This window comes from Salvia splendens, chromosome 11 (assembly GCF_004379255.2).
Source record: "Salvia splendens isolate huo1 chromosome 11, SspV2, whole genome shotgun sequence".
NCBI lineage: Eukaryota > Viridiplantae > Streptophyta > Magnoliopsida > Lamiales > Lamiaceae > Salvia > Salvia splendens.
Window position 1 is genome coordinate 22,117,185 of NC_056042.1, and position 60,948 is coordinate 22,178,132.

The window sequence follows — 60,948 nt, forward strand, 5'->3', positions numbered from 1 at the left end:
ATACGTTTATTGAAAATATTTTCGGCAAGAGCCCACTGAGTATCTTTATAGTACTCAGCCCTGCATGTGTTTTCCCTATGTGCAGGTTGAGCGGCTACGAGCAATTGGTGGTGTTGAGCAATTTAAAATTGAACCATGGTTTGGTTAGTTGTGAACTATGTGTCGTTGTGTCTCCACACATGACGTCACTCTTTCTCTTGAACGCTTCCGATGAGACATTGTTTTTTTACTCATCAATCTTTTAGCTTTGAACCTAATTATTTGGATAATGTCAACCTCTTGGCCCCTTTTCATTAAATATTAATTATTGGTCAAACTCTATATTGAAACCCTAGTTTCCTTCGTCTGGTTATTAAGTTCTTTTAATCACGATCGCCCGTATTTATTAACCCTAAAGGGCGGTCGTGACACACCACCTTCCTTCCTTCCCCATCCACCTCTCCGGCCTAAACTCCGCGCAGTCCTCTCCCCATATCCCCGCCTCCCTCCCCATCGCCTGGTGCCCGCTCGGAAGCACATCATCCCGCGCCGGATCCCTCATAATCACCGGTGCAGGAGGGTACACAGCCTCAAGCTCTCGCTTAGGGCGCAATGGAGATACACCATTTTACCCAAATCCTCCGCATTCGGAAAAATGTCAGTCGACGGGTAAAAGCAATCGATTTCCTCCAAAATCGCCTTCTTCGATTTAGGGTTTGAAGAATTAATTAAGTAGAAGAACCAGGTGAGGATCGCGGCCGAGGTGTCTCGAGCCGCGAAGAAGAGGGTCATGATGTTGGCAGCTAAGAACTCCTTTTTGGGGGTTTCGTTGTCGCCGCCAGTTCGGTAAAAATTTAGCACGTCGAAATGATCGTCTCCGATTTGGCGGTGCTCGGTGGAGAGGAAATTATCGACGATTTGGTTGATATCGGTGCAGGCTCGCGCCATGTTCTTCTCGGTCCCGATGTTGAGGAAGCTCTGCAGCTTCCATGCGTTTCGCCAGAAGACGGCGTCGGCCATGTTGTCCATGGCCGCCTGCATGAGGGGGCAGTGTGGGAACCCTACCCTGACCGAGGCCGTGTTGGATCCGGTGGCCATCAAGTACGTCGCGTCGATCATGTACCTGGTGAAGACCTCTTGCAGGTCAAGGACCTGTTGACGAATGAAACGAAAATAAATTTAACAATATCGCACGTCGATGTAGGCGGGGGCGGAAGCAGAAAAAAATATTGGTAGGGGGATTTATCAAACATATTTTCTTATAATTGAAGAGAAGTATATGCATATATAAATAATAAATTATTTAAAAACTATACTAATAATAGTACTCCCTCCGTCTATAAAAAATAGTTTCATACGTGGACAGTACGAGTTTTAATGAGAAATCGGTAAAATAAAAGAGAAGGAGAAAAGTAGGTAAAATTAGAGATATGAGGTGAAAAGTTGGTAATGTATGAGAGAGAAACTCTATATTTTTAGAAATGGGACTGTTTTTTTTTTGGACTCCTAAAATTGCAAAATGTGACTATTTTTCATGGACGGATGAAGTATTTAGTAGATTTTAAATTTAGTACAGTAAATTAATCTAAATTAAAACTAGGTTTAGGTAAGATATTTTTATGACATTTAATTTCTTAATTTACATTCCTGTCAGCCCTTACTAATTTTCTAATTTCTTTAAATTAATTGTCATTTAGTAAGGTCTAAAGATGATGTTGTACGAGCTCAATCAAAATAAAAATAGAAAAAAGAAATAAATAAAATTATGTGCTAGGGGGTTAAATAAGCCCCTCCATCCTATATGCTTGTGTCCGCCTCTGGGTGTAAAGAGAGAATAACTGAACCCACTATATAATTAAGTCCCATGAAAGAAAAAAAAATTCATATATTATCTCTCTTATCATCAATTGTTTTAGGATGAAACCTGTGGATTTCTATCTATACCTGATTATGCTCGGACGCATGGCGGAGGACTGGGACGAGGGCCTTGCTCGAGGGTGTGTTGGATGATCTTGGGCATGGAGGTTTGGAAATGAGACTCTTTGAAGAATCCATGCGTTAGTTTCTTGTCTTGCTTCCACTCCTTGATGTCCTTGACGAAGACGGCCTCCCCAAGGAAGTCGAACGCCTTTCTAAACTCGGATCCTCTATGGTAATTGGAGAAGTTGGAGTTGAGAATATGGTGCACGTTGCATGGATCACAAGTGACCAAGGTGTCGACGTTCGTGTACCACGAGGTTTTGCATAGGATGGTTCCTTTGTTTTCGGCCAAGACTTGCGTTAGTTTGTCGTAGAGTCTGGCTCTTGAGGTACGCCGTCGGGAGCAGCCTCATCAGCGGCCACTTCCACGGCACAAATAGGAGGAGGAGAGGGCAAATGAGAATTATTATGATTTGGGTGTAGAACATGATCATTTTTCTTAGTTACTATATATGGTATTTTTTCAGATATGAAATATTGTTTACAATTATCTTTATTTATAAGCATAGATAGTGAACTAGCAACATTAATTGTTGCCTTACCTGTCTACGTGTGAATTCATTCTTTCAACCAAGTAACTTATTTTGATTTTTTTGGCTGCTTGGTCAAGTTAACGTGTATAAATTAAATTCGGACCTAGCTGCTAATTGCATATAATCAGAATTCAGAATAGTATTTCAAGTCAAAAGCTTTGGTATGTCGATGAGTTGATGCACTTAATCGTTATGAATCGATGCACATTATATATTTAAATAATGATTAGATAGTTTAGTGGGTTAATTGCAGCATAAATTTCAACTTTACACACGTCTAAATTTTGCATGGCTTTAGAATTCAGATTTATGTATCTCTGTCACATCTAAACTCAAAGTATTGACGGCTTTTGGAGCTCATTCTTGTATAATCTCGTCATCAAATAATAATAATAAAAGTAACTTTAAATTATACACAATTATTAAATATTATGATGATAAGCACAACAAATTATTTGTAATAAATATAGAATACAAGTACTAAAGCATAAAAATTGAAATTAAAATACTAGTATGCACTCTTAATTGATAGTGGTTAATATAAAATTGACAAGGTAAAGGAAGAAGATAAGGAGATAAAGAGGAAAATTGATTGACAAACTATGAACGTAGAATATGATCTCATTAGAATGAGAAACTTTACAAAATGAAAAAAGATTAATTTTAGTGGATACAATAATGAAAAACAAAATTATTGATGATGAATGAATAAACTATATACATATTAAAAAAATGGAACTGTTGAGTTTCAAGATCCATCCTTTTCGCTTATTCTAATAGTACTTCCTCCGTTCGTGAAATGTTGTCTACTTTTATCATTTTGGTCTGTCAGCGAAATATTATCCATTTTGCTTTTTTCCCATTTTTAATAAATGGACTTCACTTTCCATTAACTCAATCTACTCACATTCTATTATAAAACTAATATATTAATATGTGACACACATTTCACTAAATTTTTACATTCAATTTTCTTCAAATTTCTTAAAACCCGTGCTGAGTGAAACATTAACAATATTTTGTAGACGGAGGAAGTAATAATTAACGAAAAGCGAAAATAAAAGTAAGCAAGTCAATAGTGATGCACCAATCTAATGTATTTATTGAACGTAGCTTACTTACATCATTGAATGATTTTTGTTCTGATCCCAATCCTAAATGTGAAATAAAGTGAATGGAGTCCGATAACATTGAATTATGATATCCATTCATTTATATTTTAGGGTTCTACTTAGTGAAACTTGCAAATTGTCAATTAGGGTTCTACGAATCTATAATTCAAGTTTTATTGCTGGAATTACATAACTTAATTATTAATGTAAAAAGTCAGCTGAAACTATCAATTTGCTTTCTTTCTAAATCCGTGTATATAACAAGTTGAAACATGTGTCAAATAAAATGTTCTGTTAAATGAGCAATACTTCTGTCATTAATTAAAAGTTCGACGTGGAAAACTATTCCAAGTACAACATCTTGACCAAAGAAATCCAACGAAAAAAATCAACAAATGATTCATTTACTTTTTGTGTAAGCAAAAAGGCAATATTTGAATTTTGAGGTTAATTAGTAAAGGATAAAAAACAATATAGGATCACAAAAAACCCCGACCTACATGCACAAGCAACTGAGACTCGCAGCCCGCTGAGGGCCGTGGACGAAGGGCAGGCTAAGGAGTGCATCGTTGCCAACAAATCGAAGGGTATAAAGAGCGACCGCACGGTCAGAGGCACCGTGAACTCTTTTTACTTTATTTTTTTTATTTTAAATGCTTTTATTTAATTGTGAATTTCAAACTTGGTCCTAGAAAATGCACTTTGCACCTTTTATGTTTCTGAACTTAAAATAATTTTACTATCATTATACGTCTGGAAAATGGAAAATATCATTTTTCCTATTTTACCCTTAAGCTTTAAAAAGGTACAAATGTCAAATTCATTTACCTTTTTTATTTTAATTGTGAATATCGTTTATAACAGTATTCATATTTATTTTTTCATGCATAATTTGGAAATTCAAATTTTGCATGCATGACTTGGATATAAAATACTCTATATATGTTATGTGTAGATTTATTATACATAAAAATATTGATATCTATATAAAACAAAATAGGGAAAATATATTTTGTTTATTATATAATGAGTGAAGTCTATTTTTGGTATTAAACATATAACCATGTTACAATTTGGGTCCAAAACATAAACTTTTTCTTCGAAACTCGAACAAAAGAAAAGGGTCCAGAAATGATCCTTTTTTTACGGCTCCATCAAAATTTACTAATCCGTGATTAATTAGCATCATAAATAAATTTTGGCTAAATATTTCAAAACAAAATTAGAGAGAATGAACTGTGTCACTTCTTCCATGGCGATGATGCTAGAGAAATCCTCCATTAAGAAGCTCGGGCAGTGAAATCACTTTAATTTTGAAGGCAAGTCATTTCCATTCTACAACCCTATTGATTGTTCAATATGATTGCAATTGCGCGTTTGAATGTCTTATTTTTTTATTGAAATCTGCGATGTTTTGGTCAATAAAAACCAATTTTCTCCTGAATTGGCTTGGCTAGCTTCATCGCACTTAACTAAATTTAGAGCCCCCAAAAAGATGATTCAGTTATATGATTCCTCAAAGAGAATAGCTTTACGACTACTGTTAGAAAGGAAAATATGTAAGTAAGGAAAATAGGTAGGCAAGGAAAAAAAATTAATTAGGGAATGAGTATTATGGCAAATCTTGCCAATTTTATGTAACCATTGGCCTATTTAAGGGAGGCGTACATATTGTAATTCTCTGAACAAGTTGAATGAATAATACTCATATCTTTCAACATGGTATCAGAGCAAAGGCTCATAACAAAATCATCATAGCCTAATACCTTTCCCGACCAAGAAGGCGGTTATTTTCAACCTGCAACATGTCAGACGATAAAGAGAAACCAAATATGAAGGAGACACGATTAAAGATGAGTAAGAAAGTTACTCTAGCCGTTAAACTCAACGGGATGAATTATCCCCTATGGAAACGGCTGATGAGAGTAGCCATCGTGGGAAGACGAGCAAACAGGTACATCACCGGTACACCGCAGCCGCCGGAACATGGAATGAAGGGGTACACAGAATGGGAGGAAGCCGATATGACAGTGTTCTCATGGATAATTGACAACGTCGAAACAGAAATTGTTGTCGACTTTGCACATCACCAAACCGCGCAAGCTCTGTGGGAGAGCCTACAAACTACATTCGAAAGTACTACAGATCCATATTTGTTGTACGATCTAGAGGAAAAGGCAGGCCGAATCGTGCAAGGGGAACATGGGCTAGAAACATATTGGCGACATCTCCACGGAATCTGGGTCGAAATTGACCGATGCCAAAATCAACCTGTGGATTGCTGCGACAAGGGGATTAGCCAACTTCGAACGTATGTAGCAACAAGACGGCTGTTCAAATTCCTAACAGGCTTGAATGCAAGATATGACGGGATCCGAAGGGATATTCTCAAGGAAACCCGTTGCCCTCAGCCGAGACCGCATACGGTCTGGTAAAACGAGAAGCTACGCGGTTGAAAATCATGCCGGCAGCAGACATCGATCTCCAGACCGGCGCAATCAACGATGGATCATCATCGGGCCAAGTCGGACACGGGTTCGCCGTCAGAAACCAGCCACCACCGCGACCAAAACAGCCACCACCACGAACCGCCGCGCAACAGCCCAATCACCAAGACGGTTTCAAACCCGACAAATCAAAATTTTGGTGCTCTCATTGCGGAAAACAAAGACATACTCGAGATACATGTTTCCTCCTCGTTGGATTTCCGGAATGGTGGGATGAAAATCAAAAGGCTAAAGCTCGATTAGCCATCGGAGTCGAAGATGGAGGCGGATTATTTCTGCAAGGAGCAGGGAATAGGGAGATGACTAACACTCGTGGGAGAGCAGGAGATACCGGTCCTCAACCGGGTGGAGGCGGCAGGCCCGACGAGGCAGCCTTCGCGGAGAAGAAAGGAGGCGGGTCATATGGAGGTAACGGATTGGGGTTGAGAAACCCCGATCCCCAATTTGATTTTCAGAATAAACCCCAAAGCATGAGTAATTTAATTTCTGGTCCTTATAGTTCAGAATATATGCAATATGACCCGGGAAAATTACAGTTAGGACCCCAGAAAAACTATATTCCACATTTGACCCCAAAACTGTCTGAAAGTTCCGTCTTAAGCCCAAATCGTTTTGCACCCTTGGAAAATATACCTATTGCATGCATTGCCCAAAGTAAAATTGACCCTAAGGAGAGTGAGTGGATTTTTTATTGTGGGGCAACTGATACTATGACCTACGATCTGAAAGATTTTTGTGAATTTAATGGGGCAACTAAAAGCCAAATTCAAACTGCCGATGGAGAGTTGACCGCTGTGGGTGGGAGTGGAACAATTGAAATATCCCCAACCCTGAAGCTTACAAATTGTCTCTATGTGCCCAAATTATCTCATAAACTTATGTCTATCAGCCACGTGATGAAAGAATTAAACTGTACGTTACTAATGCATCCAAATTTCTGTGTATTACAGGATATCAGGACGAGGAGGATAATTGGGCGTGGCACTGAGCGTCAAGGTCTTTATTATGTGGATGAGATTACTCAACAAGGTGACACCGCGATGCTTGCTCACGGATCTGCAAATCGGGAAGCTTGGTTGTGGCACCGCAGATTGGGGCATCCATCCTCGGGGTATTTAAAATTGCTTTTTCCAAAGTTTTCCAATTTTAAGGATATTACTTGCGAATCTTGTGTTTTGGCAAAAAACCACAGACAATCCTTTAGATCAAGTGATACTCGTGTTAAGACTATTTTTTCTCTAGTGCATGTCGATGTTTGGGGTCCAGCTCCTATTGTTGGTGATCATGATTTTAAATATTTTCTCATTTTTGTGGATGACTGCACTAGATTGACTTGGGTATATTTTTTGAAGCATAAATCTGACGTTTTTGAAAAATTTACCCGTTTCTTTACAATGATCCAGACACAATTCCAAACCACGATCAAAATTCTTATATCCGATAATGGTAGGGAATTTGTTAACAAAGACATGACTGATTTTTTTAAAGAAAAATGGTTAGTTCATCAAACTACTTGTCCTTACACTCCTGAACAAAATGGTGTAGCTGAACGAAAGAATAGGATAATCCTAGAGGTCACGAGAGCCCTGTTTTTTGACTCAAATGTTCCTAAATTTTTATGGCCCGAAGCTGTTGCCACTGCTGTCTACCTGATTAATCGTTTGCCTACAAAAATTTTGGGTATGAAAACTCCTTTGCAGACTCTAGCATCCCTTACTGATATTCCCCCACCTCTCATACTTCCGCTCAAAATCTTTGGTTGTTCCATTTATGTGCATGTACCGAAACACGAAAGAGGAAAATTTTCTGCATGTGCAATAAATCGTGTTTTTTTGGGGTATGGGGTATATCAGAAGGGCTATCGATGCTATCACCCGGGGTCTAAGAAGATTATAACAACCATGAATTGTAATTTTCTAGAAAGTGAATACTTCTATCACACCCAACCTCGGGGTCAGGGGGGAGTGCTGTTCAGGGGGAGTGTGATAAAATTGGACCCCTCAGTTTTCCGATGCCACGTCCAAGTATCTCGAACGTGGAACCAACAGAACAAGCTAGTGTCACTGCTGAGTCAGTCACATCTGCTGTAGAGCCTCCTCAACCGCCTACGCCTGAATCGAGTCCTCCTCCAGTGATATCCGAGGTAATTCCTGAAACTAGCTCAGATAATACAGTTATTACTCCTGACACTTTTGGTGTAGACGAGAATGAGAATGCAGCAATTGATGGTGATACCGGCCGCTATATACTCCCCAACAGAACTACTCGTGGGTCCCGGCTAAGAGATACAGTCCTGAGAGGATTAGTAGAAGCCGATATTCTATGGCGGATCTGGCTAAAGCAAATCTAACAGAGATGACTAGGGCGTTTGAAGCAGCACTTTACGAAGAAGAAGAAATCCCATATACGACCGAGGAGGCTATGAAAATTGCTCACTGGCGAGAAGCAATGCTAGTAGAAATGCGGGCTCTGATGAAGAACAATACATGGGAAGTATGTCTTAAACCTGATGGAGTTCGAACTGTGGGATGCAGATGGGTCTTCACTATCAAACGGAGGCCAGATGGGTCGATTGAAAGGTATAAGGCGAGACTTGTGGCCAAAGGATACACTCAAACTTATGGAGTTGATTATACTGAAACATTCTCACCGGTAGCAAAAATGAGTACTATTCGAGTGCTCTTCTCAATAGCGGCAGTCAGGGAATGGCCACTACATCAGTTCGACGTGACAAACGCATTCTTACATGGGGAACTGAAGAAGCCCATTTACATGGAGCCACCACCTGGATTTGTTGGAGATTTCGAAGGAGGAAAGATTTGCAAACTAAAACGAACACTATATGGGCTAAAGCAGTCACCTAGAGCTTGGTTTGGGAGATTCTCTGAGGCAATGAAGAAGTATGGGTATGAACAAAACAACTCTGATCATACATTATTCTTGAAGAAAAGAGAAGGAAAGATTACATGCCTCATCATCTATGTAGATGACATGATTCTCACAGGAGATGATGAAGAGGAAATAAGCAAGCTAAGGAAGAATTTGTTTGCAGAGTTTGAAATGAAGGACTTGGGATTACTAAAGTACTTTCTGGGTATAGAAGTGCCAAGGTCAAAGAAGGGGATCTTCATCAGTCAGAGGAAATATGTACTTGACTTGTTAACCGAGACAGGACTACTGGACTGTAAGCCAGCAGATACTCCTATGGTTCAGAATCATGGTCTGCAGATAGTTGAAGGAGCTGAAGCCACTCACCGCACGAGATATCAACGTTTAGTTGGGAAATTGATATACCTATCCCACACTAGACCCGACATAGCTTATGCAGTTGGAGTAGTTAGTCAGTTTATGCATGCACCTCAAGTAGCTCACTGCGAAGCAACACTGAGGATTGTTCGATATCTGAAAGGGACAGCGAACCATGGGATTCTATTCGAGAATCATGGACATTTAGAGATTCATGGATTCACGGATGCTGATTGGGCAGGGAACCCAAATGACAGAAAATCAACTGCTGGATATTTTACCTTTGTGGGAAGAAATCTTGTCACGTGGAGAAGCAAAAAACATAAAGTGGTAGCCTTGTCAAGTGCAGAAGCTGAATTTCGAGGGATTAAGAGTGGGTTGACTGAGATTCTGTGGCTAAGGAAATTGATGACTGAGTTGAACTTAAACTCACAGAAGTCATGTAAGTTGTTCTGTGATAATAAGGCGGCAATCAGTATATCTGAAAATCCAGTTCAGCATGATCGGACAAAACATGTAGAGGTGGATCGACATTTCATCAAGGACAATATAGAGGCCAAGACGGTAGAACTTCCTTTTGTGAGATCTGAAGATCAGTTGGCGGATATACTCACGAAAGCTGTCGACGCAAGAAGCTTCCATGAGGTATTGGGCAAGTTAAGTATCGGTAATCTCATTACTTAACTTGAGAGGGAGTGTTAGAAAGGAAAATATGTAAGTAAGGAAAATAGGTAAGCAAGGAAAAAAAATTAATTAGGGAATGAGTATTATGACAAATCTTGCCAATTTTATATAACCATTGGCCTATTTAAAGGATGCGTACCTATTGTAATTCTCTGAACAAGTTGAATGAATAATACTCATATCTTTCAACAACTACTCAACTACAGAAACTTGTCATCCCACCAGAGTGGGATGTGTTAATATTGCTTCATATATAGACTTACTCTTTGGAGACTATATATATACGATAAGAATTGTAATAATCGCTTAATCATTTTGAGGTATGATTTTTTAGGCGAATTGGGAAGAAGGTCGCTTGCATTAATTTCAAATTAAATTGATTAGAATATTCTATTAATTCCATCAAATTATACAAAGATAATTTATTGATTTATAATTAATTAATATTCTTTTCTCCCACTCAAAATTTCCACCTTCTTAAGTGACACGGGTTTTGAGAAGAGTTTTTAGGTAAAGTAAGTAGAGAAAAAAAATTATTGAATATTTTAATAGAGACGTGAGAAGATTTATTTCCAAACATAGAATCTAGACATCTTGAGTTAGACAAACTAAAAAGGAAAGATGAACATCTTTAACGAGACTGATGGAGTAATTGTATTATTAATACTTAGCTTTTTCATTAAATTTGGAAACCTAGATACATTATGATTTAACTGAATAATACTTTTTCATAATCTATCTATATAATGACTAATGATTAGTATTTAGGGTTTTGCGCAAAACTAGATCTTAATATAAAAACGCAGAATAAAATTATATGGAGGGCATGTTTAGGTCATTGATAGTGTATTTTTAGGTTATATTAATAATGAATGACCTAAAATGAACTAAAAATGACATCAAACCTAGATTTTGTAAAATGAACTAAAACTGATTAATAATGACCTTCCGTGTTTTTTGACCAATTATTAATCATTGAATCACCTAATCATAGGGCCAAGATTTGAGCAGCATTTCTGGATTTAGATGCATTCTTGTCTGGATACTTTTCCCGCCCACTTTTCACGAAATATTGATAACTATATTATAAAATTGTGTTAGCACATACTCCCTTCGTCCACCATTAAATGTCCCATTTTTTTGTCCGTCCGCTAATAAATATCTCATTGCACTTTTACTATATTTGATAAGTGGATTATACATTCCACTAACTCATTTCTATCTACTTTACTTAATAAAGTCAAATAACTCTTAAAATACGTGCTAGTCAAATATGATAATGCATGATTGATTTGATATTGAGAATAAAAAATGTCAGATTAGTCAAATCTCATTTATTGAGACTCTTAAGCTTGACACGGTTAAAACTTGGAGGTAATTATATTATTATCCAATAGATAAATGAAAATTCTCTTAATTGGTACTTCCTCTGTCCCATTAGAAATGAAATGTTTTTCTTTATAGGTTGTCCCATTAAGTATGAAATATTTCTAAAAATGAAAACAACACTCTCTCTATTTTTTCCTCTCTCTTACTTTACTCTCTTCTTTAAATCACAAAACAACACTACATAAAATCTTGTGCCGAAATCTAAATATTTCATATTTAATGGGACAGAGGGAGTATGTTTCTTCCAAATTGGTAATATTTGTCATTTTGAGATGTTCCTTATACGTAGATCAAGTTTATTTAAGAAAAGTTTGTCTTTTTAATGAGGTAGATCTTATTCTCCACTAACAATATTGCAATTGCTTTTTCTTTTTATCTCCCTTACTTTATCAATTGTGCATTAAAATTCGTGTCATTTCAAATATTGTCTATTTTTTAGAGACTAAGGGAGTATTAATCTCATTCCAAGACCTTGCAGATAAAATTCTAATCCAGAAATATGTAGACTTATCGTATTCTATAAATACAAGTTCAAAGAAATAAATTCAGTTTGCTCATCATACACTGTTGCTAATTCTATTTAGTAAGTTCTTCTTTTTCTTTATGAATGTTCTTCGTATCATTTCTTTTTTGCATTTGTTATGTTTTTAGAGTCATGTCTATTACAAACGGAAACAGAGATATAAAATACGAAACTCTTTTACTAAAATTATTTATTATTATTACTATTATTATTATTATTATTATTATTATTATTATTATTATTATTATTATTATTATTATTATTATTCCATCGTCCCATATAAATAGTGCATTGGGGACGACACAAGTTTTAATGCATAATTGATAAAGTAAGAAATAAGTAGAATAGATAGTTGAAATAGTGTTAATGGATAGTTGGACCCATAAATGATAATGTAAGAGTGAAAGAGAAAAAGTTTTCATAAACGAGTATGGACTTTCTATGGATGGAAGGAGTACATAATATTACTTCGTCCGTCCACAAAAACAGTCTCATTTTACCATTTTGGGATGTCCACAAAAAATATTCTCATTTCTAAAAATGAAAAGTTTATCTCTCACACTTTACTCACTTTTTCACCTCTCTTCCATACTTTACTTACTTTTCCTCCATATATCTCTTACTTTACATAATTTTTCCCCCTCTCTCATATTTTACCGATTTCTCATTAAAATTTATGTCGTCCACAAATGAGACTATTTTTTGTGTACGGAGAGGGAGTACATAGTAATTCGAATTTTAGTCATAATAATATCAATACATAATTCAAATTATAAAAAAAAGAAAACATAAAAATAATATTACATAATTCAAATTTTAAATGTAATTATTACTCACCCAATCCACAAAAAATTGTCTCACTGCCATTTTGGGATGTCTACCAAAAATAGTGCCATTTCAAAAATGGAAACTTTCTCTCACACTTTACCCACAAAAAATAGTCTAAATGGTAAGTAGGCCCACTTTCTTACTTTTTCTCTACTTCGTATTACTTCTTCTCCCTTCTCTCATGGCATTCGCAATTGGGGGCCGATCAGTCAAGCCTATGATAGGCTCCCCCATCGGCCCCTCATTGTGGAAGAGGGGTCGATCATCGCTCCAATTCACCTCCCCTATTTGAGCCGTTGTATCGGCCTTGGCCGATCCTGTAGGGCCTTCGATCGGCCCTCCATTGTGGAGATAGGACCGACGATCGGCCCTATTACCCTTTTTTATGCTGAAAGAGAAACAGAGAGAGGAAGAAAAAAAATACTGGAGAAGTGATACGCTCAGATTTTGCACGGTTTTAAGGCCATCTTTTGGTCCGTTTTCAATGTCAAAGTTGCATTACATGTCCATTATCTACATGATTGATTTATTTTGGTATTTCGACATGTTTTGTAAGAAATGTGTGTATTTGAGCCTAAAAAGGGAGTCAAAACGCGAAGTTGGAAATCTGGAGCTGTTCTGCATGTCCAACGGTCCGCTGCAACACAACCGGCGACCGCTGGCGCCCAACGACCACTAAGCCAGTAGCGGCCCGCTCCGGGCAAGTTGTGCATGAAGTCAAGACACACCCAGGGACCGCTGGAGAATGCGTGGCTACCGCTACCGAGAGTCCAGAGAGTTACGGGATGATGGCTAGCGACCGCTGAAACAAGTGCAGCGGCCCGCCAGCCAAGAGACAGAAGCCTCGGACCAACCTACAGCGACCGCTGGCCAAGGTGCAGCGGCCCGCTGGAAAATAGCGGCGAGCAGAATTTGCCCTACTTTCTCTCCAAGATTTACCATATTTTGCAACTATTTTCCTTATTTGAGAATGGACGATTTCTCCCCTATAAATAGCCCTCAAAGCTTCATCAAAAAGGAGATCTTCTCTTTGACAAATATTTCCAGAGCTTAAAAGTTAGAGTGCTTCATTGTGCAAGGAGTTGAAGAAGGATTCAAGATCATCAAGGTTACAAGGATTCAACCTTTGGGTTTTATTGCTTTAGTTCTTATGCTTTCATTGTCTTCCCTTCAATCTATGTTTTAGCTTATTCTATCATGTGTAACTAAACTCATAGGATTCTAGGGATGTGTTAGTAACTTTTATTGGTTTATACAATTCTTATTTCTATTTAGCATCCCTTTGTTCTTACTTTGTTTCTTCCTTAAGTTAATGGATGCTTAACGCTTCGGTGACATTCAGTGATGATTAAATATAACTTGCTACATAATCGTGAGATGAGGTTGGCGAGTTAGATCCACTTAATAGACACTACAATTAGCTTCCTTTAAAAAGATATTGTTAATTGAAAGTGAAGACTTTTTAAGGATCTTAGGAGCTTTTAGAAGTTACGTATTTAGGATTGACAACCCTAATGTTTGTAATCAACGTTTGTATCGCATGAGCATAAACTATGTGACTCGTTCTATCAAAGTAAGAACTGTGCTAGGGTGTTGTAGTTGGAATTTTATAACCATAATTGTGAAAGCACATCCCTGGAATTCACTTATCTCTATACTTTTATCTCCGTGTTTATTTGCAAATAGTTTTTTTTTTTTTGCTTTTAATTATTCTTTGTTTTCAAAAATCTCCAAAACTTTCGATTCTTCCGGATAGTAATTGAGTTTTAGTAGAAGATAGACAGTCTGTGTTTGTTTTCCCCGTGATCGATATCTAATACTAACCTTTAGCTATAGTATTCCTACTCTGTATACTTGCAGGTATTTATAGTGCTAATAAAAAGTGCATCAAGAAGAAAGAGGAAGAGGGAGGGAGTAATAGTTTTACATTTTAATTTGATTAAGTTGATAACATATTAAATATAGAAGTTCCAAAAAAATTTAAACAAAATATTGATGATGTGAAAATGAAATGTAAAGATAGGCCCATCAATTGCAGGGAGATAGGCACTTAAGAGCGTCCACAATAGGGAGCCGCGGCTCCTGCCCGAGGACATGGCTAGGCCACGACTCCCTATAGGGGTGGACAAGGTGGGGGCGTGGACATGGGTGGGTCATCGAGTTGGCGTAGAAACGACGCTTGGAGGGGAGCCGAGGCACTGTCCACGGCGCACTATTGTAGGGTGTCGGCGGTCGCGACGCCGAATTTCTTTTTTTGTTTTTTTTTTTTATTTTTTTGAATACTACATTTTACACCCTAATTTTCACTCTCTATATTTTTAGTGTTTTTATAAATTTTCGTTGTATAATTTTCCCCCATCTATAATACAACGAAGATTTGGTTTTAAATTTTTTTTATTCAATTATGCGTTTTTCTAATTATTATAGTCCGATAATTTTTATTCTAATTGAATTAAAATATACCAACAATTTTAAAAATAAAGTGATTTGTGGTTGTGGCTTGTCCACTATTGGGCCTGACAAGTTTTTTTGTGGCTGTGGATAAGTTTTTGTGGCTATGGACAAGAATTTGAGGCTTTGCCTTGGGCTTGTCCAAACTAACGTGAACACTCTAAGAATAAGTGGGATAAAAAGTGAGTAAATAAGTGGGATAAAAAGCTTTACTCACTTTTTCTCCCACTCTCTCTTACTTTACCAATTTATCATTAAATCTCGTGTCGTGCACAAATGAAACTATTTTTTGTGAACGGAGGGAATATTATACTCCTACTAATTGTTAATGAAATTTAAAAATAATTAATCTCCTTCTTGTTCCCCTGTCTCCAACTTCTTTTTCGCCAAAATTCAAAAAACCATCCCGCCCCTACCCTAGTTATGCGGAGCGTGCTCTGTAATAGGCGTTCGCGTCGTCCCCTACCCTCGTCCCCCTCGCCTGCGCCATCCACTGCTGTAATGCATGGCGCCACCCGTCGGGACTACGAGAGCGATGCAGCAGCCACAGTCGGCCTCCATTGTATACTATATTTGGGTCGAAATCAAATTTCCATATAAGTCCAAAAAAATACTATACATAAGAGTCGTATTTCACTTTTGACCATAAATGGTAAGTAGGCCCACATTCTACCACATTTTACATTTCTTAAAATCTATGTCCTATTGTGGGACGAAGGAAGTACTGACTAAGTAATCAACACATTGTATTAAAAATACCAATATAATGACATGAGTAAGATACAAAGGGAAGAGATTTTAGGAAGATCTGTTAAATAATAAAGTAATCATAGGGCCATAGTATTACTTATTCGGCATGTTCTAGCTCTAACTGGATCATAAAACCGATTAACATGTTATGGATTTTTAGCAATCTATAGGAACTGGACCGAATAAGATTTCGGTTCCTACATTTACCAGCTAGTTAATAATAGGTCGGTTAGTGTTGGAAACTAAGAATCCATTTTTCATTCAATTTAAATTAAAATAAACACACAACAACAGTATTTACTGAATAGTAACTAAAAATTTAAACAATTAAATAGACACAAAGAACCAACAACAATCATTTAGAAATTTGAATTACTATATATTAAGTTATTAACATTTGTATTAAATATAAAAATTGTTGTGGTTGCACCGCTGATCTCGCACACAATCGACGAACAAGAAAGTAAAGCACACGAAGGGTTTACGTGCTTCGGCAAAGGTTGCCTACGTCCGCGGAGAAGATGATCGGAGTTTATTGATCTAACTCACAAATACAAGACTCTCACACTCTACAATTGAAACACATATGACTAATCTCAAGCAAGGCTTCTACTATCAAGTGTGTGTGTGTGTGTTCTCTCTGCTCTGAAGATTTAATCTCACAAGCTTATATACGTGTTGTGTGATTACAAGAATGAGAAAACTAACTAACCACTTGAAAGCAAAATTTAGTTACAATCGCTGCCTCCCAACGGCTATTTCCAGCTCTTCACTTCTTGATCTTTCACCCGAGCTCCAACGGCTCTTTCTCCTAAGCTTGATCAACTCAGGTTGCAGGAGCATAACTCACAATCCCCCACCTTGATCCTGCAAACCAAATCAACATCTAACTCCCTTCTCAATTTTTTCCCTAAAGCTCAATATTCCACAACCTCCACCAATTCCAAGCAATGCTTGAATTTTGAAACTGGTAGAGACTTAGTTAACATATCTGAAACATTTATCCTCCCATTCAGAATTTCATCCCTGATGAAGTGCCTTCTAATGTCAATATGCTTACTCCTTTCATGAAACATTTGGTGTTTTGCCAAACATATGGCTGAGTTACTATCACAATTTATCTTCACTCCTTCCACATGAATATCAAAATCCTCAAGGATCCCCTGCAGCCATTTCCCTTCCTTTGCAGCCTCTGTTAGGGCAATATACTCAGGCTCTGTTGTGGATAAAACAACCACATACTGCAAGTTAGACTTCCAACTGATTAATGTTCCATATAGAGTGAATACATAGTCACTTTGAGACTTCCTGTTGTCCAGATTAGCTGCATAATCTGAGTCACAAAAGCCTTCAAGAATTTCATGCTTCTCTGACAAGCTCCATCTCCAAACTTCAGACCAACATTCACTGATCCCTTTAGATATTTTAGGATCCACTTTAAAGCATTCCAATGCTCTCTGCCTAGATCAGCCATATATCTACTAGCCACACTAATAGCATGTGCAACATCTGGCCTTGTGCAAATCATCAAATACATCACACTGCCTACTATGTTGGCATATGGTATCATCCTCATTTCTTTCCTATCATCGGCTGACTTTGGCATCTGTTCCTTACTGAGTCTGAAATGGCTTGCTAAAGGAACAGAAACTGATTCAGTTGAAATTTCTCTATCACCTTCTTGATATAATCTGCTTGGACTAATTTCAACTTTCTTTTCTTTCTATTTCTGATAATGTCCATACCAAGAATCCTCTTAGCATCCCCTAGATCCTTTATGTCAAACTTGAGCTTGAGACCATCTTTAACCAGTTGTAACTCACTCTTGTCTGACCTTGCCAGCAAGATATCATCTACATATAATAGCATAAAAGCAACTATCTTTCCCTCTCTCTTCTTCATGTAAACACAGTTGTCAAAGCCTGATCTTTCAAATTGCATTGTCTCCATATGTTCATGGAACTTCTTATTCCACTGCCTACTGCTCTATTTTAGACCAAACAGACTTTTCTTCAACATACAAACTTTATGCTCTTCTCCAGCCTTCTCAAAACTCTTAGGTTGTACCATGTATATTGTCTCCTCTAGGTCTCCATGGAGGAAAGCTGTCTTAACATTGAGTTGATGAGCAGCTAAAGCTAATAGAATCCTGATAGAAGTGTGCTTCAACACAGGAGAAGTTTCAAAATGAGCAGCTAAAGCTAATAGAATCCTGATAGAAGTGTGCTTCACCACAGGAGAGAAAACTTCTGTGTAGTCAATCCCTTCTACTTGTGTGAAGCCCCTGGCTACCAGCCTGGCTTTGAACCTGATACTTTCAATTTCTATCATTTCTACCTTTTTCTTGAATATCAACTTACAACTAATAAGTTTCTGAGTTCCTGGATTACCCACCAAGATCCAAGTACCATTTTTCAGCAGAGTCTCTATTTCTTTCCTCATTACCTTGATCCATTTCTAACTTTCCTTGCACTTAGTGGCCTCTTTATATGTTGATGGCTCTACAAACAATAACTCTTCAGCTATACATAGTGCAAAAAAACTCATATCATAGTCAGAAAATCTGTCAGGCAATCTGTTATTTCTCCTTGGATTTCTTCTTGGCATTTAATCCTCAGCTACTAGTTGCTGATCATTGTTGTTGTTAGTTGGTTGATGCTCAGTAGCTCCACCTTCTTCCATGTTTTCCATGATCTCAGTGTCTTCATCAATATCTGATCTCTTGGAGCTATCTCCTACTTCAAAATTCTGCAAATCAGGATTATCATTTTTACCATAATTCTCCTTCTTCTTGAATGGCATTTCTTCTTCATTAAATACTACATCTACTCACCACAATGTTCTAGCCATCTTTTTCCAAACTCCACAACCTGTAGCCCTTCACACCATCCTGGTATCCCAGCATTACACATTTCTTAGCCATAGGTTCCAGCTTATTTTGCTTCACATGTGCATATGCAGCACACCCAAAAAATTTCAAACTGGAATAATCTCCTAAACTCCCATACCATCTCTGATCTGGGATTTCATTAGAGATTGCAGAAGAGGGACATTTGTTGATAATAGTTGCAGCAGTAGACAAAGCCTCAGCCCATAATTTCTTGGGCAACCCAGAAGAAAACAACATGCACCGTACTCTCTCTAGCAAAGTCCTATTCATTCTCTCTGCCACCCCATTTTGTTGGGGATTCCTTGGTGCAGTCTTATGCCTTCTAATTCCCTTTAATTTGCAAAAATCCTCAAATTCAGCAAAAAGAAACTCCATGCCATTATCAGTTCTTAGACATCTCAACACAGTTCCCTTCTCATTCTCATGCCCAGTATGCCATTCTTCAAACTTTGCAAAAGCTTAAGATTTATCTCTCAAGATATAGACCCATACTTTCCTACTATAGTCATCAATAATGGAGATAAAATAATTACCTACACCTATAGATTCTATTTGAGCAGGACCCCACAAGTCACTGTGATTATACACAAAATGAGCATTTGAGATGTGTTTCCCAGTTGCATATGGCAGTTTCTTTGCCTTTCCTAAAATGCATGGCTCACACTTGCTTAGATTTTCTGATGCAGTTACTTTGATCACACCCTGTTTTGCCAGCTCCCTGATGCCCTTTTATCCAACATGGACGAGCCTAGTGTGCCAAGAATCTAGACTCTCTGACTGAATGATGTTAGCTGCTCCAGTCACAATCTCTACCATAAGATAATATAGGTTATTCCTTCTCTTGGCCTCCATAATGATCCTAGAGTCTTTGGTGACTCTTAAGATCCCATTCTCTGACTCAAACTTATAACCTTTTGACTCTAGTATTCCAAGAGAATGAGGTTTCTCTTGATCTTTGGTATAAATCTGACTTCTGTCAGAATCTTGATGCTCTCATCCCCCATCATCAGCTTGATCTCACCAATCCCTTTGACTTCACATGTCTGATCACTTCCTAGCATCACTAATCCTTGTGAGCTTCCCAGATTCTAGAACCAATACTTATGAGAACAAATGTGGTAAGTGCATCCGGAGTCCATAATCCACGACTCTTCAATAGAAACCGCAGTGTGTATGTTCAAGGCCTCATGAGCCTCTACTTCCCGGGCCAAGTCTGTTGTCTCTTCAGCACCAGTCTTCTCTTGTTCTTGCTTTCTCTTCCAAGCAAAACATGCTTTCTTCAGATGACCTGGCTTTTTGTAGTAGTGACAGCTTCTAGTTTCCTTCCCACCTTCACCTTTCTCTTTCTCTTGCTTCTTCTGAAACTTCTTCTTGGATCCCTCATTCTCACTATTCTTGAGATATAAACTCTCAGTCGCTTGATCAGTTTGCTTTGTAGTAGATCTTTGTGAGTCCTTCAACTTCAGAGCTGAATGGACCTCCTCATAGGTGATCTTTGACTCTCTTCCAAGAAGCATTGCATCTTTGAAATGCTCATAGCTTTTAGGCACATAATTGAGCAACATCAGAGCCTTGTCCTCATCCTTCATTTCTTCATCAATATTCTCAAGATCATCAATGCATTTGCTAGACTCTTCAAGCTGCTCTGCAACACTTCTTGTGTCTGATATCTTGAAGGTCAGCAACTTCTGTTTCAAATGCAGACGATTGGCAAGAGATTTAGTCATTGTAACACCCGTACCTTAAGTTTGAAATTAATTTTATGTAACGGAATAATTGATAAAATTATTTCGAAATGTTGTGCTTCTCGGTAAATGTGATATGAGAAAAATTGTGGTTTATGTGTGTGGTGTGAAAAGGAATGTGTTTATGTTTTTTTTTAATTGTGAACGATGGGAGACACGTTTAAGTCTCGTTGAAAGGTCAATGATGAAATTGCTATTCTTTAGCAAGGCGAATGAATTAAGTGGAAAGGTATGTATGTTTTATGGATAATGACGCGCGTAATTTGAGGAACGGTTGAATGAATTTTATATTTGGAACAACACCAAATATAAGTTATGTACGATTTCTCGTACTTTAATTTTTGGTTATGAAGAACGAGATAACAAAATTTAATAAAGGCCCGTGAATTTTATTTAACGAAGGAAAATGCAAAAAATATAAAAATGTATGAAATTACTTTGGACTTTCCAAAATAAATTTGAAGTCCAATTAAAAATAAAATAACTTGAGTTCTAATCACTCTTTAAATACATCAAGTGGTAGTTTTTAACTTGGGCTTGTAATTTATTTATTGGTTTTAGCCCAATTGAAATTTAATTTATGGAAGCCCAAGTTTGGTTTTAAACTAGCTAAGCCCAAAAAGAGCCCCCCCCTGTCGACGGTTTTCCATCCCCTCCCTCATGACCGATCGAGAAAGAGAATTAAAAGATTTTAATTAGAGTGCATGCATTCTAATTATCGTCGTTACAGAGGTTTTATGTGAACTATATGTATTTTCCAAAAAGGTGGTTCGCACGCACGCTGAAATTCGGAACGAGGAATTTTTACGGAAAACTTAAGCATATTTCGGTGATTGAGAGTTTAATCGGGGGAAAAGATTTAATTAAATTCCGTAAGTTCTTTTGACGAGTGAATAATTTACCTAGGTATGAAATAATACTTTTTCAACGGTAAATAATTACGGAAAACTTAAGCATTTGAGGTGGGCTTTATTCTTTAACGTTTATTTCAAATCAATATGTTTACGGTGTTATAAGGATGTTTCTATAAGTATGTCATGCCGTGTTTATGTTTTGAAACTGCCTATCTGATTGTCTACTAGAATAAAACTCTACTAGACTTTGATGGTTAACGAATTCGGGTCTAACTAGGGTCTACGCCCTACTTAGACTAATGCACTGATGGGGATCGTGAGCCGTCCCCTAGGTCGGCCGGTCCAGTGATCGAGATTGTGGCCACAGTCTCGTTTCACATGATGGTTCAGATATGGTATATGATGGAGGATGATGTTAGTCCGCGCGGACACTATTTCATGGAAATGGTTTTTCTTGTGCTTCTCGGTTCTTTTAAAGTGAAACCCGGGATCCACACGATGATGGCTTGACATATCTTAACGATGAATGTTTTCGGGCGTGAGTTCATTGGGCGCACCAAGTACTCAGCCCCTGCATATGTTTTCCCTATGTGCAGGTTGAGCGAGGTCGGGAGGCAGAGGATGTTGAGTGGTGATTCAAGAACTGGTCCGGTTACTATTATGTGTTCATACGTAGTAGTAGCTAAACTCTCAAATTGCTTCCGCTATTCAATGTCCCAAGAGACTCCGTTATTTTCTTTATTGTCGAACTCTGTTATCTTTCATGTTGTAGACTTCGGGATTGAAACATTGGTTAACTTAAAATGGAATTTCGTCTTTGACTGTTAAGTTGTATTGCCTTGAATTGTTTGATTGTTTCCCCCTTCATCCCAGCTTCTTACTTCCCCCCCCCACTAGTCATGATTTCCCGTGCTTCCTATCCTTAGGATGTGCGGTCGTGACAGAGTGGTATCAGAGCCGTTTTTCCTTCCGCTCTGGACCGATAGTCGTTTATTCAATCTAGTCTAGACTCGTTTCGCTAGACTAAAAGAGTATCCGTTTAAAGCTCAACACTCCGTCTCACCGCGCTCAACATGAAAGAAGGCAAAAGTTTGAAACGAAGCATATTAGAAGTAAAAGAATGAGTGGGGCGCAGAAAGGCGCGAATTCCAAGGAATGATGAGATGACGAGACGAGGAAAAACCTTGTGAAGCGCGATTAGCGTTAGATCGAAGGATTGACGAAATTGTAAAAGTACCACGTCTTTAAAAGTACGAAGCATCTATCCTTAGATGACAACAAAAAAAAATAGAAGAAAAAGAAAAAAAAAAGGAATTGTTATGACTTTTCCTTATGGAAATCGACAGGTATATGCACGGTAGCATGTATGACGTTCTCTACGCGTTTTTATCTCTTTCTACCTCGTTTATTCTTTTTCTACGATTGGTTGCTAAGGGAACTTACTTTTATGTAGATGGCGATCACGATCCACGCACCGCTAAGGGGAAGGTACGTCAAGAATGGATTGCGGGCGGTGGAAATGTATCGCAGGTTCGAGAGGGACGCGAGGGCCCCTTTGATATCTTATGTCGCCGATTACTTGACCTTATGGCGGGATGCTCATGGCTGTGGAGTGAGGCACTATGAGGGAATCAAGAGATTGATTGATGGACTACCGGCACCTTGGAATAGGTGGGCCGACGAGGCTTCACGGTCATACATCTGGCATAAGCTTCCCGACTACAGCATGCAGGGAGACATGCATGGTTTTGTGAAGGTTCTCTTGGAAGCACTGGTCGATGCTCGTGGTGGACCGCCACCCTATGCTCCTCCTAGGAAGGAGGCGTCTTCATCGAGCCGCAGCCCTTACAGCGGGGGTCGGTACGAGAGTGAGACGCCGCAACCAAACTGCCCCAAGAGAAGGAGACTTGGGATGCGCACCTCCACACCTCCCGCGACGGAAGTCCTTGTGGTTGATGAGCATATCGACGTCGCTACTGATGTGTGGGAGAGTGATGAGGAAGAGGAAGAAGATCCCCTTGAAGACGAGGAGGATCCCATGGAGGATGAGGAAGACCCTGAAGAAGAGCCCCTTGCGAGAGAAGTTGAAGTTGATAGCGAGGAAGAGGCGAATTACGAGAGCGCTCCCCAGGAGTAGTGTCTTCTTTTGATGTTTGTTAGTTTCGAATGTTTTGTTTTGACGAACTAGGTAGTAGTTTCTTTTGACGTTTGTTTTTCCCTCCCTGTTTCAAAGACCTTGTGGAAACACGTACTTGTTGGTTTTAAGATAATTAAGTTTCCGTTGTTTTATCGTTGTGTTCGTTTTATCATGTTGTGTATGGAAAGTTGTGTTATCGCTTTGGAAAGGTTGTGTGGAGTGGTGATGGTAAAGTTGGATTTTATACTAATGCATGTGTTGAACAGAATGCCTCCCCGACGTGCCGCAGTTCACCACGAGAATGGGGCAAGCAACGAGACCCAAAGCAGTGTGGGTCCTGAAGGACAACCACCACCACCACCTCCACCACCGCCACAGCCGGAACGGAACATCGAGAAAGAGTTCCGAAAGGAACGTCCTCCCGTGTTCGATGGAATGGGAGATCCAACCAAGGCCGAGACCTGGATTCGGGCCATAGAACGCATCTTTAAGTTTTTGAGGTGCACTGACTAAGAGCGCCTATCGTGCGTGACTTATCAGCTCACCGGGTCCGCAGAATTCTGGTGGGAGACTAAGCAGCGGACAATGACGCAGGAACAGTTAGACACCCTGACGTGGGAAGACTTTAAGGAGGAACTGTATGACAAATACATTCCAAGGAGTTACCGTAAGGCAAAGGAGGCCGAGTTCTACAATTTAAAGCAGGGGCGGATGACTGTGACAGAATATGACCGTGCCCTATGTGACATGTCTCGCTATGCACCCGAGCAAGTAAACACCGACGAGAAGATGGCGGAGAAGTTTTGTGCCGGTCTGAGGCACGAAATCAGGATGGCGTTGGCATGCCTTGGTAGACTCTCGTATGCCGAGTCATTATCTCGTGCATTGGACGTGGAGGAAGCGATGCCACGGGAAAGGACGGTTACGCCCACTACTCCAACACCACCGACCTCACAGCAGAATTTCCGGGATAAGAGGAAATGGGACGGGAACCGCGCACCCTTCGACAACAAGAGGTTCCAGAATACCCCAAACTCTTCCCAGGGAAAAGGAAAACAAGCTGCTCCATTCCAAAGTGGAGATTTCAGTCAGAGAGCACCTCCTTGTGCCAAATGTCAGAAGAACCACATGGGAGAGTGCAGAGTCGGGACCAACGTGTGCTACAAGTGTGGTAGAGTCGGACACTTCGCCAAAGAGTGCCCGAGCAACAGCAATACTGGAGGTGGGGGAACGCCGAACGGACCTCGAAGGAATCCTACACCACCTCCGCAGCAGCAGCAGCGTCGCCAGCCATACCCGACGCAAGCCAGGGCCTATGCCTTGGGACGCAGTCAAGCAAAAGCCCCACAGGGAGAGCCAAAACAAGATAATCTGGCAGGTATGAGAACATTACTTGACATGCCTGTTGCTGTTCTGTTTGATACGGGTGCGTCGCACTCTTTTATATCGCACTCCTGCGTGAATGCTTTAAGACTGCCTGTTGATGAACTTGAACATAAGATGAATGTGAACTCACCGGTAGGAGGCCTTATAGAAATTTCACGATCTTGCTCGAACATAGAACTCATGGTGGGAGAACTTAGTTTAGTGGCGCACAACTTGCACGTTATGCCGATGGTTAACGTGGACATTATTCTGGGGATGGACTGGGTAGCCGAAAACTATGCCACTATCCGATGCCAAGAGAGGCAAATTTCATTACAAACCCCGGGGAAGGAGCCCTCTACCTTCCACGGAATTTCGATGAATCAACGAACTTGTGTGATATCGGCACTTCAAGCAACCACGATGATTAGAAAGGGGCGTCCTGCCTATCTCGTTTATCTGCAAGGATATGCCAAGAAAGAAAGGAAAGTTGAAGATGTGGCGGTAGTGAGTGAGTTTCCCGACGTATTTCCCGATGCGTTGCCAGGCCGTCCTCCTGACCGACAGTTAGAGTTTACTATCGATCTGGAACCAGGAGCCGCACCAGTGTCGAAAGCACCCTATAGGATGGCGCCGAAGGAGTTGGAAGAACTCAAAATCCAGCTACAAGAATTACTGGACTTGGGTTTTATCCGACCGAGTATGTCGCCGTGGGGAGCACCGGTGCTGTTTGTGAAGAAGAAAGACAGGACACTGAGAATGTGCATAGACTATCGGGAATTGAACAAGTTGACTCTCAAGAACAAGTATCCTCTGCCGAGAATAGACGACCTGTTCGATCAACTCAGGTTAGCAGGAGTATTTTCGAAGATGGATTTAAGGTCGGGATATCATCAATTGAGGGTACGAAGGGAGGACATACCCAAGACGTCTTTCCGAACGAGGTATGGGCATTATGAGTTTGTAGTTATGCCGTTTGGACTGACAAATGCACCGGCGGTATTTATGGACTTAATGAATCTAGTATTCCATCAATACTTGGACAAGTTCGTCCTGGTATTCATAGATGATGTGCTAGTTTACTCGAAGGATGAAAAGGAACATGAGGAGCATCTAAGGATCACGCTGGAAACACTCAGAACGGAGAAGTTGTACGCCAAGTTCAGTAAGTGTGAATTCTGGCTAAAGGAAGTAAACTTTCTGGGGCATATTGTGACGGCCGAAGGGATTCGAGTTGACCCCGCAAAGGTGGAGGCCGTACAACAGTGGAAGGCACCAAAGACCCCAAACGAGATTCGGAGTTTCCTTGGACTGGCAGGATACTACCGATGTTTATTGAAGGATTTTCTAAAATTGCAAGGCCAATGACTCAACAATTGAAGAAGGGGACCAAGGTCAATTGGACACCGGAGTGTGAGGCTAGCTTCCAGTTGTTGAAAGAGAAATTGACCACCGCACCTGTTCTAGCCGTGTCGGAACCGGGAATAGACTATGTGGTTTACACTGATGCATCGAAGATTGGACTGGGGTGTGTTCTGATGCAGAATGGTAAGGTGATTGCCTACGTATCGCGGCAGTTGAGACCACACGAGTTGAATTACCCTACTCATGACTTAGAACTAGCGGCTGTTGTGCACGCATTGAAGATTTGGAGGCACCATCTCTATGGAGTTCGGTGTGAGATTTTTACCGACCACAAGAGTCTGAAATACTTCTTTGAGCAGAAAGATTTGAACATGAGGCAACGCAGATGGCTCGAGATAGTCAAGGATTATGACTGTGGTATCAACTATCATCCGGGTAAAGCAAACGTAGTGGCGGATGCTTTGAGCCGGAAAGCTCAACCGCAGTTGGCTACTTTTCTCACTCAGGAAGCGGAGTTGATTCGCGATTTTAGCAAGATGCAATTGGAGGTAGTAAGAGCTCCGGAGACCGTGAAGGGAAAGATTGTCACCTTGGTAATTGCATCCGATCTGCGGACAAGAATAGAAGGGCAGCGAAATGATGAAATTTTGGAGAAAATTCGACTGAAGGTGAGGAAGGGTGAACAAGAGAAGTTTCGAGAGGAGGCTGATAATGCTCTCACCTATGAGGGGAGACTATGTGTGTCAAGCGACGAAGGACTTCAAAATGAAATTCTGACCGAGGCACACGAGACTCCATACACCGCTCATCCTGGAAGTACGAAGATGTACCAGGACTTGAAGGGATCATTCTGGTGGGATGGAATGAAGAGGGACATAGCTTCGTTTGTAGAGAGATGTTTGGCGTGTCAACAAGTAAAAGCTTTACATCAACGACCCTATGGGAAGTTGCAACCGTTGGGGATTCCGGAGTGGAAATGGGAACATATCGCCATGGATTTTGTGACGGGACTACCAAAGACCCGACAAGGGAATACAGCCATTTGGGTGATTATAGACCGCTTCACCAAGAGTGCGCATTTTATACCCATCCCTATAACGCATGGATCCGACAAACTGGCCCGGATTTACGTGAAGGAAATCATTCGGCTACATGGGGTGCCAGTAACAATCACGTCAGACCGGGATACAAGGTTTACTTCAAGGTTTTGGATAAGTCTGCAACGGGAGCTTGGTACACGACTGAATTTTAGTACTGCCTTCCATCCACAAACCGATGGACAGTCCGAGAGAACGATTCAAACTCTTGAGGACATGCTGAGAGTCGTGGTGCTCGACAGAGGAGAAAATTGGGAAGTAGTACTACCATTGATCGAGTTCGCCTATAACAATAGTTTCCAGGCGATAATAAATATGGCCCCGTATGAAGCATTGTATGGGAGGAAATGTAGATCACCACTTTACTGGGATGAGGTTGGTGAAAGAAGAATACTCGGGCCAGATTCGGTCGAGGAAATGATAGAGATCGTGCGACAAATTCGACAAAGGACAAAGGAAGCTCAAGACCGACAGAAGTCGTATGCTGATGTCCGGCGTACAGATTTACAGTTCAATATGGGAGATAAGGTGTTCTTGAAAGTATCTCCGTCAAAGGGAATAACGAGGTTCGGTGTAAAGGGGAAGTTGAAGCCACGATACGTAGGGCCTTATGAAATCCTTGAGAAGGTGGGACCCGTAGCGTATAGGTTGGCACTACCACCAAGTTTTGGGACTGTGCACAATGTTTTCCATGTGTCACAATTACGAAAGTACGTGTTCGATCCCAAGCACGTGGTTCATCAAGAGGAAATGATTTTGAATCCTGACTTGAGTTACGAGGAGAAGCCCGAAGCTATTCTGGACATGAAAGTGCAAGAGTTGAGGAACAAATCGATCGCGTCCGTGAAAGTACGTTGGAAACACCATGGCCACGAGGAGGCTACTTGGGAACTCGAGGATAAAATGAAAGAGAAATACCCGAAACTTTTCGTTAGAAATGAGTAAATTTCGGGACGAAATTTCTGTTAAGGTAGGTAGAATGTAACACCCGTACCTTAAGTTTGAAATTAATTTTATGTAACGGAATAATTGATAAAATTATTTCGAAATGCTGTGCTTCTCGGTAAATGTGATATGGGAAAAATTGTGGTTTATGTGTGTGGTGTGAAAAGGAATGTGATTATGTTTTTTTTTAATTGTGAACGATGGGAGGCACGTTTAAGTCTCGTTGAAAGGTCAATTATGAAATTGCTATTCTTTAGCAAGACAAATGAATTAAGTGGAAAGGTATGTATGTTTTATGGATAATGACGCGCGTAATTTGAGGAACGGTTGAATGAATTTTATATGTGGAACAACACCAAATATAAGTTATGTACGATTTCTCGTACTTTAATTTTTGGTTATGAAGAACGAGATAACAAAATTTAATAAAGGCCAGTGAATTTTATTTAACGAAGGAAAATGCGAAAAATATAAAAATGTATGAAATTACTTTGGACTTTCCAAAATAAATTTGAAGTCCAATTAAAAATAAAATAACTTGAGTTCTAATCACTCTTTAAATACATCAAGTGGTAGTTTTTAACTTGGGCTTGTAATTTATTTATTGGTTTTAGCCCAATTGAAATTTAATTTATGGAAGCCCAAGTTTGGTTTTAAACTAGCTAAGCCCAAAAAGAGCCCCCCCTCCCCCCCCCCTTCGACGGTTTTCCATCCCCTCCCCCATGACCGATCGGTTTTACTCCTCTTTGATCCACCTCTCCACTTTCCCCATCAATATCTACACCCCAAAGCCACCCCCCACTTACTCTTGTAACCTTTCACTTAGCCAAAAAAAAAAAGAGAAGAGAGAAGGAGAAGCGGCGAGAGAGAGTGCCGAGAGGGAGGAGGAAGCTTTGAGCCACTACCTTGTGTATTTTCCACCATTTTCAACCATCTTGGAGGTATAATCCATTCCTTGTTTAAAGCATGTGTTGTTCTAGTTTTTCATGCATATTACATCCTTGTTTCGTAGCTTTTCTTCCATAACCAAACTAAATAGGAACCAACTTAGAATCTTCCAAACGATCGCCGTACATAGCTGAAGCTTAGAAAGAACTTAACTTTATAGTTATAGCACGTGTTTCGGGAAGTTTCGGGGTGGTTTCGGGCGTGTTCGGAGTGGCGTGGTGGCTGTCCGGCAGCTGGACCTCTCGGCGATGGCAGGTGGGTGGCTGTCCGGCGGCTGGGTCTGCCTCCGCTCCAGGCGCGACGACCGACGGCGACGGAGCAGCAGTCGGCGACAGCTGCTGTGCCATCCGGTGACGGCAGCGACCGACGACGCCAACAGCAGCTGCACGGCTGTAAGGGACGACGGCGACGGGCTGGAAGTGTTGACTCCTCGACGACGGGGCAGTAGCAGCGACGTCTCTCGCCGGGGGCGACGGCGGCGTGCCTTCGTCGTGGTGGCAGTCGGCGAGAGAGAAGGAGTCGGGGAGAGTGAAAGAAGGGAGGAGAGAGAGAGGGAAGAAAGAGAGGAAGAAGATAGAGGGAATTGGGCCATGTACTTTTGTTGTTGGGCCTTGGATTAATTTTTTTAGTTGTTGGGCTCTTCTTTTATTTGATGGGGGCTCACTATGTAATTTTGGAGGAATAAGGTGGCTAAGAAATTTAATCCCGGGTCGGTGATTGAGAGTTTAATCGGGGGAAAAGATTTAATTAAATTCCGTAATTTCTTTTGACGAGTGAATAATTTACCTAGGTATGAAATAATACTTTTTCAACGGTAAATAATTACGGAAAACTTAATCATTTGAGGTGGGCTTTATTCTTTAACGTTTATTTCAAATCAATATGTTTACGGTGTTATAAGGATGTTTCTATAAGTATGTCATGCCGTGTTTATGTTTTGAAACTGCCTATCTGATTGTCTACTATAATAAAACTCTACTAGACTTTGATGGTTAACGAATTCGGGTCTAAATAGGGTCTACGCCCTACTTAGACTAGTGCACTGATGGGGATCGTGAGCCGTCCCCTAGGTCGGCCGGTCCAGTGATCGAGATTGTGGCCACAGTCTCGTTTCACATGATGGTTCAGATATGGTATATGATGGAGGATGATGTTAGTCCGCGCGGACACTATTTCATGGAAATGGTTTTTCTTGTGCTTCTTGGTTCTTTTAAAGTGAAACCCGGGATCCACACGATGATGGCTTGACATATCTTAACGATGAATGTTTTCGGGCGTGAGTTCATTGGGTGCACCAAGTACTCAGCCCCTGTATATGTTTTCCCTATGTGCAGGTTGAGCGAGGTCGGGAGGCGGAGGATGTTGAGTGGTGATTCAAGAACTGGTCCGGTTACTATTATGTCTTCATACGTAGTAGTAGCTAAACTCTCAAATTGCTTCCGCTATTCAATGTCCCAAGAGACTCCGTTATTTTCTTTATTGTCGAACTCTGTTATCTTTCATGATGTAGACTTCGGGATTGAAACGTTGGTTAACTTAAAATGGAATTTCGTCTTTGACTGTTAAGTGGTATTGCCTTGAATTGTTTGATTGTTTCCCCCTTCATCCCCTCTTCTTACTTCCCCCCCACTAGTCACGATTTCCCGTGCTTCCAATCCTTAGGAAGTGCGGTCGTGACAGTCATGTACAATGACTCTAACTTGGACCACACACTTGCTGTTGTCTCCTCTTTTGAGACCTCCCTTAGCACCCTATCTGTTAGATTCAAGATCAAAGTGTTGTAGGCTTTGTACTGCATTTCTTGCAACTTCACCTTCTCTTTCTCATCCAACTCGGGCTTCTTGTCATCACTTCCGCTACTACTCAGAATATCCCACAGCCCTTGTTGCATCAAGATTGCCTTCATCTTTTGCCTCCATAGGCAAAAGTCATTCCTGGCTGTGAATTTCTCCACCTCGAACTTGGCTGTGGACATCTCTCGAACAACTGGTGTGCAACAACCAAGATCGGCCTAGAAACAAAACCTCTTAACTCTGATCCGCCGAGAAACCAATCAGGAAAGCCTCAACTCACTTCCCACAGACAGCGCCACTTGTTGTGGTTGCACCGCCGATCTCGCACACAATCGATGAACAAGAAAGTAAAGCACACGAAGGGTTTACGTGGTTCGGCAAAGGTTGCCTACGTCCACGGAGAAGATGATCGGAGTTTATTGATCTAGCTCACAAATACAAGACTCTCACACTCTACAATTGGAACGACTATGACTAATCTCAAGCAAGGCTTCCACTATCAAATGTGTGTGTTCTCTCTGCTTTGCAGATTCAATCTCACAAGCTTATATACGTGTTGTGTGATTACAAGATGAGAAAACTAACTGGAAGGCCTTGAGAGGGGCGCGAATTCGGAGCAAGTTATATTGAAAATAACTGAACCAATTGGATCGATTCAAACTCGCTCTCGCTCGTTTCCTACCAATGTAATTTGTAAACTCCCAATTTTGCACTACTTTAACAGTAAAGTTGCAAGTTCGGGGTCGATCCCACAGAGAAGTTGGTGTGTCGAGAGTGTGTGTAGTGAACATGGGGTTAGCTGCTGCCACACTTTAACTTGAGAGTTTTTAACTACTGTTTTTACTCTAGGCAGAATTAAACTTGCTAACTTGATCAAGGTAAATTTAACTACTGGGTCAAGTGAATTGCAGGTGAAAACGTAACAGTAAATGCGAGGATGAAAACGTAATAACTTTGATTAAACTAAACTGAGAGCAGTACAACGTGAAATTGAAACTAAGCTAATACTTTGGAAAATAAGAAAGCAAGTAAAACCGAGAAGAATCTCGACGGGTAATTTAGGAATACGCCGACAGATAACAAGTATTCTGCAGCGCTTCTTTAATTCCCCTTTCTAACTACGCATTACTTTATCTAAGCTAAGCTATTCTAGAGAACTGAACTAAACTAAACTAGACAGAAAGTAAAAGATCGGATTCTTTCTTGTGATGGCACACCCTCTATTTATAAGCTCGATTCGGCCTCCAGCTGGATAACGATCTTGACAGGGAATATTCACTCTTGCTGAGAATGAGCGACTCATTGATTGCTACGTGCCCTTCTTCTACAATGACGACGCTTTTGAGTAACAGATTCATGACTCAGCTCTGTCCTTGCGTCTCATAAGCTAGCACGTGTCCCCTTCTAGAACGTTGTCCTTGATAACAAAATGGTGTGCCACATCCAGCTCATTTCATTACGTGTTCTTCTTATAGAAGCCAGTGGTCCCCGCCCAACTGCTTGATCACTCCCCCTTGATCAACTCCCCCGATTCTTGTCCTTTTATCGCCTTTTGTACTTGCTTGATCAGTTCTGCTTTGCTGCCTTGGTCAAGCGGCATTCCTGCACATTTAACACTTGTTTTGCGCGATAAACCGATCAAGCAGCGTATATTTTACCCTTAAACCGATGCATGAAATGAGCCTTATCAAACTGCTCACACTTAGAACATACTTGTCCTCAAGTATAAGAAAACAGAAAAGAAAAAGATAAGGCAAATTTCAGGCATGGTTTACTTATTTCATAAGTAAAAGAAGACGTAAAGGAAAAACAGAACTCGAAACAAAAACACATATTCACATGTATGCATTAGACCGAATAATTTTCCAACAATCATACCCGAGGTCGAGGTCAATCCATTTTCCAGTAGCTTGTGTTCCTTTTCTTTCGCTTTTGCTTGATCAAGGTGTCAGCTTGTCAAGATTTCTCAATTTAAAAACCACTGTTGGATTCACTCAGTCACTCATTTCTCACCAGAGATGTTAGGACTGTTTACTCGGTATTGCCACAAATTTAATATCTTGAATCGGACTGCACAAGATAGTTAGTTACTTAAGGTCTTTGTTTTTTGTTGTAACGGGGCTCAAGGGTAGTAACGTATTAAGGTGGGGTCCTAGGGGTTTTAAGTTCAAAATAAAAACTTTAAATTATAAAAAGAAAATCACATGAGTCAAAAAGCCAAAGATTTGACTAAAACTCGTTGGATCAGATTTGGGATATTTATTTCTTCCTCTGCTTGATGCTCCTTCTCGGTCAAATTTCGACCTTTAGCCTTATAACTTTTCAGCTTATTTTCTAACTTTTGATTTCCTGGGTCAGGTTACAACTATTTCCTGCCCTTTCTTTTTCTCAAACCTTTTCTTCATTCATTCATTATATATATATATATATATATATATATATATATATTATAATCAACCCGATTGTTTAACTTGATCAACCCGGCTACCCTTTATTTCGACCAGTCTATTGCTATCCCATTTTGTTTCCCTTGACAAACTTCATCTCTTTGACCCTCTTTTCTCATGTGATATGAAACTTTGAATTTGGTTTTAAGGTTTCAAAGAATGGGTAAGAGTGTATGGGCTCAAAAGTGGTTAACTAAGGGGTGCCTTGATTAATGAGGCGGGTTTGCGGAACGAAGGAAGAAAAATGGCTCAAAAGGCTTAAGTCCTAGTGCCCTTACTACTTGTGCAATTTTCATCTCAATATTAAAAGTCAGTCTCTCATAAAATTTTCTTTTGTAAAAATAGTAGAAAGTGTTCTACTTTTGGCTTATAACTCACATATAGAGAGGCTTCACAGTTGGTTTAGAAATTGAGCGTTTCCATCATACTTGCGTCGTTCAAATTGATCAAGTTTTTGCAATCAAGTTTTTACACGTGAGCATACTGAATCCTTTTTCTAACTCTTCCTAAAAGTAATCAAGTCTTCCAATTGTCCAATTTCATGCATATTGCCTATTTTATTACTAACTGGAATTTGTTATTTTTTGTAAAAAAAATTTGCATGTATGATTCTACTGTAACTAACCCGTCCCCCCTCCCCACTGCATATGAACTCGTCCTCGAGGGACTGGATGCAGTGGAAAAAAGGGTTAGGCACAAGCAACGGCACAACAACAAACAAGGAAAACTTCTCACACTTAGACCAGACACTGGGCTAAGTGTGAGACAGTGCCAGCGATCAACGCATGCTAACAAATATAGAAAAACATAACACATAGGCACCTAAGGCAGGCAAACAACATATAGAGCAAAAACGAGCATGCATACTTCTCACACTTAGACCCAAAACAGGTCTAAGTGTGAAAAAACAGTATTTACAAACCAACAAGAAAATTAAATTGTTTGAAACAAAATGAACTGAGATTTGGGAGGAGGGGGGTGTACTTAGGGTTTCCTATGAGGCTGACTTGGGGAAGCTGAAGGTGGCCTGGAGGATGTTTGGCGCCGAGGTGGAGGGGAGCTTTCAGAGGGAGGTTGTGGTCGCACAGCAAGAGTCAGTTGGCGGATAGCCTCCAAAACCTTCGCTTGAGCGATCAACTGGGCTTGTGAATTCTCCACTAGCTGCGTCAGCATTTGCTCCATTCGGAGCCTCCATTCATTGTAGCGCGTGCAGCCTCCTCTAGCGCTGTTACGGTCATTAGCTCCAACCTCTGCCTTGGCGGCCTCCCTGAGCCCTCCGGGCGGTCCGTCGTCCTCCTTTGTTTCTCGCGTCTGGCCTCCTCCAGCTCTTCTTGCCTAGTCTCCTGTTGCTCTGCCTGCTTCTCCTTCCGAGCCTTTGAGATGAAGCGAAGTCTCCCGTCGGGCAGCTGTTTAAGCACCTGAATTCTTACAAATAAATCATTGTTAAACAGTTCAGGTTTTGGGCAGCGTTTGGGAAGCTCCATACCCTCCTGGAATTCCAGGGTCCAATTTCGCCTTAGGTATGCTCCGAGAAGGTGGCAGACGTTGAGGTGGCGGGCAGGGCGACTGGCAATCTGACTTATCGAGTAGGCAATCCAGTACCCTAGGTGCACCCTCCTTTGCTCCTTCATGCACCACATAAAGTAGAGCTCGGCTAGAGTAATGAGTGCCAATGTATTGGCTTGTCCAAGGAGATTACAGGCTAGGTAGACTTGGGCAAGGCAGAGGGCCAGATCAGCAATATGGTCCCCTCTAGACTCAGAAGCTTTGAACTCGGGGGCACGTCCGTTGCATAAGGCTTGCCAGACTGCCTGCTGATCAAAATCCGGCCTCCTCTGAGGAAGGCCAATGTCGTTCCGTGTAAAGGCCCATCCGGATGGAGAATTCATTCAGGCTCATCAGCTGGTCCTGGCCAAAAACTCTAAAGGAGACACTTCTGTCATTCAGATCTGAGCTTCCAGTGAATCGGAAGGATATAAAAAACTCCTTGGCCAGGTTCTCCGGCACAGGGGTCTCATCGACTTCTAGCAGCCACTCGAATCCGACGCCGGCAATGTAGGCTGCAAACCTCTCTTTCATCTCAACCTTCTCCAGGGACGGCTGGTGCAGCATCTTTCCCGCCTTCCAGTGTTTCTAGGAGGTCACCCTTTGGTGAACTTTCTCCTGTAGTTTGGGATCGTCGAATTCAAACATTTGTTGGAGAAGAGCTGGGGTCAAAACAACATGTTGAGGGGAGTAGGTCAGAAAGAGATGTTGTCGGCCTTCCTTGTTGCCTCCTGGATGTTCGGGTCCAGCATAACTCATGTTCCTCCAAAGCACTGCCCTCATCTTTCTCTCTTGGCAGTGGGAAGGCAGGTTCAGAGGCATCTGTAATGACGACCCCCACGTTGGTGGGACGCCCCTTCTTTGGAGGGGGAAAACACATCCCTTCCCTTTCCTCTTCCTCTCTTCCCTCTGACGGTTGCCCTCCTCAGCCTCCTTATCCTCAATGGCCTCTTGGCTCTCTGGCTCCTCCGGCTCCTCTTAATCAACCAGCTGCAGTACCGTGCGGGGCCTCTGTACCACCGTTTCCTCCTCTCCTCGGATTTTCTGTGTTTCAGCTTCCTCCAGGAGTCGGTCTGTTGGCATACGGCGCGTCTGGCGGCGTGGCGGCTCCTCTTTTTTCTCAGCCTCCCCGTAGTCGAATAATGGGTAGAATTCTTCCACTTCTGCCTCGTTGAATTTGCCGCCCTCAGTCAAATGCGGCTCATGGATCGAAGTGGAGGTGCAATTGCTTCTTGGCGACGGAATAGCAAAAGGATGCCCATAATCTTCCCCCCCACCTTCTTCGTCAGAGGTGTCCTCGCTGGTTTGCATTGGCCGGATGGGGGATGAAGATGGTATAGGAGAGCTAGGTGGGATCTTTTTAGAGGACGAAGCAGGATCCTTGGACCCAGAAATCCCAAATCTAGCCTTGAGTACGGTGTAGGCAGTTGTATCGTCCAGCTCGGAGGGTATACTTCGGAGGATTTTATCATGGCGCCGCAGAGTTTCTGCATCCACCACCAGAGGTGGAGCGGCGGTGCTAGTTTGTGGTGGAGTGGCGGTTGGGGTAGGATGGCTGGGGCTTTCTTTATGGGCTTGGGATGATGTTTCCCTGCCGCCTCCGTCGGCACAGGCATCTGAGGACGAGGATGAAGTTGGAATTTGTTTGATTAACATTCGTGCGGGTAATGGTGATGAGTGCTGGTAGAGAGAATTGTTCTAGGCAAGGGTTAGGAACTTGGAGTGGTATGGAGAGAGTAAAAGGAATGCACTGTAGTCGCTTTTGGTTGAAAGTGAAATACGGCTTTGAGATCTGCCTATTATACTGAATTCGCAACTGTCGGGATCTCTGACGGTTGAGATTCCTGTGATTGTTCACGTACTGGCGCGCCTTTTCAGAGTGCCAGCTGGCTTAGCTTCTCTGATACGCTTTCTCCTTCTCCCTGTGATGTTCCTTCATTGCGACAGTTGGTGCAGCCTGACACCTTCCTAATGACTGTATACGTCCTATCACCACCTGTCCCTGATCAATTAAATCACTGTGGCCATTGGTTAGCCTTCGTTGCACTGATCAAGTGGTGAGTTAAATCCAGATGCAAACTCATTAGTTCCACTTGATCAGTTTCTTGCCTTTACTTCCGACTTTTAATTTTCTAAGACATAAAAAAGAACTAACTCTTCGAAAAACTATTTACACTAACTATAAGGATTTGACCGGGTTCCCCTAGGACGTCTCTTGATCGGTTTAATAGTTTTAGAATTTGTTGCTTGATCAAGCGGACTACGCAGGAGTACCCGATCACTCCTTCTACCTGGTCACTGGCTGAGGTTGGGCAGGGCTAGTGGAACTTCTTCCACCATGCCTGCTTCGGCTTTGTCTCTATAGGGTTCAACCTGATGACCCTTTCCTACGAAGGAGAGTGAATTGGGGGGGTCTCATTTGTGCATGTTTGCCTCTAGTGTGTATGTCGCTATGGTGGTATTAGGGTTCGCCCATTCCGATTTTTGCTTCCTGGATATCAGTTTGTTTTGACACTGGGATGGTAACCCTTCCTGTTCACCGATGGGCTCTTCCTTCCTCGAGGAGAGGCCGATCACTCCCTTCTCCATGCATGCACCGAATTGGGTTCATCTCCATCAGGTCTGATGTTTTCCACTTGATTCATTCTTCACTCGGTCTCAGTTTTTCCATCAATTTTCCTCCCTGTTCTTGCATATCTGGCTTGTGATATGTCTGATTGGAAAAATCCTTGAGGGTAACTGGCGACCCAGGTAAAGGCAATAGTTGCTGCGTAGGCGAGGGACTCGCTTTCAGCTTTCTTCTCAGTGGGATGGCTTGGTCAGGTGGTTTTTCGACTCTTCCTGGTTGAGTGATTTCTTCTGTCTTGGCTGGTCGTGCTGTGATGCAAAAATCCATATTTGCTTTTCCAATGGCTTTGTCATATATTTTCCCAGTCATCGTCGCTTCGAACCAGTCAGTTGCTTCCCCCTTAAACCTTTCATTATCAGTGGAATAAGAGGATGGTTTATTGAAGAGTTCAGTTTCCAGATTCTTTTGTTCCAAAGGCCTGACGATATCTATCGATTGTATGCTTCTGTTGTCCCATGGCTTCTTTGCAGCTTCATTAATGTCAACTGTAAGTCGTTCTCCATTAAACTCTAGATTCATCGTCCCATGGCGGACGTCGCTGACTGTGCTGGCTGTGGATAAGAATGGCCTTCCCAAAAGGATGCCAACAGACTCCTCCGCTCCTGGCTCTGTCGTCTTTATGACGAAGAAGTCGGCGGGGTACATGAATTTGTTCACTTTGACAATTTCATCTTCCAGAACTCCCTCGGGGTAGATGCAAGACCCGTCTGCTAGCTGTATCTCCATATCAGTTTTGATAAGCTTAGCATCTTCCAGCTTCTCGTATATAGAATACGGCATAATATTGATTGAAGCCCCTAGGTCGCACATTGCTTGCTCCATTAGAACGTCTCTGATGGAGATTGGAAGCGTAAACACCCCTGGGTCAGCTTTCTTGGGTGGAAGATCTCTAGGTTGGATTACACCGGTCTCATTTTCTTCTTCGACCATCCTCCCCTTCTCAGCAACTTGTTCACGGGTGCTAGACTCTTCTTCTTTTACTACTTGATTAAAGGCGATGGGCTCAAAACTTTCGTTATGATTAAGTCTAGGTGCTGGAAAACTCACAGATGAACTTTGACAAACTGTTTCCGATTTCAGAGAGTCTGTATTGACAATCTCTCATCCTGTAGGTTGCTGCACTGTGGCCGGAAGCTTTCCTTCATTCCCTCTCAGCTCGCCCAAAGACATGGCTACCTGAGATAATTGCTTTGTAAGCATCTCGAGTGCAGCCCTCTGCTCTTTCTGAGTCTCTTGTATTTCTCGCATTGCATCTTGGGGCTGATGCGAGATCATCACATCTCCTGGACCTTCAAATTGATGTTTGTTATATCTCTGATTAAATCGACCTCCTCCATAGCCATGCTTATAGTAACCGGAAGGTCCATACTGCTCTGGCTGGTTCTGGGGAAAATGATTCTGTTGGTTCCCTCTTTGGTACTGCGGGACATAGTTCACAATTTGATTATTTGACTGTCTTCCTTGGTTGCTAAACTGAGGGCCTTGGTGTTGGTACCCCCATTCTCCTTCCTGTTGTCGACTTGACCAGTTAGACTGTCCTGCACTTGACCAGTTCCCTTGAGGTCCATTTGACCATCCTCCCTGACCTCACTGCACTCTCTTCCCTCCAGTGTTTGGCCTTTCCTAGATTCGAGCACGTTAGTTGGGCTGCCCTCCAGAAGGTTGCAATGGTTGGCTCTGATTCTGATCAGTCCACCTGAAATTTGGGTGATCCCTCCATGGAGCATCTCTCTGCTTCCCCAGGATCCAGTTGTCATTTGCGTTCCAGTGGCCCACGGCATTTACTTAGGCCTGCGGCTCTGCCTCAGGGGGAACTCGCAATAGTAGTAGTGATGCTCTTCTATTGGGGACGGTTACGGCACATACTGCGTTTCATTTGGTGCAGGTGGTGGAGGTTGTGTGACTTTCTCTACTGCCTCTAGCAGTTTCTTTTCCATCTGCTCAAATCGAGCCTCCAACTTTTCATCGTTACACGCCTCTGCTACGTGCACTACCCCTCTCCTATACTGCCCTCGGGATGTCTCATACGACCGCTTGGCCTCAATAAGCCTCTCCAGGATATTTTTGGCTTGGCTAAATGCGGTTTTCGAGAAGTCCCCTTTAGCTACGAGGTTGAGGTCGTTCTTGCTATCCACAGTGAGTCCACTGTAGAAAACAGAGTAGATTTCCTTCTCCTCCATCTTGTGGTTGGGGCATGCTTGAAGCAAACCTTGGAATCTGTCCCAGTACTGGCCAAGGGGTTCATCAGACTCCTGTCTAACCTCTGTAATCTCCCTTTTCAGGGCACTAGTCTTCGATGCTGGGAAAAAGCGATCTAGGAATATCATGCGGAATTCAGCCCAGGTTCTGATGAATCCTTCTGGCAGCCTTGACAGCCAGACACCCGCATCGCCCTTCAAAACGAAGGGAATAGCTTTGAGCCTGTAATCTTCGGATGTGGATCCAACCGGCACGGGCTGAATATCACAGTACCGGCAGAACTCCTCTAGGAAGGCGTATGGACACTCCTTCGAAAGACCGTAGAAGTGGGATAAAACGGCCAATACTCCCGATTTGATCGCCATGGTCCGCATCCCAGGAGTAGCGGCAATGGCATGTGTGGGCTCCTTCTCATCATGAGCGTGCAGAGAGCCAATCCCGGAGTCGTCGGCGACAAGGGCCATCTCTGCTTCTGTTCGTTCTGGTGGTGGTTCTGTGTTCCGTTCAGCGGTTGCTGTGGCTTCTAATGCTGCTCTGTAACGAGTGGTGACAACGCCGGCTACCTGGACTCTCCTATGAGCGTTAGTCTCTCTGTATAGAAAGGGATGATTCCAGTGTCCACCGCGTTGGCACCTTCTCATCAACAGTGAGAAACAAAATGAGAAAACAAAGAAATAAGACTATATACACCTACGCACTACGCACTACGCACAAACATAAAGTAACACCATGCTTCCCCGGCAACGGCGCCATTTTGGAAGGCCTCGAGAGGGGCGCGAATTCGGACCAAGTTATATTGAAAATAACTGAACCGATTGGATCAGTTAGCAAATGTCGTTGCCACTTGATCGATTCAAACTCGCTCTCGCTCGTTTCCTACCAATGTAATTTGTAAACTCCCAATTTTGCACTACTTTAACAGTAAAGCGGCAAGTTCGAGGTCGATCCCACAGAGAAGTTGGTGTGTCCAGATTGTGTGTAGTGAACATGGGGTTGGCTGTTGCCACGCTTTAACTTGGGAGTTTTTAACTACTGTTTTTACTCTAGGAAGAATTAAACTTGCTAACTTGATCAAGGTAAATTTAACTACTAGGTCAAGTGAATTACAGGTGAAAACGTAACTGTAAATGCGAGGATGAAAACGTAATAACTTTGATTAAACTAAACTGAGAGCAGTACAACGTGAAATTGAAACTAAGCTAATACTTCGGAAAATAAGAAAGCAAGTAAAACTGAGAAGAATCTCGGTGGGTAATTTAGGAATACGCCGACAGATAACAAGTATTCTGCAGCGCTTCTTTAATTCCCCTTTCTAACTACACATTACTTTATCTAAGCTAAGCTATTCTAGAGAACTGGACTAAGCTAGAGAACTAAACTAAGCTAAACTAAAAGGAAAGTAAAAGATCGGATTCTTTCTTGTGATGGCACACCCTCTATTTATAAGCTCCATTCGGCCTTCAGCTGGATAACGATCTTGACAGGGAATATTCACTCATGCTGAGAATGAGCGACTCATTGATTGCTACGTGCCCTTCTTCTAGAATGACGACGCTTTTGAGTAACAGATTCATGACTCAGCTCTGTCCTTGCGTCTCATAAGCTAGCACGTGTCCCCTTCTAGAACGTCGTCCTTGATAACAGAATGGTGCTCCACATCCAGCTCATTTCCTCACGTGTTCTTCTTCTAGAAGCCAGCGGTCCCCGCCTTACTGCTTGATCACACCCCCTTGATCAACTCCCCCGATTCTTGGCTTTTTATCGCCTTTTGTACTTGCTTGATCAGTTCGGCCTTGCTGCCTTGGTCAAGCGGCATTCCTGCACATTTATCACTTGTTTTGCGCGATAAACCGATCAAGCAACGTATATTTTACCCTTAAATCGATGCATGAAATCATCCTTATCACTAACTAACTACTTGAAAGCAATATTTAGTTACAACCGCTGCCTCCCAATGACTATTTCCAGCTCCTCACTTCTTGATCTTACACCCGATCTCCAACAGCTCTTTCTCCTAACCTTGATCAACTCAGATTGCAGTAGCATAACTCACAAAAATATTAAGAAAGTTAAAACTTAATATGATTTCCGGGTAAGAATCGGTCGGTTTCAGTTAAAACTGAGAACCGATCAAAACAAAATATCGTAATTGATACTTGACTGAAAACCGATCCTCTGAATTTTTGTTCTTCACATGACCGATTAAAATTAATCTCGTTCCCAATTAACAGGGAACGTGATAATTGAATAAGCACCTAGATAGGGGAACATAAAATCGAGATTATATAAAAAGCTAACAGCACCTATATAAGCTTCTCAATTTCCTATCTCAGTGGTTTTTTTATTGAGAAAAAAATGCTCAAAGCCAACATAGAGCGGCGAGCAAGATAGTTCTACACAAAGCCAAAACCGACAACAAACAAAAAATAACGCACAAGAGCTTGATGGCTCGTAACAAAGCCACAAGACAACCCCAACTCAACATGAAAACCAACAAGCTAACGAGCAACACACCAAAACAAGAAAGTAAATCAACTACTCTCTCCGTCCCGCTTAAGATGACACGTTTTCCTCTTTATTTTGTCCCAATTAAGATGAAACATTTCCTTTCTCGGAAACTTTCTCTCTCCAATTAATACACCCAACCACTTTTTCTCACTCATATTAAAATATTCATCTTTCTTTCTCTCTCTATTTTAATACCTACACCCACATTTTCTCTCTCCAAATAAACACTTTAACCAATCACTCCTAAAATCTCGTGTCGGCGTATAAATGTGTCATCTTAGCCGGGACGGAGGGAGTAGTAAGGAAGACCAACCACTTGTGGACACTTGACTAAAGAATGTTAGTAATTCAGCTAGGTGGCAATGAGAATCTTGAACACCTTCCTTTCACCCAATACCCAAGACGCCATGGCAGTTTCTCTTTTCCAGATTCGGGTGAAACTTTGAAATAATAACTTGTTGTGGATGTCCCAAATAGACCAAAGAATGATGTAAAGCATAGAGATCAAAATTGTTTTTGTCAAGCTTTCAAGATGGGTTTCCAAGCCAACTTAGAAAGCAAGTCAACAGATCTTTAGGAAACAAAATGAGATATTCCACAAATTACAGCAAAAATACCAAAGGATGTTGGAGACCTTGCAGGAGAAAAGATGTGTTCAATAGACTCAATTTCTTCCTTGCAAAGTGAACAGGGATCATCTTGGACTCCTTTGACGCTCATTCTAAAGAGTCTTTCTTTTGATTGAGTCTTCCTTGAAGTATAAACCATTAAAGGAGTTGTGCTAGTGGTGGAGCAAGGGTCCTCCACACATTCCTTCATGTTTCAGTGTCAGCATCCTCGATCCCCATGAATTTATTAACCCGCAACTGAAAAGATGTTTGATTTATCAAAAAAAAGAAATCCTCACATCACTTGTATTTTTCCTCATAGTAAAATGGCCCAAGGCTACGTAGAGATCCCCAACGGCCTCCTCTTCTAAAGCAAACCGATTCCTCCTCCATCTAAATCTCCATCTCCAAGACTCGTTTTCCCACTCTCCCATATTCTTAATATAGTCATCTTTCTACTTGGTTAGCGAGAAGAGTCTAGGCAAAAGAATCTTTAGGCTCTCCTCACCCTCCTAAAGGTTGTGACAGAATCGTGTTTGAGCACTATCGCCTACCTTCACATGCATTCCTCTCGTTGCCACTTCTTGAATTGTTTTATTGTAATTCTTAAAGCTTGCTAGCCGGCCCCAAATACTTGTTCGGCTCCTACTATCCATTCTATGAAAATCCCCAAGGTATTTGATATTATGGTTGAAGAGGATGATCTTCTTCCATAAGGATTTTTGGTCATTCGCAAATCTCCAGGACCATTTGAACAATAGAGCGACATTTTTAATGAAAATGTTGTCCACTCACAATCCTCCTTTATCCACTGGTTTTTGAATAGTATCCCAAGCAATCAACATTCCCTCGTTAACCCTCATTGTTTCCCCAAAAGAACCTTCTTTGGAGTTGAATAATGTGTTTAGCCACCGTCTTAGGTATGCAAAACATACTTAGGTAGTACGAAGGCAGGTTGTTTATAACAGATTTGATGAAAACCAACACCTTTATCCGCTAGCTTTCCATAAGGCCAGTCTCTTTTCCACTTTACAATAATTGGTTTCCATGTCTTAGCCTTATGTGGTTCAGCACCGAGTGGAATGCCAATATAGATAGGGGTGTCGAAACGGGTACCCGCGGGTACCCGTACCCGGAGAACCGGGTACCCGTACCCGTTTGTAGCCAAAATCTTTGTCCCGTTACCCGACCCGCACAGTGGCGGGTACCCGAAACCCGACGGGTAACGGGTCGGGTGTGCGGGTACCCAATACCCGCTACCCGTTTCGGCACCCCTAATGATGGGCAGCCTGGATGTTCCACATCTTGGAATTTTGAGCGCTTCTTCAACCCATTTCTCGTCGCCACCCAACGGAAGAAATTTCTTATATCTATCAATTATCTTCACATTCGTCGGGACAAAGATAATTAGGTCATCTAAGAACTGGAGATGGGTAATCGACACGCTATTTTTCCCGATTGAGATTCCTTAAATACGTGTGAATTTCAGGGAATTTAGAGCCGCACACATGATCAGACTGAGTTTGGGAGGGGCCTTAAAGAAATATCAGGGAATTTAGAGCCCCACTCATGGTCTAAGAAAAATCTTCTTGAAAAGCCTCTTGACCATGTGAATTTCGAATCTCAGTGTTAGAAGATTTTATTTTTTCCTAACCCAATTTATATTGTTATTCTTTCCACAAAATTTGTGAACATGCATTTAAATACAAACCCAAATTTTATTAAAATTTAATTAAATACGTGTTGATTTTTTAATTAATTAAATGATCAATTATTTAAGGACTAATTATGAATTATGATAGTGATTTGTAAATATTAATTTGGCTTGTTATGATAGATCGGAACTAAGGTTGTAATTACTCCCCGTCCCACAAGAATATGCACTTTTTTTCCTTTTTAGTCCATTCACAAAAATATGCACTTTTAAAATTCGGAAACTCTTTTCTATCTGATTAGGTGAGTCTCAATCTTCACTAACAATACTTTAATTACTTTTCTGTCTACTTTTATTTTACTAATTATGCATTAAAACTCGTACCTAACCTAAATTTCATTTTCTTGTGAGAAGGGGGAGTATAAATTATAATAGTGATTTACAATTCTTGCGAATTTGACAATGAAGAATTATTAAATTTTAATTTATAACTATTATTATTTGATGTCTTGTAAATATTGTGCATATATATGAATTTAAATGTTTTCATGAAAAATACTCCCTATATCTCTTAAAAATGTAAATTTATGAAGTGGCATGAGTTTTAATACACAATTAATAAAGTAAAAGAGAAATAGAAAGAAAATATGATTTAAATATTGTTAATAAAAAATTGAGACTCGCCGCATTATAGAGAAAAAAGTTTTTTAAATAAAAAAATGTATAATATTAACTAAAATAAAATATTTTATATTTAAAAGAAATCGAATATCTTTATCCACTACAATAAAAAGATCGGATAAGGACACCTTGTAATGCTATAAAGGATGTTATTTTGTGTATCTAATTATACCATCAACGCTCCATGAAGTGTCTTTATTGTTGGTGTCTCAACTAAAATTAGGAGACAAAAATAAAAGCGTCCTCAAAATACAAAAGATTAAGATAATTCGCCTTCAATTTAGTAACACTTTCTTTTGCGTCCTAAATATGATTGTTTATAAAAAAAATTCCAAAGCTAGTAATTGCGCCTCAGTTTTTGTATCCTTAAAAATATTCCCTCCATCCAAAAAATATAGACAAAGTTGTAGATAACACGAGTTTTACTGTATAATGGTAAAATAAAAGAGAGATAGGAAAAAGTAAGAGTGCACCTGCATCCCTCCATACCGTCTCATAACCGTCTCATCTCTTCACTATTCATGGGCCTCACTGCACTTTTTACCACATCTCTTAACTAAAAGACAGCATCTGCATCCCTCCATCACTTAATCATCTCATCCCTTAACTATTCATTCAATTTCATTTTTTATTTTTATTTCCAACAAATTCAATTAATATTTCATTGAAATATTAAATTAATACTAATAATTCATAAAATTATTAAAAAATCACAAAAATTACAACATCCGAAAATAAGAAAAATACATAATTGAAATCATAATATTACAATTTATTGAAATCCACATAATCAGGGAAAGTGATGCGGTGATCGTCTAACAGTTGTCAAATTTTTCCCAAATGTGCTCCATTAAATCCTCCTGGAGTTAGGCGTGGGCCATAGAATCACGTGTCCTTTCCCGAACAAATATTCGCTCTTGCAAAGAAGGGTGCACTCCACTGCGAGGCTGACTACTTGCGGAAGAGCTTCCCGCGGTTTCAGGGTCGAACCAATTTCCCGCATTAGGTCCTCCGTCGGCGACAATCATGTTGTGCAAGATTATGCACGTATACATGATGTCGACCATATTCTCCATAAACCACGTACGGGCCGGGGATTTGATAATGTTGAATCGAGCTTGTAGAACCCAAAACGCTCTCTCCACATCCTTGCGAGCAGCCTCTTGCTTCTGCCCAAAAAGAGCATGTTTTTCGTTTATCGGCCTGTTGAACGTCTTCACGAAGGTTGGCCACTTCGGATAGATGCCGTCAGCAAGATAGTACCCCATTTTAAACTGGTGGTTGTTAGCGGTGAAGTTGATGGCCGACGCTTTACCATTCAAAACTTCGGTGAAGAGATCGGATTGGTTGAGCACGTTGATGTCGTTGTTCGATCCGGGGACCTCGAAAAACGCAAGCCAAATCCATAGCCGGTAGTCGGCAACTGCCTCGAGTATAACGGTGGGGTAGGTGCCTTTGTGGCCGCTCGTGTATGATCCCATCCACGCCACAGGGATATTCTTCCATTGCCAATGCATGCAATCGACGCTGCCAAGCATCCCGGGGAATCCGTGCTCTTGTTCGTAAAGTCGAAGCAGAAACTGACAATCTTCGGTGCTTGGCTTCTTTAGGAATTCGTCGGTGAAGGCTGCCCGGACGCCTTTGCAGAAGTTCATCAAACACAGTCTCCCAGTGTTATCCCCAATGTGCAGGTACTCGTCGAACAAATCCATCGTTTGTCCAGTAACAAGCTGACGGATTGCTGCAGTACATTTCTGGAGTGTTGTGAGACTGGGACGGCCAGTAGCGTCGAACCCTTCTGGAAGTACTCTTCTCGGGCTGCCAATGTATTTGCGATATGCAGAAATAGCTGCCGCATGCGGAAACGGCGACAGAAGTAGGTATCTTTCCTTACCGGGTTCTCACAAAAATAATCTCGTACTAACCTTGCGGCGGCTTCCTCCTGGTCACAATGGATGTATTTGCCGGGTCACTTTTGACGAGCCGCCGCGGCCTCCTCCTCCCTGCGTCGCTCTTCTTCTAGCGATTCTTCCATTATTCGACGCATTTGCTCAAATGGATCCATGAATTGATTAAATTTGGGTGAAGAATTGGAGAGGAAAGAGAGATGATATGAGGGATAGTGATGATGAGAAGAAAAAAAGATGAGGGATAGTGTGTTTATGTGTAAAATGAAAGAGTATGAGTATTTATAGAATAAAAAAAAAGAAAAAAAAAATACCGTTTAAAAATGGTAATATTACCGTTGAAATTTTTAAAATTTAAAAAAAAAATTTGCAAAAAAAAGGATTTTTTTTAAAAAAATATTTATTGCGTCAGCCATGACGACGCTCACCGCGGGGCGGCGAGTGGGCGTCACTTCGCGCGCCAGAGCTCGCCACGTGGCGCTGGCGCGTGGCGAGATGGTCCGCCGACCCACCCTTCCCCCGAGCTAAGGGACGAGACGGATAGGTTGCAGCAGCGTCTCGCTGCGGACTCGTCTCGCTGCGGACTCGTCTCGCCGGGACGAGACCGAGCCCGCAGTGAGACGCCGCTGCGGATGCCCTAAAACTAGTCTATTTTTTGTGCACAGTTTTTTATAGTGGGTTTTTTTTTTAATTTCAGCAACCGAGCCCGCAGCGAGACGCCGCTGCGGATGCCCTAAAACTAGTCATTTTTTGTGCACGGTTTTTTATAGTGGTTTTTTTAAAAAAAATCAGCATCAACTTACTTAATGTTTTAGTTGATTAGTGCATTTAGTCTAAATTTTTGTATTCTTAAAAAATAAATTTTTTAATAATTTTTTAAATATTTCATCATCAACTTATCTATAGCTCTAGTGTTTAGTGCATTTAGTCAAATGCAAACTTAGTCGATAAACGTGGAGTAGGGGTCTACCCGAATTTAAGAGCGCCATTTTCCAACTACATAACAAAATTGAGTAATTTTTCCAATAAATTAGTTTTAAATATGTCGTGATACAATTAATTATAGTTTCTGGATGGTCACATTGGTCAAACCGTGAGCTTTCATATGACATACATATTCTATCTATCCGTTCCGTAAAAGGTGACACTATAAAATAACACCTGATTTTATAAAAAAAAATTATATATTAAATAAAAAAAGAAAATACATTTTTTTATATTAATATAACATAATATTTTTTTTTAAATGAAAATATGATATATAATTAATATGACGTACCACTTTTTTTCAAAAATGAAAATGTGATATCTTTAGTGGACAAATTTAAATGAAAAGTGAGTATTCTAAGTAGTAATATAACATCTAACACTTTATCTTATTGATCGATTTTATTATTCATTGGTTGATATTATATACTTTTAGCGCTTTCTGTTAAATAACACAAAGACGCTAAACAAAAATGAGTACTATAATATTGAAAAAAATATTCACCTATATTATTCCACAAAAATAATCTTGATAATAAGTGTACAAGTTTTAATGTGAAAGATAAAGAGAAAAAGGGTTAATGTACTAACACTCCCTCCGTTTTTTAAAAATAGCAACTATTTCCATTTTGGACCGTTCCTTAAAAATAGAAACTTTAGAATTTTTCTATTTTAGGACATGGACCCCACAATCCACTAACTCTACTTTCACTACTTTTTCTCTTCCTCTCTCTTACTTTACTCATTTTTCTTTTCATTTCTCTTACTTTACTAATTTTTCCTACTTAATTTACCAATTGTGCATTAAAACTCGTGTCGTTTCAAATGTTTTTATTTTTTTTAACACGGAGGGAGTAGTAAAAAATGAGATTTAACTCATAAGAGAGACTAACCATGAATAATTTCATGAATGAACCAAAATTTATAAAAAAAAATATTCATAGAGAAAATAGTAGTATAATTTTTCTGATAATCTCTTCCTATATTTATGCGATTTCATCATGCATTTGGAATACATTCATATTTTTCATAGCTTCATGCATGATTTTAAATCAAGAAAATGTATAATGTTAAACAAACACTAAATAGCAGAACGTTGTATTATAATTGAGTCATTTTATGATTAACATATTTTTTCATACTTTATCTCTTAACTATGGATGCACAGAGGAAGTTATATCAAATACTAAAATATACTAATAAAACTGAATGAGTTTGTAAAGCATGATAAAGAAAAAGAAATAATTAAAATAGTGTTAGTATATTCACTTCGGTCGATATAGAACGGTACGACGAGATAAAATATGCACAATTTAGTGAAACAATACTGAATATTTAGATTTTCAGATGAAACTGCAACATTAAAAAATTTAATAAAACCTTACTAATCTATGAAATATTTTACAGAAGTTGAAATTGATTTTATTTCTTCCTTGAGACTTTAAACTTCCTCTAATAAACTATGATGCAGACTAATCATTAAAAATTCCAATAAGAAAAGACAATAAAAAGGGGAATTAAACCCAATGAATTTTGGCAAGCACATTTGGAAGAAATTTTGAATATTAGTCACAGTTTCTATTCGTCCCAATATAGACGGCAAAAGACTAAGAATAAGTTCTAGAAAATTGCAACTTTTCTAATATCAAAATAGATATAGATTCGACTTGTAATCATCTGTAATTTAATGAACCAACCACTCTTCATAGCCTCTACTCCTCTCCTATCAAACCTTCACCCTTCATTCTTCATCAAGGAAGCCAAAATCAAAATCGAAACGCAGTTGATGAGACGATACCTGGAGTGATGGGAAGATCGAGCGATTTCAAGTTCTGGGAAGAAAGGTTATCGGTTGGTCACCGCTGCTGCGAGGATGAGTTGTTTGAATTCCAAATGCGCGGAGAAGATCAAGTTGAAGCGTCATCTCCTCCACTGTGGAGAAAACCGGAAACCTCCACTTTGCTTCCCGAGAACCACCAGTATAGCTGCCTCTCCCCAACGTCCCGTTTAAGGGCAATCGTTGATGGTAGAAGGGAGCTCATGGAGATGCTCAAAGAAGTTCCTGAATCTTCATATGAGCTGACACTCAAAGATATAGTCGAGCATCAAGACAAGGAGGTTGTGGTAACAGATGACGAGAAAGTGAAGCATAAAACCCCCTTGATAATGAAAAGCGCCAACACTAAACCAATATGCAGGAGCGAAAGCATGGAGAGCGAAGTGTTTTTACTAAAGATGTTCTTACCTGTATCGCTCAGTTCAAAGAGGAAGAAGAAGGCCAATACGAGAAAGCACTCAAGAGAGGGACCTGATAAACAAGCAAATAAAGAGTGGTGGAAGATTATATATTTAGCCATAACAGATTATCGGAAGAGTAGAAATATCATCAGAAAGAGTAATATCAGTAATCTTACCAGGTACACTTTCCCCAATCTTTGCTCTTAGCAGTAGAGTCATCATAGTTTGGGCATAGAAAAAATAGGCTATGGAAACAATTAATATCTATCAAAACGTAAAGAACCTCAATGTTCAAACCACTGAATAGACTTTAAGCAGTATAGATGAATACAGGGAATCAGAATATAATGAACTTGCAGAACCTACGGAGTTGATAGCTTCTCGTACTTATTTCAACTCCAAAACTGTACAGCTTAGTTAATAATTACTCGATACCTTGTCAATGTCTTTCAGCGAGAAGAAATACAAATCAAGAGGACAGGTTGGGTGCCTGTTCTGTAAAAAATCGCAGAGTTGCAAAAGTTGATCATGTAGATCAAGCACAGCAAGGAGATTATATACGAAATGCTGCGAATCCAGATGCTCAAATCTCAAGTGTAAGCATGCCTGAAACCTTCCCAGTTGAAAGCAGAATTTAATCTTAGTCACAAATATTGTACCAGCAGTTGCTAAGCAATGAAGCCACAACCACAGTAGCAAGAGCCGACAAGTTGTATAATTTTGAAAATGGCAATCAAGCAGGCTACTAATGTATTTTTTCGGACAAATCAATTCCAGATGGTCCAGATTGTTCCAATTTCATTTCTAGTAATAACAAATGATAAAAAGACAAGAAAAATTGTCACAAGAACATGTACTAGCAGTTAAAATTCACATCAGAAGATGCTGCCTGTGAGATATTTCCATTTCCTATTTAAAAATAAAATCCACTAACGCACAGCAAGACTCAGTACTCCAACCACTGAGCGTCGGTTGATATCGAGAACTATCAACTTGTGACACTGTGTAATGAACATGATACAAAGACATGTTGCCATGATGCTTTGAAATTCTACGCATCATCTTCGGTGTCATTTAAAATAGCTCCTCTTACTTTAGACCTGCCAAAGGAGATTATGGCCATCAAACTAGATTCTAAGCAATTAATCAAACATGCCAGAAACCGATAGTAACCTGCGGTATGCCGGTACAACACGGTTAGTTCCCTTTCTTGCGTTTGTGTCAGAAGCAGTTTTCTTGTCTACAATTCCAGCACAAAATGTTGAGGGGGGAAGTGTCAGTTCCAAATATTAGAATAAGAGCGTAAATTCCTCCAAAGCAGGCCGCTTAAAGCTACATTACTAAAGTTTGGCCATGGAAAAAACTACTACATCCGTCCCGGCTAAGATGACACATTTCTTGGCCGGGCCGGGATTAGGAGTTATTGGTTAATGTGTTTAATTGGAAAGAGAAAAGGGGGGTGTAAGTATTAAAATAGAGAGAGATAAATATTTTAATTGGATTGAGAAAAATTGGAAGTGTATAAATTGGACAAAGAAAGTTTCCAAAATTAGTAATGTGTCATCTTATTTGGAAGACTAAAAAAGGAATGCATGTGAAGGAATGCATGTGATCTTAACTAAGACAGAGCGAGTATATACGTATAATTCAACAGTTGAATTGAATACTCCCCCCGTCCCACTATATGTGAGGAATTTCTTTTGGGCACGAGATTTAAGAAAATGGTATTTATTGAGTTAAGTGGAGAGTATAAAGTATGAGAAACGAAAAAGCAGGAGAGAATAAAGTAAGAGAGATTGAATAAAGTATGAGAGAGAAAGATGTTGCTTCTTACCAAAAAAGAAAATCAATCACTTATGGTAGGACAACCCAAAATGGAATTGATCACTTATGGTGGGACAGAGGGAGTACAACATTACCCATTATGTACCATAAAAAATGATCTCAACTGATGATGCTTCATTGGTAGCTAGCTTGTAGTTTTTACATTAAGATTTAAAATAATTAGAGGAATGGAGTAATTATTAAATTGTAATAGTTACTAATTTCATTGCTCAAGCATATTCTAAAAAACTTGTCAGAAGGCACTAGCAAATCCTGCAGATAACATTAATTGTTCGAGGCTCCAAGGAGTAAAAGATGTCCTTGAGTAACAGATCAGGTACTTAGTAACAAGGAAATGCAAAGAGCTACATGATAAACAGAAAGTTTTTCTAAAAAAACATGAAGGGAAAAATGAAAGGATTACGAACTTTCTTTATTGAAGAATTGATACCTGGTGACTCTGCTGAAACTATAGCAGATGAAGAACCTTGGTCTTTTCTGTCATTTATTTTCTGTGACTTGTGCTTTCCTGAGTAAAATGTCATGCTTAATTGCTTCTGGAGATCAGCATTCTTCTCCTGAGACGGGTTGAGTAAATATCATTAGAAAAACAAAACCCAAAGTATCAACTTGACAAAAAGTATGGCAACCATGACAAGAAAATAGGAAGTAGATTCAATTTTTTTCCATATATAGATATGGGTGAGATATTGATAGGAGTAAAGGCTGTCACTCAATTAACCAATCATGACGAGAGCTTGACAGAATATCTAACTCACACTTTGGCTGATATTATTAAAATAGAAGGAAATGAACAAGAATGGAAGTAACAAATGATAAAAGAAATCCTCCGAAGAGGCCCAAGATAATCCTCTGAAGAGGCCTACAGATAACTCGTCCTAAACTGATACTTTCCAAGCTTCCCCCAATCTACCAAGAATCTCACTATTTATAAATGATTTAATGCAGCAAAACTAATCATGAAACTGAAAAAACAACTTAACAAGATTGCCTATTTCTTCTCCCATATCTTCTCCATTAGTTAGCTGAACAAACTAACCACTCAACTAGATTTGTGGGCTACTATCTCTCTTCCATTATCCGTATCAACTGCCTCACCCTCAAAACAGCCTTGCCCTCAAGGCGGAGATCAAAATGGAAACCAAGTACTTTGTCCGGTGGAGGTTCAAACTCATGTTTTCGGGTAGTAGCCAGAGCATTGAACCATAGAAGATGGCCAACTATATGAAGGAGTTGCAGCCTATCCAGATAGGAGAATAGGTTGCCTGTTGATGAGAATAGAGACCCCGGAAAGGAAACCGCCATAGGCGTGGACTTGTGGGCAGCGGAAACTAGACATCGCAGCAGGGAGAACGGAAACTGAATCTGCAAATTATCGGGGTTGGCAGACAACAGAGGTGCTGTCATCATGGCTGTTGTCAGTGGAGTCGATGAAACCATGAGTTTGGTATGGTCAGCAGTAGCCGCAGAAACTAAACGCTGCAGCGGAGTCAAGAAAGGAGGTTGAAACTGCAGAATATCAGGGCTGGAGGTGGACAACAGCGGTGCTGTCACCGTTGATCAGTGTTGTTAGGGTCGCGGGGCGCACCGGGTCGATGGGGTGAAAATTCGGGTCGCGGGTCGACGAGTCGACGGGGTCGAGAGACCCACAAAGCTAGGTTAATTTTTTTGCCTTTTAATATTAAATAAAATAAATATATTGCTCTAATGTTTATAATATATCAAATAATATAAATGTAGACGCAATTCATGTGAATAGAGATGAAATGGAAAATAGAAATGATCAAAATATCAAAACAATTCATAAGTCATAACACAATAAATAATTGAAACCATTGTCTGAAAATATCAAAACAAAGGAATATATGAAGGGTGGCGGCATCAGATCTTTGAATTGTTTATTTGTTTAGGAGTGAAGAGGCCGAATTCTAAAGTGTAGAAAGTAGGTTTGAAAAGTTTGATGTGGTGCATGCATATATATAGAGAATTGTGATTGAGAGAATCAGAAAACATGTGAGAGATTTGAGAAAATCAGAGATAGCATGTGTTTAGGGCGACCCAGGCGACTCACTCGACCCAGGCGACCCATCCGACCCAGCGGCGACCCTGTATCTCGATCGACCCACCCATGTTGGGGCGGTGATGGTCTCGACCCAGGCGACCCGGGCGACCCGAGCGACCCGAACGACATTTTGACAACACTGCCGTTGATAGTGTAGGTGGAATTGCTGGTGAAGGTGGACTGGTAGGAGATGGTAGAGGCACCAAAACTGGAGGTGGAATGGGCAGTTGCACTGGCAAGGGCAGGGGCATGCTATTGATCTCTTTAGTATCGATATCAGTGTGGATTGCTGACGTGGTAATAGTTGGTATCTCCTTGCGAACAGCAACACTCTTGGGTTTCCATCCTTCTGAATCACCAAAACGGCGCAACAACTCTTGTGCGAATTTGTCCCACGACAACGAAGAACAACGCATGAGGAGCAATTGTAACCAGGGTATTGCTGGTCCGGATATGGCGCTGATGGCTACGTCGACACGTGTATCCAAAGGTGTCTTGTTGATGAGGAAATATTGGTTTTCCCGTGCAAGCCAGGCAAGAGCCTCAGATCCATCAAACTTTGGAAACGTCATCGTTGGAGACACAAAAGACTCTCGAAACTCCAACATGAAATCCTCAATCTGAGAACTCAAAGCTTTGATTCGATCTGTCGTCTTTTGCATCTGCAATATAGCCTTCTCCAATCCAACCACAGCAAGAGTGGCTTCTGTCCGAGAATTAACCATCGTCCACCGCACCAAATTGATAGGAGTAAAGGCTGTCACTCAATTAACCAATCATGACGAGAGCTTGACAGAATATCTAACTCACACTTTGGCTGATATTATTAAAATAGAAGGAAATGAACAAGAATGGAAGTAACAAATGATAAAAGAAATCCTCCGAAGAGGCCCAAGATAATCCTCTGAAGAGGCCTACGAGATAACTCGTCCTAAACTGATACTTTCCAAGCTTCCCCCAATCTACCAAGAATCTCACTATTTATAAATGATTTAATGCAGCAAAACTAATCATGAAACTGAAAAAACAACTTAACAAGATTGCCTATTTCTTCTCCATATCTTCTCCATTAGTTAGGAGTAAAGGCTCGAGACTAATGAACAAGAAGATAAGCGATAAAGGGAAGGAACTCAATATAACTAATCAAACTAGAACAAGAAATAATCCTCACGAAGGAGGCCACAGCTACGCCGTCTAAATTCTGATCTCTCCAAAAGATACGCTGCTCTCATTCTTAAGTTCTATTTATAATAATCTATAACCCTAAAATATTAAACCAGATCCTAACTAATTAGGTAAATAAATCTAATCAAATCCTAACTAATTAATAATTAAGAGTAAAGCGTTAATCTCCTTCTCTATCATTCTGCCGCTGCTTTATCTAACCCGTTAATCTCCTCTATCATTCTGCCGCTGCCCACCAAATCCTCCACATCAGCTGGCCCAGCTACTTCCCTATTTCCACTCCTCCAATCCGTATCAGATACATGAATAAACATTGTACATGGGTACAAAATATTAAGGAGTAAAGAGGAAATGCTTTTATATTTAAAAAATACAGTGGCATGATCTAAACTCAGGTAGGGTAAACTCTTATCCATAAAGATGTTAACATATTTATAAGCTGTGTTCAATGACCTTATCCCAGCACCAAAAAGTGGAAGTTGTTCAAAAGCTGTATCCAGTGACATTTTTCTAGCACAAAATGTAGGGTCCCTCACTCAAAACAGTTCTATTGTCACCAAGTTAGCTTCCCAATGAAGCTCGTTGCATAACCGCAACAGAGATCTAAATTGTCATAATCAACACATTGGAGAATTTTGGAGTGCTTGATTCTTAGGAAGCAAATATGAATCGCTTGATTTGATATCGCAAATGCAATGAGTATTAGAGGCACTAGTGAAATACCACAATAACAATTATTACTGAAATTACAAAAGGCGAAGATTAACAACAGTCTATAGCTAGAATCCTCAACTAGAAGAGAGAAATAGCAAGAAGAAACTCTAAGCCAGCTTTTGATACATGAAACTACAAGAGTCGGAAAGAAACCAGAAAATTTCTCAGTCTCAAGTTTGCAATGAATAATAGGCCCGCCTAACATATCTACTTGGTTGACACAGGAAATAGAAGAAAGGTAAAATACTACAACATCCTGATCATATAAGCATTCAGAAAAAAGATAAAGATTGATAAAACTTGTTCCTTATATTTATTACAGGAACCACTCTTTGTCCAGCAATAACAAGTACCTGTTCAGTAGCTAGAGCTTTTTGCAAGTGATATTTGCTCCCTTTCTCTGAAGCACAGACACATAGACAGAAGTCTTTAGCATTCGTAACAGTAATAATACTAATAATAACAACAACCACAACAACAACAACAACAACAATAAGAATAATAACAAACACAAATATACAATACAAAAACAAAAGTACCCATAAACTCATGACATCTGTCACACAGATCTATATTGGATGTATAAGTGAATGATCAAAGAGTTTGCATTTATTATTTTGTTATTGAAATGGAAACACCTGATTAGAAGTGCTCGTGTAATGAATTGGGTGAGAAGCTATTTCTTATATAGTCATTTATAACAATCTCCTCCCACGGTAAAACAACAAATACAACTCTCACTCCTACTTAATGTGAGTTCGTTAAAGTATCCACGTGTGGACAAACTGTGGGACAAAAACTATGGAGAAAAGGTTGGTACCTAGTTTCAGCATTCACAACTGTAAGGGAAATGAAATACAACAGATATACATTCCTTCACCAATGAAGATTCATTTATCTTTGATGTAGAGCAATTATGACAACTTAAGTAAACATTGGAATTGATCTAGTAGTAAAACTATCAACACAAACACTTGAAAGTTGAAACAAGTTGATAAAAAAATAGCAAGCTTCTGTTATTCAGTAGTAAGGATTTTTTAGAAATAAAATCAAGAAAAACACATCGCCAGAGGCAATAGCCAACAGTATTATTTGTTTTAGAAAAACAGTACCATTTGGGGATAATTGTTGAATAAACCATGACGGTTGCCTTAGTTAGCAAATTTGACACTACTCTAAGAGCCTTTGAATAAGCACCACATTTTAATTAATAGAAAATTCATCAACTCTAACCTTTTCCATGTTAAAAAAAACTCCAGTTTATTTGTAAAATGCATTTCAGAACAGGGACAAAATTCACCAAAAAATAAAAATGTTGAATTTGCTACATCGTTGATGGTATTGTTCACATGTTTTAAATTTCATGTTAATACGCAATTTAGGGCAAAAGTCATTATCTATTCAGCAATTAACCCTACGTTATACTTTTAAAAACTGTATACGTTATTGACGAAAACAACATTGGTAGATCTTAGTAAACAACCCTTCTAGAGGAATCAAGAAAGTTTCATTTTTAAATGTAAAAGAGAAAAAGAACTCTCTTAACAGTGAGCTAATCCTCAACTAAAGTAAAACCTAACCCTATTTATGAGTGGATTTAATTCTGCAGATTGAGAGGAGGAAGACTTTATACTTCTATGTAATTTAATCAATACAAGACCTTCTGCAAGTGAACACTCAGTGTCCTTGAAACCATTGTATAGTTCGAGCGAAAGAATTGCCATTTCCTCACTAGCAGCACCATTGACGAGCTTACAAAGGGCTAACAAGATCCGTGGCATTCCTTTTGCTTTTTGGCAGATTAATTTTGCCTGAGAAGCACCTAACGTCACAAAGGACATTAGGTATAGCTTGATGCAAATTTTTTGGAAGATATTACAAAATCATAAACTGGGTACAGAAAATATATCAGAAAGTATCATCCCCCCAAACTGATAAGGTTTGCATATAAATCTCCTTTACTCATGAAAATTACTGACGTTAGATATACTTAGATAGGCAATAACCTAACGAAACAAGTTTTGGAAAGTTGGTCACTGCTGTACACTGAGCATAAAATTTTTTATCAGAAACAATAAGAAAAAGAAATACTAAAAATTAAAAATCAAAAGATTGATTTTGTTTAGTTTACTCTATCTAAGCTTCACCGCAAATATGAGGCAAACAAGGATATGGTACCACATGCTTCTTTTCTATCTTTCCTAATTGATGTTGTAAAGAAAATAAAAGCTCCACTCCGCTAAGCGAAGCGAAGCAAAACAAAAAAGTCTTTAATTTTCATGGGTTTTGATTTCTAGATTATTTTCATATTTCAAGCTTTTCATCTTACAATGTTACTGCTAGCTTTCCATGTTAAATAATACTCCCTCCGTCCCATGTTACTCGCACTTTTCATTTTAGGCCGTAAATTTGGGATTGATTTTTTAGTATAGTTAAATTAGAATTTTAAGTGTGATGAGACATAACTTAATAAATGGGCTCTTAACTTAATCTAACATATTAATTAAAGACATTAATTCTAACTTAAACTAGAAATAATGTAAGTAGTTTGAGACGAGCCGAAATGGAATAGTGCAAGTAACATGGGACGGAGGGAGTAGTATTGATTAGATTTAATATATTTCTGTGGATTATATAGGTTTGAAAATAGAATTACATGGCTATTCTACATGTAAATTGTAAAGAAGGTCTTGTTAGTTACACACTTATGCAGTGCTTGATAAAAGGTTTCCCAGAGAGAGAAACGTCGTTCTGATAAAAACAGATCAAAATACTTTGAATTTCAATATCGTTTTCATGTTTCTAGTATTTACTATGTTAAGAGAGAGAGAGAGATGTCTTTTCGATAAAAACAGTTAAATAAAGATCTCCGGTCTCGGCCGTGAAGAACAGAACATGCTATCGGTTCACGAGAAAGAGGTCACTTTTTCTTCTCAGTTCATGTTTACAGCAAACTGAGACCCTTTACTATGATGATTGTGAATACAAGACTAAGAGTGTTGGATTACCTCCCAATTCTGATACACCATCCAAGACAAGCTTCACATCTCCTGATTTTAGGGAAGTCGTGATGTAGTCGATAAACTCAGACCATGAGCCACCAATCCCTATATCATCTCTCTACATATATAAAAAAATGATTGGTTAAGTCAGTTGTGAAAAAAAAATATAAAACAGTAATTTTAACATACATTCAGTTATATCAGCTCAGAAGTTGTTTCTGTAGCGTCTGCCAGTAGACCAAGAAATGATAATCTACATCTAAAACTTAATAAACAAAATAAATTAAACACACTAACATGCAATTACTAGTACATTGACTCATCTCATATACTTCCCAAAATAGTCAGCAGCATATGTCCGGCATGATCAACCTGTTACAGAACCCATAATATCACAGATGCTATCAAAACACCCCGGAAAGCTTTGCCCGTAATACTCTCTCTTGTATATGATTCCATAGTAGCATGCCGATGGCTAATATGAAATAACATATGAGGTAAGAAAATGCATGACACAGACCATGGCACATGCCACATAGGTCCTTTGAGCTAGCCACATGCCTCGGAAATTAAAACCAAGATCATAAATATAGCTCCAGCTGCAGCATTTCTTAATTATATTCCTCAGAGGAAACGATCATCAACAATACTAGGTGAATGTTACTGCTTATAAAGATCTATCAAAGGCTAAATAATTAAAACCCAAATATATCAGTTCACTCCAAGTTAGACTAGGATAGCTTAGTTTCCGATGTTTTTGACCTTTGAACCCACAGTAAATATAGCAATGTGCCAAGAAACAAGTCATCCAAATGAAGGTAAGAGAGATCATAACACATTTGCCAAATACTCTTATTTTGCCCCATCTTTCAAGGCTGAAGCAAACCTAAATTGCGAAGAAAAGACTCAATGCCACACTAGTATTTCCAAAAAAACAAAAAAATAAAACTAAAGATCAATCTTCTATTTTCATTTTCATTACGATTAGAGCATCATCACTTCAGTAATTGTTCTCGGTAAGTGATCAATAACTGAAACAACTCCGCGAAAATATAGCAGGAATCCAAACATTAAACTGGAACAAGAAAACAAAAGAGGAAAGAGTTTGAATTAATAATATGTGAGGATGAAAAGATTAAATTACCAAGTCTTCGAGCTGATGGCGAGACCTAATGACCTGAAATGTATTGCTCTGAAAATCGGTGGCGACAACTCTGAGAGTCAAATCGTCGCTTCCATTAAGGTGCACGCAATACAGAAACGGCGCCGGCGAGGAGATTTGCTGCGACGGAGATGACCACTCCGCCACTACTCTCCCAAATATCGGATGCATTCTTCTTACTTCAAATTATTTAGCTTTGAAATTAGCAAACTTGTATAGTTGTATGTTTGCTTAATTAAGGGCAATTACACATTCCATACTAAATGTTTAATCATTATTTTAAATTAATATAAAAAATTTAAAGTTGACATGTATTCAAATTAATACGTTCTGTTAAAAACCAGTTACTTTTATCTTATTTTTTTATGCTATTCTTTTCAAAATTATTTCTTACTCCTTTTATCCTATTTCCGCATGTTGTTATTTCTTCAAATAATACCTCAAGCATTGCCAT

General features: G+C 40.0%; 3 protein-coding genes across 4 annotated transcripts; 1 reads left to right on the forward strand and 2 right to left on the reverse strand.

Annotated features, from left to right (window-relative positions):
* Positions 1–543: 543 nt before the first annotated feature.
* LOC121754593 (alkane hydroxylase MAH1-like) lies at positions 544–2,034 on the reverse strand. The gene is made up of 2 exons (XM_042149928.1): positions 1,924–2,034; positions 544–1,131 (listed from the first exon to the last, which is right to left on the reverse strand). Exons 1-2 carry the CDS (start codon positions 2,032–2,034, stop codon positions 544–546), a joined length of 699 nt encoding a protein of 232 aa, XP_042005862.1.
* A 47,748-nt stretch (positions 2,035–49,782) lies between these two features.
* Positions 49,783–51,291, forward strand: LOC121756011. The gene is made up of 2 exons (XM_042151465.1): positions 49,783–50,703; positions 50,978–51,291. The coding sequence occupies exons 1-2, from the start codon at positions 50,093–50,095 to the stop codon at positions 51,048–51,050; spliced, it is 684 nt and encodes a 227-aa protein (XP_042007399.1). The 5' UTR covers positions 49,783–50,092; the 3' UTR covers positions 51,051–51,291.
* A 4-nt stretch (positions 51,292–51,295) lies between these two features.
* On the reverse strand, positions 51,296–60,720 carry LOC121756010. 2 transcript variants are annotated; one of them, XM_042151462.1, is made up of 7 exons: positions 60,477–60,717; positions 59,339–59,450; positions 57,991–58,152; positions 56,684–56,730; positions 52,800–52,926; positions 51,698–51,764; positions 51,296–51,624 (listed from the first exon to the last, which is right to left on the reverse strand). In XM_042151462.1, exons 1-7 carry the CDS (start codon positions 60,663–60,665, stop codon positions 51,576–51,578), a joined length of 753 nt encoding a protein of 250 aa, XP_042007396.1. In that variant the 5' UTR covers positions 60,666–60,717; the 3' UTR covers positions 51,296–51,575. The 2 variants fall into 2 exon arrangements, with proteins under 2 accessions (XP_042007396.1, XP_042007397.1); XM_042151463.1 differs by lacking the exon at positions 57,991–58,152 and having other exon boundaries at positions 60,477–60,720.
* Positions 60,721–60,948: the final 228 nt, after the last annotated feature.

Coding starts and splice junctions, on each gene's coding strand:
- LOC121756010 (XM_042151462.1), bottom strand. CDS start 60,665: ATGCATCCGATATTTGGGAGAGTAGTGGCGGAGTGGTCATCTCCGTCG. Junction 58,153..59,338: donor TGGTGTATCAGAATTGGGAG/GTAATCCAACAC, acceptor TTGTGACGTTAG/GTGCTTCTCAGGCAAAATTA. Junction 51,765..52,799: donor AGTTTCAGCAGAGTCACCAG/GTATCAATTCTT, acceptor CTGGAATTGTAG/ACAAGAAAACTGCTTCTGAC.
- LOC121756011 (XM_042151465.1), top strand. CDS start 50,093: ATGGGAAGATCGAGCGATTTCAAGTTCTGGGAAGAAAGGTTATCGGTT. Junction 50,704..50,977: donor AATATCAGTAATCTTACCAG/GTACACTTTCCC, acceptor AATGTCTTTCAG/CGAGAAGAAATACAAATCAA.
- LOC121754593 (XM_042149928.1), bottom strand. CDS start 2,034: ATGGATTCTTCAAAGAGTCTCATTTCCAAACCTCCATGCCCAAGATCA. Junction 1,132..1,923: donor ATGCGTCCGAGCATAATCAG/GTATAGATAGAA, acceptor ATTCGTCAACAG/GTCCTTGACCTGCAAGAGGT.